The 72,089-nt window shown below is 38.5% G+C and overlaps 2 protein-coding genes across 2 annotated transcripts; one reads left to right on the top strand and one right to left on the bottom strand.

Annotated features, from left to right (window-relative positions):
* Positions 1 to 9,530: 9,530 nt before the first annotated feature.
* Positions 9,531 to 10,938, top strand: LOC148843750 (uncharacterized). Its single transcript, XM_088959695.1, has 3 exons — positions 9,531 to 10,222; positions 10,349 to 10,428; positions 10,527 to 10,938. Exons 1-3 carry the CDS (start codon positions 9,722 to 9,724, stop codon positions 10,747 to 10,749), a joined length of 804 nt encoding a protein of 267 aa, XP_088815821.1. The 5' UTR covers positions 9,531 to 9,721; the 3' UTR covers positions 10,750 to 10,938.
* Positions 10,939 to 19,250: 8,312 nt separating this feature from the next.
* Positions 19,251 to 60,043, bottom strand: TBL5 (TRICHOME BIREFRINGENCE-LIKE 5). The gene is made up of 5 exons (XM_088958967.1): positions 59,196 to 60,043; positions 20,641 to 20,833; positions 20,209 to 20,402; positions 19,916 to 20,074; positions 19,251 to 19,826 (listed from the first exon to the last, which is right to left on the bottom strand). Exons 1-5 carry the CDS (start codon positions 59,810 to 59,812, stop codon positions 19,496 to 19,498), a joined length of 1,494 nt encoding a protein of 497 aa, XP_088815093.1. The 5' UTR covers positions 59,813 to 60,043; the 3' UTR covers positions 19,251 to 19,495.
* Between the last annotated feature and the right edge of the window lie 12,046 nt (positions 60,044 to 72,089).

Here is a 72,089-nt window from a genome sequence, read left to right as displayed (position 1 = left end):
AAGATTTGTGAAGGATGGTCTTCTAGATTTTTTCATAGTAGAAAACCTACTAAATTGTTAACCTTGCCTTTAAGGACAAATGACTAAAAAGGCCATTTAAAAGTAAGCCTTATAGAAGTACAGAAACACTTGACTTTATACATACAGATGTATGTGGTCTCTTGAATATTATGACACGTAATTCACATTCATACTTTATAACCTTTACTGATGACTATTCTCAATATGAATAAGTGTACCTAATAAGACATAAGTCTAGATCTTTTAAAAAGTTCAAAGAATTCAAACATGAAATCTAAAAACAATTAGAGAGATAAATTAAATCCCTTTAATTAGATTGAGGTGATGAATATCTCTCTGACGAATTTAAGGGATACATAAAGAACAATGGGATTATATCACAATTGTCTCCTCTTGTTATACCACAACTAAACAGTGTATCAAAGAAATGAAATTGGACTTTATTAGATATAATTTGATTACTCTTCATCCACTTAGAGTTATTCATATCTTTTTGGGAACACACATTAAAGACTACAATCTACGTGTTGTGCTAAATTGAGTTTCAACCAAGTGTTATATACTTTAAGATATGGGGTTGTTTAGCACATGTCAAAAGAATAAGTACAGACAAATTAGAATCCAAAATCAGTCGTTACCCATTTATAAAATACACCAAGGACTTCATTGGGTATCTCTTCTATGATTCAAGTGAAAAAAAAAGTTTTTGTTAGTTGAAATGCCCACTTCTTAGAAGAGAACTACACCCTAAATAATCATCATCAAGAAATTATTCTTAATGAGGAGAACTCAGGAATAGTAGGAGATAACCTATAAGTTCCAGATACCAATACCTATCTTAGAAGATCTATTCGGGTGTCCAAACCTCCTATTCATTTTAATTATGATCAAGAAAGTTACTTGATAGAAACCATCAATAGTGAGAAAAATCCTTCTGACTTATACAAAAGCTATGTTAGACATAAACTCACTACAGTGGGTAGATGCCATGAAATCTAAGACAGACTTAATGAACACCAATAGAATCTGAACTCTTGTAGGTCCACCCCTGGGATAAAAGCAAATGGTTGCAAATGATCTACAAGAGGAAGAAGGGCCCTGATGGAAAGGTTGAGACCTACAAAGCTCAATTTGTGGTGAAAGATTATACTTAGAGAAAAGGAATTAACTATGAGTAAACCTTCTTGCTCATGGAAATTATTAAGTTCATTTAATATTAGCTATAGTTGCATACTATAATTATGAAATCTGGCAAATGAATGTTAAGATTGTGTTCTTGAATGAAGATCTTACTAAAGATACTTAAATGCAACAACCACAAGGCTTTGTTACCAAAGGTCAATAGCACATGGTGTGTAATTTCAATAGATCCATATATGGATTAAAACAAGCTTTAAGAAGTTGGAACGTCCAATTTAACACAATCTTCAAACAATTTGATTTTGATCAAAATTCAAATGAACTCTATGTTTATAAAAAGACAGTGGGAGACAATGTTGCATTTTTTGTTCTATATGTAGATGACATAAAACTCATTAGGAATGATCTAGGAGTGTTAACAATAGTAAAAATATGACTCTTACAACAATTCTCCATGAAATATCTTGGGAAAATTTCTTATATCTTGGTACTTTGACTCTATAGAGATAAATCAAATCGGTTAATTGGATTGTCTTAGTCTACTTACATTAACAAGATAGTTAAGAGATTTAGCATGTAGAATTCCAAGAAGGGATTCATTCCTTTTAGACATGGAGTCACTCACTCTAAAGGAATGTCACCTAAGACCACTTAAAAAGATAGAGGACATGAAAATTGTTTCATATGCCTTTGTCATAGGGAGCATCATGCATGCTATATTGTGCACTGGACCTGATATAGCTAAAACCATCAGTAATGTAAGAAGATATCAATCCAACCTAGGACAAGAGTACTGAACAACTATGAAGAACATAATGAAATACCTAAGAACTAAAGACTATTGTTTTGTCTTCTGTGGTAGTTCACTACAGATGATCGATTACATAGATGTCAATTTCTAAGAAGACTTAGATGATAGAAAATCTACATATAAGTACATTTTTATGTTGGGATCCTATGTTGTGAATAAGGTTGCCAAAGAAGTAGCTTAGATGAATAAATTCGTCCAAGAGTTAGGAGTCATACCCTCCAATACATTACTTATTCCACTATTATGTGACATCACAAGAGCCATTGCTTAAGCCAAAGAACCTAGATCCCACTCGAAGTTAAAGCACATCAAGCGGATATATAACATCTTATAGGAGATTTTTGGAAGAGGGGACATCCAAATTCAAAAGGTAACATCAATAGAAAATGTGACAAACCCATTAGCTAAGCCAATAACTCAAAACGTGTTTAGGGACATGTGAACAGTATGAGATTGATGCTTATACTTGATTAGACCTAATTGCAAGTAAAAGATGTTAGATAGTTTATGCCCTTAGTTCTAATTAGATTGATGTACACAAAATATTTATATATGAATAGTATAAGTATATCATTCTTTTATGTTTAGATTGGTGTATTTCTGTGAGTTACTCCTTAAACTAGACCCTTATGAGACTTGTGTTAGTTTAAAATATTCTCAGCCATTGAATAGACTTGAAATATTTATCCTGACAAGGTTGGCATTAGTGTATTGCCGAATTGGTGGAGCGACTTTTCTCAGTTGCTAGGGTTAGACCCCAAGCATAAAAAGTGGGTGTTTGAAATAAACATTAAACATGGACCAATTTTTAATTATACCTTGGGCCTTGGAAATAGATGAGAAAAATTGGAAAGTCGCACTTAAACCTAGACTAGATTATTATATTGCACTAGGTCTTGGACTAAACTGCTTTTGATATGCTAATCAATGAGGTCCATCATTTTTTAGGGATGGACCAAACCCTTCTAGACTTGTATGAGTTCTTTGTAAATCTCTTGCCACACAATATTCAGGCATAAGTGGCCATGCAATGCCTAGATATGTGAGCCATTAATGAAAATGGGCCTTAGGCTCATTACTAATAAAACTAGTTTAAAAAGTCACATGAAAACTTAAGCTCTACATTTGTTAATCCCAGTGGTTGTTGTTTTGTGCTATGCCCATTGTATTGAGTCTTCAAAGCAGTTGTCTATCCTCTCCTCTCTTGTTTGCATGTGTGCATGACTAATCAGTAAGTTTATTCAGTTGAAGGTCTTGTTGGCACTTGGTGCGTTTCCAACTAAAAATGCATAATGAGGGCCGATGTTAAATGATGAAATGAGCCCTCATATGATATCAACAGAACAAGAGAGTAACCACATAGGAAACCACTCATGACAAAGTGAGGTCATTTTGCAGAACATGGTAAGATAACCTTGCAAGGCTAAGTGGAAACCAAAAGGAGAACCTTACTAAGATATGAGGAATAGCCTTGTGAGGCAGAACCTCTTGAATATAGTGCAAGCTGGATTCAGAAATACCAACTCATCTCTAGCAACTCGACCTTTTGACCATATTTGACCTTGAGAGGATGGATATTAATTAGAGCCTCAACACTTAGAGGCTAATAATCTATGGAAAAGTACGAACAGGCCCAATGCAGATTTTTGATTTCCACTACAGAGCTATAAACATTTAAAATATCAACAAGCCACACTCTATGCACTAACACCCGCTTGTGAATTGGCATCAATTCCGAGCTGGCACCTACCCCAATAGTACTTTAGGCCTACAAATTCTGACCCTGGGCTAAACCGTCATTCTCCCAATAATCTAACCTCATGACTATATTTGACCTCGTGAATCTGGATTAGAGCCTCGATACTTGAGCACTACTATGAGATTGTCAGACATATGATTGGTGCCTCAAGGAAACCACACCTAGCTATACCTGGTGGTTGTACTAACATGTTCCGCTCCTCAAGAAAGCCTTGAGATCATGCTCTAACAACCTTGTGGTCCTCATGGACACATGTCTTTGGGGGAGAGAAAGGTGAGATTTGTTCCCTAAACAGCCAATTGGAGTTGAGAATACTCTAGCTTTTATGCTGCCATGCATGTAGCTTACTCCCCCACTTCTATAAATAGATGAACCAATAGAGCATTTAGACATTCATTCCTTAAGCAGACTCCCTACAATTCCCTAGTGTTCCAACTCCTTCACCCAAACTTAGCCATTTTCCTAAACCTTCCACTGACTCATTTTCTTAGATCCAAGGGCATTCTTTGGTCCAATTTCAAAACTCTGAAATCATCCTTATTCCTATTGGCTTATACTACTAATATTACTATATTGAAAATCCAATGCAATATTTATTAAAAGCACAATCCAATGCCCCCCCCTAAAAAAAAATAAAATAAAATGGGCCTAGACCCAATCCCTAAAATACAAAACTAGGATTAGGCCCAACACAAGATAACTCAACACGCAAAAAACATCCAAACCCACAGGTAACCCACTCCACCTAAAAATGGGGTCAGGCCCAAAGAGAGAATTGAAAAAAAAAAAAAAACATAACAAAACAAAATGGGGTCGGGCCCACTCCAGCTGGAAGACTTTTGTGGTCGTCGGTCGAACTACCCCTGGCTCAATGTTATTTTTTTCATCTATATTCCTAATTTCCTTTTATGCCTAACGGCCTATTCGTTTGCACTAAATTCCGAAATCTGAATGTCTCTAAAACTATAATAATTACTTTAAGAGGTGTACTGGAGTTGGTGAACTTCTCTTGGTTCTGAAGTTTGAATGCTAAGAATGTTGTTCTGAAATCTGAATACTGAATTCTAAAAAATAACAAATGACCATTTTAGCCTTGGATATTAAAAGTTTGTTTAATTATTTATCAAATTAATTAAATAAATAGAAAAACTAGAATTGATAAAAATTACCAAAATAAATAATTAATAATTACTTATTAATTCAAATAAGTAATTAATTATTAAGACATATTTAGTACATAATGTTTTATTAGTTATTCAATAAAAATTAAATAAGTAAATAATAATTATTAAATTATTGAGAATATAATAAAATAATCATTCATATATAATTAAATATTTATTTTTATTTATAGTATTTTCTACATTAGTTATTTTAATAGTTCATTAGTAAATAAATAAAAAAGAAAATATTCTAATAATTAATTTTTTATTTTAAAATTTATATGAATTTTCAATTAATTAATAATTAATATAATCATCTTAATTACTAAAAAAATTAATATTTTTAATTGTATTATTTAAATAATTATCTAATTAGTAAATTTGCTTTTGAATATTAATATATTTTAATAATTATTAATTTTTTAATTGGTTAAGTAATAAATAATGATTGAAATGGTTATTGTAATTATTAAAAAAAAATATGTGAAATTATAAATTGTTTTTACATATTAAAATAATTTATTTATTTATTTATTTATTCATCACTAACCTAAATTAAATAAAATTATTATTATTATTTATTAATCATCATAGTCCACATGGGTCACCCGAAATGTATACCCTTATTACTCGTGTGGAAGATGGGTGTGTTGTAGAAAATAGAAATCAAATACAATAAGAGAGATAAAATTGGAATTAAATTTATAACGTAATTGATTGATGGGATGTCAGCTCAAATTCAGAGGTTTGAAAGATTTTGATAAACGAAGTCTCTGAAAGCCTCTTCAAGTGCACTTTCTTTCTTCAGCCTTAAGAGATAAGTGGTAACAAATAGGCCCTAAATAATTATAATGCTCCTATACATTTGTACTAATGTATTGAATTGCAAATGTGTTGCAATACATTCAACACATTTGCACTCCCATGTTTATGCACCAGTGCAAATGAAATTGCATTGCAGACAAACTAGGCCTAAATAATTATCACTCTATTTTATGCATTTTTAAAATTCAATTGAAAATTTTAGATTATTTTATTCACCCATATGCATGGATAATATAGAAATGCATCAACACTAAGTATTTTTTTCTTTTCTTTTCTCTTTTTTTTTTCTTTCTTATACCACAATTAAATACATTGGTAAATTTGTAAATAGCCAACAAGATGCATGAAAGAATGATATTGCCCCATATATTTTATCCATAGTTTTCGTGAAATTCATTTCGTCATTTTAGTTTATCCTATTTATAATTTTTTATTTTTCTTCCCTTCTATTCAATATATAAGAAGTATATATAGTGTTTTTTATATTATTTTATTGAAGTTTTGTCATAATGTAATTATTAAAATACCTTCAAATTCCCATAATCTTATTTTTAAATATCTTTGCCTTGCGTGGAGAAAATTCAAGGATTTTTCGCTTATAACGAAAAGTAGGTGACGGGGAGGGGATGCCCCGCCCCGCCATTGCAATACATAATATCTGTAATGCTTGTACTTTTGAGAACATCTGAAAGAAGAGGGTCTGATCTGATCCACCTTGTGGAGTTTGCGGTTCGTAGGTACTTGACGTAGGAATCGCTGAGGGCAGAATGAGTCTGATTTCTTCCCAACCAAGATTCAGAAGTTGTTAAGCTGATACATTTGGACATGATAATATGAATTTTCCAAGGATATACCATGAGAAATATGGGTATCGAATTGGGGGTATTTTGGTTACGGACTTATCGGCCCAAAACAACCAAAATCAATTCCAACCCGATTATAATCCGAACCCATCATGATACAAACCCGGATCATGTGTAATTTGGGTCAGTTCAGTTCGTTCAATGAGAGCTACCCGATTCATTGACATCTAAACAATTTGGATATTGGGTTAAGTTAGAGCTCCACTCGTTTAGATTCTCAGGGCCCATTTGAGAGGATTTTAGCATTGATAGAGCTATATTGACTGAACCACTTGGGAAAGTCGATCAAAACTAAAAATTGATTTCCCTGTTCAACATACACATTTTTTGGCTTTCTGAAATTTTGATCAAACATAGCTTCACAGAATAGCATCGATCTAGTGTTGAGATGGGACTCAGTCCTCACAAAATGGTCCTTACATAGTGTTGCTGCTATTCATGAATAAAAGCATACAAAGTATGAAAATATCCCAATACATGGTTGCAAGTGGTTGTGAGAATGGTGTGAATACCGTTCTGTGAGTACTGAATCCGGATTTACTAATGTTGTGACAATAGGTTAATTATTAACATGTGCAATTTTCATTGATGGAACTTTGGAAAAGTGCAATGCAATTCTCTCTATTGGTACTGAAAACTATTACAGTGGACCAGCAGTGGTCTGTATTTATGATAGATTTAGACCGGGTGAGTCGGTGACTGAAAACTATTACAGTGGACCAGCGGTATGTATTTATGATAGATTTAGACCGGGTGAAAAACCGGAAAACTCTCAATGGCCGTGGTTTTGCAGGTTTAAAAACGAGTCCGACCGTTAACTATAGTACCCAAAAAATCCATCAACCATTTGAACTAGAAAGCTCACGGGGTCACCAGATCAACTTCTGAATCTGATCCGGTCTTCACAACTACTGATTTATTATTAATTTATCGATACTTTTTTTTTTCTTTAATGTGATGAATGCGGTGTTTGGAAACCGTGGGTGTTTATTTAATAAACGCTCTTACATAGGCATCACTTCAGCATTTAACCTATCATGTTAATCTGTATGCATAGAGACTTGTAAAAGTATGGCTTGATTTATGTTTATGCCTATCGTTGAGAGAATCTTTATTTCAGCGCTTCCTTTAATGGTAGGCATTTATTCACTGTTTTGCTGATGTGGTGCTTAATGGGGCCTAGTGGCGCTTAAATGTCAATAAACGGTTTTATTATTGTTTTCTTGGTTTTACAAATAAATCAAATACAAACATTTAGTGAATAAACGGAAGCTATACCAAATGCATATAAAATTAAAACATGAACTATTTATTTCTGAGTTCGAGATGTAGTGGTTTTCATGAGTCAAATGATCTGACCAACCAGTAGTTAATCCACCGTGACCTAGACACCTAGTGATCTTCTGACTTTCTATCTGGTCCGACCGTCTGAGTCTAATAACAACATTATTTCTGTCATAAATAGGGGTGCAACTTTTGCGAGTTAGGATTAGGGTTTTGTCTAAATTTTAATGAACCCAATTCGAAGCTCGAACCCAATATAAACTGTTGACTTGGGCCGACCTGACATGCACCCCTAGTAAATAATACAACATGGGTATTATCCAAATAACTGATGTTTTGGTTCATTGTCTTCCTTTTGATTCCCTACGTGAATGATGATTCATGGAGACCCACCTCATTGAACGTCCAAATGAATGACTGATGAACTACTCTTCCAGTTCACAGCATCCATGATTGATACCTTCTGTGAGGAATGTATTATACGATTACACTCAAGGCCCATGTTTCTGTAACTGATAACATGGGTTACCACATGCTTTACTAATAACATACTAATTATGTTATCATTTTAATTTGTTTGAAAGCAAATAATTGTGTAAGGTGCTGTTTAATTTGTTTTTAATGCAAATCTGAACCGGTATAGCTTTTGCAGCCAATTCAGTTTTGCTTCCATTCGTTTGTGGTTATAATTTGTACCTCTACATGATGCAAACTTTACAACGAACTTATTTGTTATGCAAATTTTACATCTGAAAAACTGGTGCAAAATTTGTAGGACTTTCTTTATACTTTGATTCTATCTCTTATAAGTGGGAAATAGGTACATCATTTTTGCTTCCTATCTTATTCTTAAGATTTTGTTTGGTTGCAGTACAATTTTATTTGTACAATTATAAATGTATGGGAGTGCAAATGAAAAGAATGCAAATTTTGGTTTAATTTTGTTTTGGATTACCATGGTCTTATTTGACTTCATTTTTATTGCAACCAAACAAAATAAGGTAAAATTTGAAATAAAAATAAATCAAAACTTGCACCCAAATCATTTGTGTTATTATAAATTTGCGTCAGTGCAAATTCATTTGCATTGCAAACAAACACGGCCTAAAAAAATAACATTCATATAAAAAGTGAGACCACATCATTTACTTTCTACTTCCTATATATGAAAGTAACTTGCTGTTGGGTGTATTGATAGCCTACAATTTTTTTTTTTTTTTCAAAATTGGTCAAGCTGCCTATCCCCCAAAACACCTTTATTTCTCATACCGGGGAATTTGATGATGATATCAGATGCATCGTATCAAAATTTTGAACCTTGATTTCAGTACAATCCTAACAATACCGTCCCAACAAACCATTGTAACTACACTTTGAAAACATCTCCCTTATCCTTTATGGTGAGATATTACATTCCTGAGGCATGTATGATTGCAATGGCTCATTGGGGACAAGATCTAGACTCCATTTGCATCCCCATACATTTACACCAGTGCAAATGAAACTTGCACGGCAAACAAACAGAACTTAAAGTGCAGTTAAGGTTAGACAAAGTAACATGTCATATATCATTAATTAACTGAAATTAATTCTAAGACTTGACAGAGAAAGCTATTTCATTGGAAATTGCCTCGAAAAAATCAGGTAGACTAAATTGTCTCAACAGTCGTATATTCCTGGTCAATATTGTATAGGAACGTGGGGAGTTTCTGTTTCCTTTATTGTGCTAAATTCCAACGCACGCTCTTACTCTTTCATAATTCTTACCAATTTTCATTTAAGATTTTCAAATATAGATAATTTCTGTAATATTCTAACCTCCCCATCTGAACCCAACTTTTCAATTCATCAGTCAATGCAGTTAATTTCTGGTTTCCATAACCAATATATAGGGAGAGAGAGAGAGAGAGAGAGAGATCAGTCTCAGGCCTCACCTGTGCAAGGTAGAAGATCGAGAAGGAAAGAAAGAGAAAGAGAAGCCATGGAAGAAGAAGCAGCATCATGCGACTTAGGACTGAGTCTTGGACTAGGCCGCCGGGGAGAATTCGTGCCGAGGCGTAACCGGCAGAAGCCTGCCGCTCCCGCCCAGTTCCATGCCCGCTTGTTCCCATCTGATCAGCCCAAGGAGGAAATCATAGAAGAAAAAGTTTATGTAGTTCGATCTGGTTTGAAGAGAATCGAAGAAGTAGATGATCATCACAATAACAATAGCACTAGTAACAACAGCAGCAGCAGCCACATCACCACAAACGACGATAGCAATAACAAGAATAAGATGAGAAAGAAACTCAGGCTTACAAACGAACAGTCTATGTTGCTCGAGGACAGCTTCAAGCAGAATAGAACCCTTATTCCGGTACTCAAATTTCCTTATTCTAGATCTTTGTCTGTTGATACCCAAGAGCAGAATGATTTAATTCAAATTAAGAGTTGTAATTAATGAATTAAAAAAAAAAAAGTATGCTGAATTAATTGGTGGCAGGCCCAGAAGCAGGAACTGGCTGAGCAACTGAATCTGCAGCCACGACAGGTTGAAGTTTGGTTTCAGAACAGAAGAGCGAGGTATTAATAATTAATGCTTCATTTGGCAGTTTCTTTCATGGTTCTGACTTAAGTTTTGTTTCTTTTAATGGGGTTTATTTTGTTGATTTATCGTGCAGGACGAAGTTGAAACAAACAGAGATAGACTGTGAATTCTTGAAGAAATGCTACCAGACTCTCAGCGATGAGAATCGGAGGTTGAAGAAGGAAATACAGGAACTGAGATCTACCAAGCTTAATACGTCTCCGTTCTATATTCAACTTCCGAAGGTAGCCACACTGGCAATTTGTCCGTCTTGTGAGAGGATAGCCAAGGCCGGTGAAGGAAAGAACGATGCCTGAGTGAAAGTTGTACAGTGGGATCGATGATTCCCTTGACATGTTGAAAGAGATCTAGTCTATAACTGGTACTGTAAATCTCCTATTAACCAGGATTTTAGACATTAATACACATTGATTAGTTTGGAATCATGAAAAATACAGAGAATTAATGCCATCCTCAATCAAAATTTCATTTGGAAGGGTCTAAAAGTATGGGAGTGTAATGAGTTGAATGCAAATTCTGTTTTGTTTTGGTTTTAAAATTTTCATCGTTTTTTTATTTATTTATGGTGTAAATGAAGTAAAATATAACCTTTTTTTTATTTAATATGAATGAAGTAAAATAAAACTTAAAACAAAGGGAAATCATAAATTAAGTACAAGTGCATCAGAATTTACACCTTTTCATTTTTCCTCTCAGGCATTTGTACTAATGCAAATGAAATGGCATTGTAGAGAAGCATATCCTCGATTTTTAAGATGCATGTAAGGCCCTGTTTGGCAATACTTCATACTTCATACTATTCATAGTACCAAAGTACATAATACCTATAATACTTTTACTTAATTTTGAAAACATGTGAAATCAAAGACAACCAATCAATCGGTGAAGAGGGTCTGGTTTGGTATCGTTGAGGGTAGAATTAGTCTAGATTTCCTCCCAACCAAGGTTCAAATTTTCGACACGTCATGCCTCATATTAGGTGCATCATATCATATTAACAGGCCCTTAAAACCCTAAATAAGTGATCTTTTGGATTTTGACTAATTGCAGAGAGTAAGCAAACCTAAAATCCATATTTGAAAACAATTTTGAAAAAAAAAAACAAAGAGAAAAGTTAATAGATAACAAAACACCCGATATGCATGTCCCTCCCAACAAATAACCATTCTAACATGTTCGAACATGATCTGTGTTTGTACATCTCAAGATAGGATCCCTTGAAAGCATAAACTCTATACACATCCAGCTGCATAGTGGATGTGAGATATTCCCAATATGCGGGTGGATACAATGTGCTTAGAGTTTTTGCTTTCAGGTGATCTGGGCTAACACATCTTATTACATGGTGGATCCCAGTCTTATCTTGTGAGAAATGCAGACATAGATCATGTTTGAAGTTTGTGGGACTTGTGACATTTTTTGTTGAGAAGATCCCCATTCAGGTTCCAGATGTGCTTCTCATGGAATGCTCATCACACCATGCAGAACATTGCAGTAGTGCATTGAGAACATCTTCACGTGAATAACAAATTACATATATGGGAGATATTCTCAATGCATGGCTAAATGTGCTGTGAGGTTGACGTGAAAAGCACTCTGTGAGGAACAAATTCACAGAACTTGTATTACATGGGCAGCCAAGTAAGCCCAAGAACCAGACCGAAGTTAACCTCAAACCTGAATTAGAATAGCTCTCTAGAGAGGGCATTCCACTTGCGCCCCACAGCTAACCATACATTGGAAACATCCCCATGACAAGTATTAAGAAATGTTGCCAATGCACGCTGATCAGATGTATTGTGGGGGCACGTGTGGGGTGCAGTCTGTGGAAAGCCAATTGGAATTCCTCAAACCTAATCCATTGGAACGCCCTGTGAGCAAAGGGAGAGAGAGACCAGTATGAACATGGGGCTAGACATATGATTGAAAGATTTCAAATTGAAAAAAAAAAAAAGAAAAACTGTTTTGCATTTTAACCAGTGTTTTGAATCCGTGATTTAGAATTACAAAAAAAAACGGAGAAGTACAGATACACCCGATGCAGAATTCTGAATTCCAGCTCCCTTATTACTAGCCCTCTCCCCCCTATAAACCACATCCTGCCCGTGAATTTGGCATCAATCCACGGTCAGGATGCATTCCCCCTGTACTATAGGGCTATAAAATTCTGATCTGAGCTGATTGGTCATTCTTCAAAAAAAAAAAAAAAAATTACTTGGTCAGCAATCAAATGGCTTGGTCAATTGAACCAGAAATCCCATCTTATTGAATCGTATTGGATTTCCTGCCCACTACTCTACCCGCCTTGGATTTCAGTCATAAATCGTCATCTTGTATTGTGCATATGTAATGCATTGTGGGTAGGGGTGTGGGTAGAGAAAGTGAACAGAAAATCTGAGTTGGCATTAAACAAGCTCTAATCTCCTATCTACAAATTACTCCCACATCCATACCCATATGACACTATAAGCGCACATTGGGAATATCTTCTTTACCATTCACTGGGCAATGTTCCCAATACACAGTGATAGTTTCTTTCCTCTATGGGTATTGATGTAGGAACAGTTTGTTTGTGGTAAACCTAGAGTGGTACTAAACAGCTTGGCCTCGTCAGTAGGTTGTAGGTTGACATTAATTATCTTTCTTTGTTTTTTTAACAATTTTCATCATTAATAACAATAAATCAATTTTTAAGAATTTTTTATATGATGAATATTGAATAAGTAATATTAGAGATCTATACACTTTTTTTGTATATTTCTACAGTAATATCTTTTTTAATATTTTAATTTTTTAATTATGATGTCACAAATAGGGGTTCCACTATGATATGAAAATGATATGATATCTGAAATATTTTTGACTAATCAACTGGAATCATAAACGTGGTAGCCAATCAGGTGTTATTTATCATAATTCATAGGTGGGTTTTAATTGATCAAAACTCTTTCGATACCATATCTTTATCATTTTCTCATCATACATTTTTCCATCTTTATCCAGATGGAAAAACAATTCCATTTCTGGGTCAGTTTTTGAAACTTTGATTTTAAATTAAAAAAAAAAAAGTTATTGAAATAAATAAAATAAAATGGAAAGAAGGAATGCTTTTAGGATATGTGTAATTCTAGCACCATGGTCTAACGATGCCTTTAAAAGAACAAAACTTATTACAACGAAAGACAAACCAAAGTCCAACCTGACTCAATGGTTGGGTTGGGTTAGGGCCGTGGAATTATAAGATTGGCATGGATTAGGGTTGATTGGTTAATGGTTATTGGATTGAGGTATGGTTTGTATTCGAGGATTCACATGTCGGGTTAGGCTGAGGTTGATGTCAATTAAGGGCCTGTTTGGCCAACTGGATGGAATTACACTGATCAAACCCTATTACATATATAAGATCTGAATCTGCATTTTAAGTCACAATTATTACAGCCATGATTAGTTTTACCTGTTGCAATTAAGACTTGAACCAATTATGTGAATACATGTTTATAATTAGCACATGACAAAGATATCCCCAACATTTTATATGTATTTCTCATGATTTACCTATAATAACTTCATATATATAAAATGTCTAAACTTGTCATTTTATAAGAAATATATGACATTTTGAAGAGTGGACAAGATAATTAGCAGGTGCTAAGAACCTATCACTTACTATAATCAGGTCAGACACAATAAGCATGATTAATAATAATAGGGGTAGTTTTGTGTCTGTAGATTATATATCATATATGATACGAATGTTAATGAATCATGTTAAGTGCTAAACCTACCTTAACCCAACCGTATCAGATTGGATTTGGTCAGCTTTAATCAGGTATTGGGTTGAGTTTGGGCTAGGTGGGCATGACCACAAAGGTTGAGTTGAGACAAGCTTACACCAAATTCAACCAGTTGGTATCTGTTTGATAACACTTTTCAAATCTTTAAAGTTTGAAAATGTTACTTTTCAGACATCATAAGTGTTTGAAAGTGTATTTGAATTTGGGTCTAAAAATCATTTTCAAATCCAAAATAATAAGACATGGGCTAAGTGATGATCGTGCTCAAATGCATTTCAAACCTGGCCAAAAGTCCAAAATACCCTTGAATTCTCGCCTCTCTCTCTCTCACCTTTCTTCTTCTCCTCTTGCCGCTGCAACTCCTCCGGAAAACTAGTGACGGCGAGTTCCGGCCCTATCTCTCTCTCTCTCTCTCTCTCTTCTTCTTCTTCTTCTTCTTCTCTCGCTGCTGCAACCAAATAGTCTAATTTAGGGGTAAAATAGTAAATTTAGTGAATTTCAGATGCTAAAGGTTTGATCCAATACAAACAACCTTCTTTATTCATATCCTCTAAAAAGTCAAAAAACAACTATGTATTTTTTCAGATTTCAGACCTTTTTAATATCTTTTTAACATTTCAGATTCCAGATTTCAGATTTATCAAACGCCACCTAAGCCGTAGTTCTTATTATTGCTTTCCCATATTGTCATAGTTGTGATATTGCTGCTAGTTTAGATACCTCTATGATATTGTATTGTATAAATTTATTTCTTGTTGGGAAAACACTCCAAATTATGGTTTTTATATTGAAACTTAAAAGTATGTTTATCATAAATTTTCATGATAGATATTTACAATGAAGCTTACATCTAGATGAAGTAATATAGTAAGGTTGAAAATTTTGTGAATATAGCATTCACCAGTACAATGAAACTCAAAGTTGATTATGGCCTTATGGCATCAAGTTGGGTTTGGTGGTTTTACTAGCAGGGACCCATGCGAAGCACAGACTTTGTTAAGCGAAAGCTAAACAATAGAAATATATAAGAGTAGACAGTTGTTTTATATTTTAAAATTTTAAATAATTAATAATTATTTATATTTTATATACTACTTTTGATAATTTTTTTTTGCAATACAAAAATAACAATAATTAATTTTAGCTAGGGTTATTCATCAAACCGATGAAACTGGCCAAATCAACTAACCCGACCCAACTCAACCCAAGTTTATCAGTTTTCTAGCATTTCCAATCGGATTTGGTTAAGCAATTTCCCAACCCAACCAAGTCGGGTCAGTTTTAGTTTGGCCATTTGTAAATCAACCAAAATCGAACTGACCCAACCATAGATACATGTTAATATTTTATATTTTAAATATAACTTTTTTTAATAGGAGAAAGTGGAAAAAATCCTATATTTCTTTGTCTAAAATATTTTATATTATAAATTTAATATTTTAATTTATTTTTAATAATATAATTATAATTTTTTTAAATTTAAATTTTATTTTTAAATTTATTTATTTTAAGTCTAAATCTTTTGAACCAACTGACCCAAAGCAATACAACTTGAGTTGGCTGATTTTCATTAATGCTTAGTCAGTTTCAAGTGACCAACTCCCCAACCCGACTTGGTTAGTTTGGTTGGCCAAACTATCTATAATAGAATTGAACTGAATCAACTAGTGAGAACTCCTAATTTCAAATAAATTAATGGTTGACTCCCCAACAAATAACAATAGTTTAATCTCTAATAATTATTGAAACTTTATAGCGAAAATATACAATTACTAAAAATAAATTTATAACAAAAATACAATAAATACTAAAAATATATTAAATTATAAAATAAAAAGTTTAATCTCTAATAATTATTAACCAACAAATTATAAGTAAAATATGTAATATTTAACATACGATTTAGTTATTAAATTTTTTGATAATTAAAATATTTAAAAACTAGTTATTTACAATATTATTTGTTATTTAAATAATATCATTATTTAAAATTTTAAAATATTAATTATTTATTGAATATGTAATTTTTAACATATGATTTAGTTATTAAATTTTTTTGATAATTAAAATATTTAAAAACTATTTATTTACAATATTATTTGTTATTTAAATAATATCATTATTTAATTTAAATATGTAAATAATATGTAAAGTATTTAATATTTTTATCTAAATTTATTTATTTTAAAATTATTATGTAATTAATATTAAATATTATGTTATATAATAATTTTTCTATTTTTAATATTTTTATTTAAAATGTTTAATTGTTGAAATATGGAAATACTTTATTTTTTCGTATAAATTTTTATTATTTCAATAACATTTAAATAATATTGTTATTTAATTTTTTAAAATATTATTTAGTTATTAAATTGAATAATCCATAAAATTATAATTTTATATTGTTATTACATAATTTGATTTTGAATTTCAAAACATATAAAATTATTAATTATAAAAATATTATTAAATCTATTATAATTTTTTTTTTTGTGTTTTTAATAAATATTTTAAAGTTATTACATAATTTCATTATAAAATTTAATAATTATTAAATTTTTGTAATTCAAACTTTCTTTAGATAAATATAGATGAAAAGTTGGGTGCTCACTATATGACTTCACAAAGTACTGTTATTTCTTTCCTAAAAAATGGGTGCTCACTATATGACTTTTATTTGTTTCCTAATAAAAAGGAGAGGAGAAAAGGATATAAGGCCATGCTAAGATAGAAGCTCCACATGCTTGGAAAGGAAATAATGCACCCGCTTTGAAGAGTTGCCTTTGAAATAGTGATTTGGTGATGGTTTTTTAATTCAAGTTTATTTTATTAAGTTTTTTTTTATATTTTAAATTTTAAATTTTTAATCATTTTAAGATTTTTAATTAATTTATTAAATAGTTAAACAAACATTCTCATCCGTAAGAGTAAATGGTCAAAGTATCATTTCTCATGTTTCAATATTAGATTTCAAAACAACATTTCATATAATCAGATGCCAAAATAGAAAAAGGTCACAATACTTTTATGCTATTCAAATTAATATTAAATAATTAACAATCCCTTACTTGGGTTTGGGTTAATGGATACCCGGTCCAGAACCAACCTATGGCAGCAAACTTTAGTGCGGGTACATTTTTCTTTCGGATAATAGTGAGGTACGTTGGACCTATTCAATACAAAATTACAAATAAGAGACCCATACGTGACCCAATGGCAAAAGGTCAACTTAATTATTTTGAGTCCAAAACTCGTGAATCATTGACCAGATTACGAACCCTGGTCCAATAAAGGTGACACTTTTTTTTTTTTTTCTGGGTAAGCAAGACGACACTTATCTAAAAACAAAATAATTTGCCGGGCTTTGAAGCTGCATAGGTTTTTTTTCTTTTTCTTTCTTTTTTTTTTTTTTTCCTTTTCCCATATGGATCCATCTCAACCTATTTAGGAATGTCAATGGGTCGAGTCTGGGTAGAACCGGAACTGACTCGACAAAAAATATTAAGGAACCGGAACCAATCCAATCAGTTCAGGTCCATCGTGTCGAACCTGACCCATTGACAGTCCATTACTCCACTTCGAAAATGATAGATTCTTCTTAGGCTGCGTTTGGTCTGAAGGAAAAGGTAGGGAAAGGGAGGGAATGGAAAGGCTACCTTTTCCTTCAAACTAACACAGCCTTATTTCCTTGAATTAAACAACATTTGAGCAAAATTCCAAGTTAGCACTAAGGCCCACCACATTGATAAAACGTAATTTTTTTCATAAAAATGAGAAAAAATAAAGAAAAAGAACTAATAGCCAATTACTTGTGAGGGTAAATGGTGGTTGGAAGTCAAAACCTTCATCATTATTGTCTTCCTTTTTAGCGGGGGGAAGGGGGCATAAGTCAGAAACTTGGAAATTGGAATGATAAGGATAGACTGATGCTATTCAACAGAGGAATAATTGGTATTATCATAACTTTATGTGTTGAGAAAGAAAGACCTCTCCCCCCTTGTCTTTCTTAATTGCGTATTGGCAGTTCAACTTCAACCATATAAAAATTGTTTGACAATATCTTGCCTGAAAACTCTTTAAACTAAAAAGGTTGTCAATTTGTCAAAGCTATCAATTATATCCAAATAGATATCACTTGATCAAATTGACTAAAGAGAGAGACATTGGGACACTTGCTTTTTTTAATCCTTTTCTCAGGGGGGTTGGTTTGCTTTCCAAGCATATTCATTGAAGCTTGGGCTGCAAGGAACATTTTGAGTTAACTCCACCATACCGGGACCATGTCTACACTACCATGATCAGGCAGCCTTGTTGAGGCTCAGCTTCCTCCCACCATGGATGGATGTTCTTTTTCCTTGCTCTGGTTCTTCGCTTTCTTTTCAACTTCTTGCATGGGTAATATTTTGAATTTTACACAGAAATACCCCACCTTCAATTCTGTTGTTGTTTGACTTCTCTGCTAGGATCATGTTCAGAATGTCAAAGGCTTTGAAAGATGATCTCTTCCTATCTGAATGCCCACCTGTAGGACCCAAAGACACGTTTATGCGCTGAAATTGAAAAGATTGAATCTGGAGAGGTGCATTTTTGTGAACATGATGAAATAAATTTTGGTCGAAGCACTAATTCCAAATGAACATTTCTTCACATTGACCAACTGTTGTATGAAAAAAGAAAATTGCAGTGGTCAGGGAAATCTTCAACCCTGAATTGGAATTTTATGTCAATCCAAGTTTTCAACTTTTCATTTGATTGACCATCTTTGCATTGAAATATTATGGAATCCACTTTTGGGCATTCATAGACAGCTATGTGATGAATGAAAGATTCCACTTAAACTACCACCATGTACCTACCGCTTGAATGGGCCTTTTGTAAATGTACCATGCAGCCATGGGCTAAATATCTGTAATAGGTCTAACAAGTCTTCATCAACTTTACCTGCAATCATCAATAATACAATGACCTCCTAATCAGAAGAAAGGTTCAAGCATCAGAACTTTATGAACCGCCAATGATATTTTCTTCTGTTCTCTTAGTGGACTATGGCCCAGTCAAAGGATGCCACCGTTTCTTAACAATTCGTACACAATAGAAACAGAACTCATGATACACAACTATGAATGTATTTTAATGGGTCCTATAGATGACCAACCTTTGCTTCTCTTTTCTCCCTACATTTTCTGAAGGTAATATCAATAGTTAATAAGCAATTGGAAAGAGAACATATAGAAGAAACCTCCGACTAATCTGAAGCGGTTTGTTGTAAAACCAGATTTGCATATATAAGTTCATTCCATGAATCTGGAACGCCTGGGAGGCACCAATGGCTGCAGTCCTGCTTCCTTGAGGAAATTTTTTGCCCGGCTGGTACGTACTTGCCATAAATTGATGGGTGTCCATCCTTGCGGAAATTTGTCAATCTGGTAATGTTCAACAGTTTAACTGGGACCTGCATTTCACGGATAACTTCCTCCACTATCTTCATTTTCAAAGGATAGCTACCAAGGAAGGCCCCACTCAAGATGGGCTCTGTCTCTCCATTACAGGTCCCACCAGAGTCCCAGTCTCCACCTCTGATAGATGAATGACAATACAAATTATAACTCAGTAAGGTGGAAAAAAACGAAAAATAAACTATTTCAACAGAGGAAAATGTTCAGACCTGAAATGGGCAGAGGAATATCCTCGGTAGAAGACCAACTGCTTTGCTGGATTTATATTTTTATCAATCCACTTTGCCCAAGTCTTAATTGCCCTCCTATAGGCTTCAACAGCATCAAATTGAGGATAGATAAAATCTCCTTCTTTATAGTAATTCTTCCTGAACCACCAACATCCATTTTGTATCAGTGGCATCCATTTCGTGAGATTGTTAAGCATTACAATAATATGTAATTACAAGTAACAAATAGAAAATAAAACATGAAATGGCACAATAAATGAAAGAGTACACACCCCCTAGCAGTCTTTCCATGAGTCCACCAGTGTCCAGTATTAAAGACAAGAATATCAGCACGTTTCCATCGGCCAGAAGTCCTGTCAATTTTGTCAATTGACAGGGTTGGATTTGAATTTCCCTGGGAATTAATACGAAAGCCTTCCTTTACTAAGAAATGTGAGCGAACAAACTCCACTGTACAGTCATAGTCCTGTCCCCAAAAAACCAGTATGAGAAACGGATTTTCCAATAACTACCTCTCACCATGTTATCTTACAGGTTTTAATCAAGGACATGACGGGAATGAAATTTCCAATGGAATGACTAGACCTCTGGCATTTCAAAACTTTTGGTCAATCAATGTATTACATGGATAATATCATGAGTCAAATCTACCAATTTTCACATGGTATTCCAACTAATATGGGACATGGAAAAGGTAAAATTACCACGAACTTGAAGACAAAGTAGCCTCGTCCTTTACTTATTTTATGCCCATGTATCTCATACATTCTGCTCTTGTTTTGAAGGCCTTCACGCAGGAGGCACAGAATAGATTCAAATTGGTTCCGGTTCATAGAGTCACCAACCAGCATCAACCTTTTACCTCTGAGTTTCTCCAAGAAGTCTGTAGCATTAAACCTACAAATGAAAAATAAGGCCAGAAAATATGTATTCCCAACAAATCCAATCAATATCAATTCCGTCGAATCTGAAATGTAAAAGAAAAAGAAAAAGGGTGTGACAAAACATAAATATGAAACAGAAATAAATAATAAATTATTGAAATAAGAGATAAATTAATTCAGTATGTCTAAGGAATAGATTCATGGTATTTACTCCCAGACCTCCATATTATGATATAACAAAAAAATGGTAAAAGCGTGAATTGATCATTGCAAAAGCTGAAAGGCAAAGTATTTATCTTTAAGATGCCCAGTTCGTGTTCCTTTGTCTTTGTCAGTTGTACACTCTTGCTCCATTTATCAGCTAAATGTGAAGAATCACTTTTGTCTTTGTTTTTGCCAGCTGAAGGAGATGGTGTATATGAAACCTCCCCCTAGATACTACAGTGATCCTTCTCTTGTTTATAGACTAAAGAAGGACCACTTTTGGTTCTAGATTTACATTTCTTTTATGATCTTTTGAAGCATGAAAGTATTTGTTTCATGATATTTTTGAGTTATTTTCAGAAAAATCAGTCTTGGAGTTTCATGGTTTGATGTGAAAATACATTTATTAATTTCTTCTGTAAGTATATATACAGAGGATGGGCCAATCTCAAGGGTTAACATACCCTACTGTTTCATTTGTTCTTCTTTCTTCCTCTATAATAGTTCTTGTTCTTTATTTTCTACCAATAACAACATACTCTAAGCGTTGTTTCTGATTCATCTTGCATTGTTTAAGATGGTATTAGAGCAGTAGCAGAGATCCAAGGGTCTGGTGTCTCTTTAGGAGTTTGATTATAGCAAGAAGAGTTCGGGTTCCTTAGGAGTGATCCAGGGTATCAGCTGCTGGTGTAGGGGTCCACATCACTTAATCAAGGATGAGTTAAGGTACTTTTTTCTTTGATAAGCAGCACAAAGAAAATTTTATTGATAGAAGAACAGAAAGCATATTACAACAAGGAGTTGTGAAAGGACAGTCCAAAATAGGACTAGACTCCCAAAAACATTACAAATATGCCCAATACAGATTGTTTCTTTGAACCCCTTGCTTAGAAAAGATGTCAGCCAAGCAATTTTCCGATCTCCTAATCCATCTAATTTGGATATTCAAGTCCTCTGAGATCCATTTAAAGCACCCAAATTCATTTTTGAGTTGCCAAATCACCCCTTCACCTTTCCTCAGCCATCCCACCACCAATCTTAGAGTCACCTTCAATAATCAGCCTGTCAATGCCCATTTCTTTTGCTTTTTCTACTCCAAAAACTGCTGCTAGAAATTCTGCTTTTACCAAGTCCCCTTGTTCAATTAGGCCAGAGAATAAGGCCCAAATAGCACCACTCTCATCCCTGATTACCCCTCCAATGCCTGAGGGCCCCAAGTTACCCATAGTAATACTATCAAAATTCAGTTTCATCCATCTCCTCCCAGGGGGTCCAAACCTCCATAATTTTCTGTTTTCTAGAGGAAGAAAGAACTATGGTCCCCCAATTCCTGAAAAAGTCCTCCAACTTAAAGTCCTTGAGCAATGTTAGAGTTTTGACCCGGTGTACTACTCTTAGAGTGGTGATTTCAATAACTGCTTCTTTGCTCCTCTCCTTTTCCTCAAAGGTTCTCAGATATCTTTCTTCCCATACTCTCCACACCACTGATGCTCGTGTACATCTCCACAACAACCCACCCCTCCTTTTATCACTTCTTAATACATCAGGGCCGAATAAACCTCTCCAAATTATCAGGGTGTCCCACCTGCACCGAAAGAAGAAAAAAAAAAACATTCCCAGATACAGCAAGCAAAAGGGCAAGAGATTAAGAGAAGCAGTCTCACCACTTGCCTTACATAAGCAACACTAGTTGGGGGACAGAAACCAATTTGGTCTTTTCCTCTAAAGCCAATCGTGTGTTAATGCAGCCATGAAATACTTCCCAACAGAAGCATTGATCTTCAAGGGGATAGGGAAGCACCAGATCTTCTTAACAGAAAAGGAGAGGGAAGACGAAAAGGAGACAAGGAATCTAAAAAAGGATTTATAGGAGAAGAAACCACCTGGGTTGAGGGACCACACTCGATTATCTCTTCCCTCAAAATCAAAGAAGACTGAACCCAGAATGCCTTAACTAGAAACTGGAGGAATCTCAGATTCTCTAAGATTTCTGGGAAAACCCAAGTTACAATTCAGCCTAGAAGAAGAAAGAGGGGCTTCCCCTACCCAAACATCTTCCCAGAATCTTAATTAAGAGCCAAAAGCCAAATCATACCTCACATGACAAAGGAAGGTGTGAAGGATATAATATAGAGCTTCCAACGGTGCACCAAGGGTAGCTCTGTGCAGGCAACCAGTATCCCAACTAAGAGACGATGGGCCGAATGGGCCTTAGTTTCTTTTTCTCTTTAAATTATGTTCATGAATGATGCTTGTTAGTAGTGGGCCTTAGTTATGGGCTTGTTTTTCCTCTTTTATTATTGTCTTTAGTGCCGACCGCCCTACCAAGGACAATCATGTAGTTGTCCTCATTTTTACAATTAGAGATCTAAAAATATTGTTGGGGCTGAAGAGAGGATCAAACTACTCTCTCTTCTCCTTCCCTTTCTTCCATCTTCTTCCCCATCACTTCTCTCTCCTCCATCTCCTTCAATCTTCTTCTTCTCTCTTGTTTTTCTTTTCTGTTATTTCAGATTATTGCAGGTAGGATTTTCAAATTGGTATCAGAGCAGTTCTAGACTTTAAAACAATAAGTCTTGACTAGTAATACCCTATTTTGATTTTCGTTTGTCTCCATTTGGCTAATGGAGCAAACTAGAGGTGAGATGAAACTCTCCACAGATTCCGAATTTGGTCTGAGAGGATCTGTGGAGACTCTATTAGGGGTAGTAACATCAGTAAAGTTGGATGGAACAAATTTCTTGCCTTAGTCTCAGTCTATAAAGATTCATATTTGCAATAGAGGGAAATGGGATACATCACTGGGACCAAGGAGAAACCTGTGGAGGATGACCCTACCTATGAGAGGTGGATACAGGAGAACTACACTGTAGTAGGCTGGTTAGTGAATTCCATGCAACCTCATATCAGTCAACATTACATGTGAATGGAGATTGCAAAGGAGGTGTGGAACAGTGTTATAAAGACCTATACCTAGAAGTTGAATGTTGCTAGGGCCTATAAGCTGAAGAATTGTGTCAATAATTTAAGACGGGGAGAAACCTTTAGTTGTTTATTTCTCCGTGCTGAAATCACTTTGGTAGGACATTGACTTGATGGAGACGGTTGTGTGGGGGTGTACTAAAAATGCATAGTTGTCAAGGCGACACCTAGGCGACAAGGCGCCCTTTGAGGCTCGCCTCGCCTAATCGCCAAGCAGTTTTGTACTATGTATTGTAAAATACTTTTTTATTCTTTATTTTTTGACATTATAATTATAAAATAGGCACTATTAAACTAAAATATTCATTTTGTGTGTTTATATACTAATTTGTTTTTATTATTTTCTTATTTGTTAGGATTTAATCAATACAAACATTTCTAAATGCTGTATTGAACCCTCAAAGACTTTAAAACATGAACCAATAAGCAAGGAAGAACTTAAAATTTTGTCTAATCAACACATTTTCTATACTTAACATGAACTCTATACTTTTCTTATGAAAATTATGAATAATTATTAAGGAAATATGACTGTGGTACCTAGGGAACTACCCTAGGATCTATGTTTTCTATATAAAAAAATCCATCGCCTAGGCAACAAGGCACCCCCCTAACGCCCAACCACGCCTTGGCACCTTGAAAACTATGTAAAGATGTTGAACCCATAGGAAGTTGGTGGAGAGAAATTGGGTTTTTGAGTTCCTCACTGGACTCAATCCTATGTATGACATTGTTAGAAAGAATATGCTAGCGAAAGATGAAGTGGCCTTGTCCCAAGCCTATGCCATTGTTAGTAGTAAGGAAAGTCGAATACAAGTGCAGGTTACAGAGGCCTCAATGGATCATTTTGCAAATGATGGGTTGAAGTCAAGGGCTAGTACTGAGAAGAAAGATGTAATGTGAGTATTGCAAGAAGACTAAGCACACGAAGGATACCTGCTGGCTACATCTAGAGCCTATACCCCTAGATTCAAGAAAACAACAACAATAGTAAGAAGCGTGGGACTGGGAAGATTGGCAATGCCAATGTACCCACTTTTTCTATGGTTGAAAAGGGTTCTAGTGATGAGAAGTTAGTGGGGGAACAGCTTGCAGCTGCTATAGCAAAGTATAAGAAGTATGGACGACTCATCAGCCATTTAGAGTTCACTACTACAGCTAGTACATTTTCAGGAAATGGCTCCTCATCCACATATGCCCATTCAAGTATTCGTGCTACTATGAATCATGCTTCTATCTTAGGTAATCATAGGATCCCTTGGATAATTGATTCTAGTGCCTCTAACCATATGACTAGCATGTCTCATTTATTTTCTACCTACCAGTTTTTATTTGGCTGAAATAAGATCTCCCTTGCTAATGGCTCTCTTGCTCCTATCTCTGGTAGGGAAGACATTAGAGCTTCAGATACCCTCACCTTATCCCTTATCCTTCATGTTCATAAACTAAACATAAATTTTCTTTCAATTAGTAATTTTACAAAATCCTTGAATTGTAGTGTGACCTTTTTACCTTCTATGTTTTTCAGGACATGGAATCTCAAAATGTGATTGGGAGTGGCCATGAGGCAAATGGGATATACTTGTTGGACATGCCTAGGCAGAGTCAAGTATCACCTGTAAGAGCAATTTTTGGTTCAAATGTGTTAGAGTCATGCAGTCGTATTATGTTATGTCATTATTGTTTGGGTCATATTTCTTTTTCTTCATTGAGTGTTTTGTTTCCAGTGTTGTTTAAGGAAACTAAAGTGTCAAGTTTACATTGTGAGTCATGGGAGTTGTCAAAGCATTGTGTTCCCTTTAGTCCTAGGGTTGATAGTCATATGTTGAGTCCTTTTTCTTTAATTCATTCAAACATTTAGGGTCCAAATAAAATAGTGTCATATAATGGTCAAATGCTTTGAGTTTGGCTATACACAGACAGTCTAACCATACCTTGTTTGTGAAGAGAAGAGGCACTCAGGTTACCTTCCTCATTGTTTATGTTGATGATAATAAAGTTATAGGGAGTGATATAGAGGAAGTTCAGGCACTCAAGACCTTCCTTAACTCAGAATTTGAAATTAAGGATGTAGGAGAATTAATATATTTCTTGGGAATCAAAGTTGCTAGGTCTAAAGATGGCATCTTTATTTCCCAACTGAAGTATGTGTTAGATCTTCACATGGAGACTGGGAAACTTGGTGCCAAACCTGCTTCTACACCTATTGATCCTAAACATAAACTCTTAACTGATGACGGTGAGCTTTTGGCAAATGAGTGTTCTTGAGACTTTTGGGGAAGTTGCTATACCTTTGCATGCATGACAACCAGATATCTCATATGCTATTAATGTGATTTGTTAGTTTATGCATGCCCCTAGAGACACACATATAGCTGCTACAAAACAGGTTCTGTTACTTGAAGGGAACTTCAAGAAAGGGTGTCATCTTCTCTAAGAATGGACACATGAAGCTAGAGTCTTACACAGATGCCAACTGGGCTGGTAGTATTGTTGATAGGAGATCTACATCTACTTACTATACCTTGGTTGCAAGTAACATTGTCTCCTAGAGAAGTAAGAAACAGACAATAGTAGCCAGATCTTCAACTAAAGCAGAGTACAAGGCAATGGCACATGGTGTTTCAGAGTTGTTATGGCTCAAGTCACCTCTAGAGCAGATGAGCATTTCACATGAAAAGCCCTTATGCTTTACTATGATAATTAGGCTATGATGAATATTATAAACCTAATCTGCACTAGAATTCTGTTAGAATTAGGGTTGAAGAAATACTAGAGAGGCTAGAAGAAGAAGTAGAAGAAGAGAGAAGAATAGAGGAGAATAGAGAAGAAGAAAATTCTGGTTCGAACTAGAGAACTTAGATTTCTCTCTAGCCGGCCAGATTGAATTTATACGTTTCTATCCATAATAACAAAAGACTACTTTGTCCCTACTTAAGTATGGGGCACATCATCTAACAGAAACATTACACCTCAGCTTTAAACATAAATATAAAGACTAAAATACCCCTATACAGTCGACACTAACACTCCCCCTCAAATTGGTGAGTATATATCATACAGTCCCAACTTGTTACATATGTAGTCCACTCTCCCCGGCTCAACCCTTTGGTGAACGGGTCTGTCCATTAATTTCCTATGTTAACATATGCAGTATCTATAATTCCACTCAGCACCTTTTCTCTCACAAAGTGACAGACAACTTCTATATACTTTGTTCTCTCATGAAACACCGGATTAGAAGATATGTGGATTGCCGCTTGGTTGTCACAATAAAACTTCATTTAAGTGTCAATCGAATATCCCATCTCCTGTAGAAGATTTCTCAGCCACACTAATTCATAAGTGGTATGTGCCATGGCTCTATATTTGGCTTCTGCACTGCTTCTTGGCACAACTGTTTGTTTCTTACTTTTCCATGTCACCAGATTACCCCCAAGGAAAGTACAATAACCTATAGTGGATCTTCTGTCAGATATATAACCAACCCAATCAGCATCAGTATATCCCTCTATTTCGAAATTTCCTCCACTCTTATATATCAAGCCACGACCAGGAGATCCCTTCAAATACCTTACAATCCTTATAACAGCATCCCAATGTGGAACCCGAGGTTTCTGCATGAACTGACTCACCACACTAACTGCAAATGAAATATTTGACTGGGTAATGGTTAGGTAGTTTAGTTTACCCACCAACTGTCTGCACCTTCCAAGGTCTTCAAACTCTTCACCCATATCACTACTCAGCTTGGTATTTGATTCCATAGGTGTTTCAGCTGGTTTGGCACCTATTAATCTTGTTTCTTATAACAAATCAAGAACATATTTCCTCTGACACAAATTAATGCCATGCTTAAACCTTGCTACTTCTATCCCCAAGAAGTATTTTAATTTACCAAGGTCCTTTGTTTGAAAGTGTTCTTGCAAAAAGATCTTTAACCTATCAATTCCTAATCTATCACTCCCGGTAATGACAATATCATCTACATATACCATCAATAAAATCTTTCCAGCCTGCAAATCATGACTGAAGACTGAATGGTCAACCAAACACTGTTTCATACGAAACTTCTTTACTACTTCATTGAACCTACCAAACCACACACGAGGAGATTGTTTAAGTCTATAAATGGCCTTCTTTAGTCTACACACCTAACCGTTCTACACTACCATCAGGTAAATACTTAATAGTGTATGCCCACTTACAACCGGCAGCCTACTTCCCAGGAGAAAGTGTGGTGAGATCCCACGTATGATTATGAGATAAGGCAAAGAGTTCTTCCATTGCATGGTGACACCTTGGAGATGCAAGGGCTTCCTAGACATCCGTAGGAATAGTAATAAAAGATAACAAGGAGATAATCTAGTGATGGGAAGTAGAAAGATGAGTGATGGAAACATAATTAGAAATAGGACGAAGTGTGCAACTGCATTTACTTTTCTGCAAGGCAATCGGAAGATCAAGGTCAAAAACGGGGGTTGTAGCTAGTGTGCGAACAACTGCCAGATATGTCGACGATGATGGAGGTGGAAGAGCCGGTACATGTTGTCGATGTGTATACACTTGATGAATAGGTGGGTGTTCAATAGGAAGTTGCACCGAAGGTAAAGACTTGGTCACAATCGAAACAAGCGGAATGGGGTCCTCAACTGGGACTGGAAGAGGAGGAGGTGGTGAGGAAGAAGAAACATCACCTAACCCCGAGAAAAATGGAGTGGACTCAAAGAAAGTAACATCAACACACACACAGAGGAACGTTGAGAGCTAGGGTTATAACACTTATACCCTTTCTGGGTCTATGAATAGCCAAGGAAAATACACTTAATGGATTGTGCATCTAATTTGTCCCTTCCCAGTCCAAGATTATGAACAAAACAGATACACCCAAAAACCCGAAGAGTTAGGGGAAACGAAGACACACCCAAAAACAGACATACCATCAAGGATGGGTGTGGGCTTCTGGTTAATCAGAAAGCAAGATGTAAACACAGCATCACTCCAAAAAGGTTTGGGTACATTCATATGGTGCATAAGGGATCGAGCAGTTTCCAAAAGGCGACGGTTCTTTCTCTCAGTTACCCCATTTTGTTGTGGGGTGTAGGTACATGAAGTCTAATGGATAATGCCACATTGTTCCAAATACTCCTAAAATGGTGTACGAAAGTATTCATGACCATTATCAGAATGGAGAATCTTAATGCGTACACCGAATTGGTTGCTAATTTCAGCATAAAATTTTTGGAAAAAGGAAAACAATTCACTCCTTTCTTTCATTAGGTAAAGCCACGTCATCCTTGAATAATTATCAACAAAAATAACAAAGTATTTATAACCATTGTATGACATTATTTTATTTGGAACTCAAACATCTGAATGAACTAAAGAAAAAGGACTCGACATACGATTATCAACCCTAGGACTAAAGGGAACACGATGATGTTTCCCCAACTAACATGACTCACAATCCAAAACAAAAAGATGACTCAACGAAGGAACAAGAGACTTCAAAACTTTAAGTGATGGATGACCAAATCTACAGTGCCACTAAAGAGGGGAAATCATCACTTCAAAACTTTAAGTGATGATGTTTCCCTAACATGACTCACAATCCAAAACAAAAAAATGACTCAACGAAGGAACAAGAGACTTCAAAACTTTAAGTGATGGATAACCAAATCTATAGTGCCACTGAAGAGGGGAAATAGATGTATGAAGAGTTGTTGGCGCATTGCCACCACCATCAAGATAATACAGTCCACCAGTTTCATGCCCTCCACCAATCTTCATCCCTATCTTGAGATCATGAAAAGCACAAGAAGGGTAAAAAGTGATAGAACAATTAAGGGACTTGGTCAACTAACTAACAAATATAAGGTTAAAAGAAAACTTGGGAATATACAAAACTAAGGATAAAGATAAAGGGTCTATGTTAACATTACCAACACCACATGGAAGATGTGGAACCACTAGCAAGGGTAACAGAGTGTGATGTTGGGCACTGAGAAAGGGAGGAAAATACACCTAGAGTTCCAGTCATGTGATCGGAGGCTCCAGAGTCAATAATCCAGGGGTTGGGTTTGGATGCCCGACAAGCCATACCTAAATGTGCAAGAGTGGCTGTATTCTGTTGAGATGTGGCCTAAACAAACCTCTCATACTCATTGCATGGAATACTCATCATCTCGTTCTCGGGAACATCTGTAGATATAGAGGGCATCTAATCAACTGAATGACCCTCCTGTCTGGAACTACTATCGCTGGTCACCGTATGATTTGCCCAAGTTGAAGGTGGGCCATGCAAATCATAACTATCGCTGGTATGTCCTTTCATATCATAGTGCATACATCTTGGACCAGAACTACATCCTCTACCATGAACTCCCCCTGAATCTCAACCTCCAATACGTCCACCACCACGACTATACATAGGTCCACCACCACCACTACGACCATACACCGGTCCACTGCTACCACTACGGCCAGATTGAGCTCTCTGAGCTCCACCTCTAGCACCACAACCTCCCCCTCTTGACACTGCAAAGGCTGACCTATCAAAGATACTAGAATTCTTTGTAGGTCCAAAAGAGATCCTCCGAAGACGAGCAAACACCTCTTCTAAAGACGGAAGAGTTGACCCTCCTAGTATTTGTGCCCTCACTGGTTCATATTCAGGTTTCAGTCCTACCAAAAATCTGGTCACATCTAGTTGTTCTCTCTTCTATTGCTAAATTTTAACATCAAAGGTGAGGGAATAGTACTCATTCAGCTCATTGCGAAGGTTTCTCATGCTAGCATAGTACTCCTCAAGACTCTGATTACCCTGTTGCCGATTAAAGTACTCTTAATAAAGCTGATACACTCTAGTTGTGTTGTCTTGTCCTGAATATAACTTCTTGGCATAGTCCCAAACCTCCTTGGTTGTATCAAGGAACATGAAATTCATACTGATCTTGGATTCCATACTATTCCATAACCAATTTATAATCTATGCATCATCTTGTTCCCAATCACCATACTCATGAGACTCAGTAGAGGGTTTGTCTTCCCTTATATGCTTCACTTTCTTCTTAGCTTTAAGAAAGACCTCTACAGAGCACACAGTTTTCCCCATTCAATTTGATAAAAGTCATCTGAACATTCAGGTAGTTGGTAGGAACCATCACACTAGTTTTTTTTTATCAACAAAGAAGAATTTTATTTGAAATTAGAGTTAAAAAGTGTCACAACTTTGTGTATGGGGTTAGAGCTCCCACACTATTACATATTTCTGTCCCTCTTTGCATTGCAACCCAAAACAGTTGGTGCCTAAGAGCCCCTTGTTTAGCAAGATAATCAGCTAACCCATTTGCACTCCTTCTAACCCATTTAAATTCAGCCTCTACCTCCCTTGCGATCTTTTCCACTTCCCTTATCACTTGTTTGAAAGTCCATAGAGTAGTTCTATTGTTTTTAGCCCAAGAGATGAGCACCTTGGAGTCCCCTTCAACCTCAATATGCCTCATTCCTAGTTGCTTAGCTATCTTCAATCCTTGTAGCAATGCCATTAACTCAGAGCATTGCCCATGCCGATAGGTCCAGAGAACAATGCTATTATTCTCCTTTCAAAATTTCTGATTACTCCCTTGATACCTGACAGTCCCGGATTTCCAAAGGAGCTTCCATCAAAATTCAGTTTAATCCTGTTACCTTCTGGAGGTTTCAATTCCATCCTTACTCTCTCTTTCACTCTTGAAGATTGCGCTACTTCTGTCCAGGATCTTATAATGCCCGTGACCGAGTACTCTTGAAAGATATGTAAGGATCTTATCCAATGAGCTACTTTAACTTTAATTGTGTCGATTACCTCCTCCCTTATTCTACTCTTATCCAAAAATATTCTGTTATTCCTTTCTTCCCATAATAGCTACCTTTTTAGTTTTCCACATAACCTTCCCTCTTTTCTTTGATTGCCTCAAAAAGTCTCGGTTGAAAAATCCTACCACATCTTGAGGGGGAACCCACCTGCAACCAAAGAGAAAACAAAAAGAATTCCAAATGTGATGCACAAAAGAACAAGGTAAAAATAGATGTGTCAAGGTCTCACCACTTTCCTTACAAAGGAAGCACATATGAGGAGAAAGGAAAGCAGAAGGACTTCTTCTCTGCAGCATATCACAAGTATTAACCTTGCCAAGGAAAATTTCCCAACAGAAGGCTTGAATTTTGGGGGGAATAAGCTTACTCCAAATTTCTTCAACTGGAAAGTCCCCAACCGAGTTGCTAGGTGTGGCAAGAACACTAAAGGAGGAGGAACAAGAGAAGAGGCCATCTGAGGAACCTTTTCAAATTCTAGAATCTTCCAAGGATGGGTCCAAATGAACTTGTCCTAGCAGATCCAACAATTGGACAAAAGAGGCACATTCATTTTCCCTGAGGCCCCTCCTGAATTCCAGATTCCAATTGACCCCATTTGGGCTAGGATTACCCAAAATGCTTATTGTTTCCCCTTTGAAGTTTGACAAAGTGTATAGGTCAGGGAAGAGATCTTTGAGTGGACTATCTCCCACCCAAAGGTCTTCCCAAAAACGAACTTTATTACTCTGGCCCACATCAAACCAAATGGAATCAAGGAATGTTGGATAAATTCAAAAATTGCTTTCCAAGGAGAAGATGAGGAAACATGAGGGGCACCTTTTGCGTCCCAACCATTTCTAACCAAACCATGAATATTCTTCCTAGTAGAGCTACGTTCCTAAGTGAAATATTTCCTATTCCCAGACCCCTTTATCCTTGGGCATTCTAACTTGATTCCAATTTATCAGGTGAACCTTCCTCTCCTCCCTTGGGTCCCAAAGGAAATCCCTCATGTATTTCTAGCCTCTTTGCTACTCTACAGGGTATTCTAAAGGTTGAGAAGAAGTAAATAGGGAGGTTTTCCAACGTGGCTCTAATCAATGTTATCCTTCCCCCAAGAGAGATATAATTCCTCCTCCATAGAGCTAACTTCCTGGAAAATCTTTCAATGACTGGCTTACAAAAACCTTCTAACCTAGGGTTACCACCTAAAGGTAAACCCAAGTAGCTAATTGGCCACCTTATAATTTCACATCCCAAAATCTCTACAAATCTACAAAGTTCCCTTTCCTCCAAATTGACCCCTACAATGCCTGTTTTGGTCCAATTTATCCTTAAACCTGTCACCCCCAAAAAGTTATCCAATAGCAACTTAAGGTTAACCACTTCTTCCTCGTTACCTCCCTCACAAAAGAAGATTGTGTCATCTGCAAATTGAAGGTGGGTAACAACCTCTTGATTTCTACCTACCCTTCATCCTCTAAACAAGCCTTGGAGATCAGCTTTCGCCACCATTCTGCTTAACACCTCAGCCACTAAAGTGAAGAGAAAAGGGGATAAGGGGTCTCCTTGCCTATTTCCTCTCTCAGCCGAAAAGAAATCCTTCGCTACTCCATTAATAATGATTGAATAATGGACGGAAATTAGACATCCTCTCATCCAAGATATCCATTTGGTTCTAAAACCTAACTTTTCTAACACTTGAAGTAGCACTTCCCAGTTAACCATATCATATGCTTTCTCCAAATCCACCTTACACACCACCTTTTCCTCTACCCTTTCTTTTTTCTACAACACACTCATTGGCTAATAAAATTTGATCCACAATCTACCTCCCTTCCACAAATGCACCTTGGAATGGTGAAATGATCAATGGTAGCACTTTTTTTATCCTTCCTGAGAGAACCTTTTAGGGGTTTTGGCCTCCCTCCTCTTTAGGATTAAGGTGATAAAAGTGGCATTCACCCCTTGAGGCACCTCTTCTTTGAGAAAGAATTCATTGAACACTTCCAGAATATCAATTTTCAACCAATCCCAACATTCTTGATAAAAGGCCATTGAAAATCCATCCGGCTCAGGGGCTTTTGATCTTTCCATGGAAAATATTGCATTCTTAATCTCTTCCAAGGTGAAGTTCCTCTCCAAAAACAGAGATTGCTCTTCTAAAAGTCTATCCCCTCCCATTTCTGGTAGCTTTGTTGTCACCCTGCTTGAGCTTGTGAAGATTTCCTTGAAATGATATACAAAGATCCTTGTAATCTCCTGGCTTTCTCTTACTTCCCGACCCCCCTCCTCCACACTAAAGATTAAACTCTTCTTTCTCCTTCCATTTGCAATTGCATGGAAGAACTTAGTATTACCATCTCCTTCAACAATCCATTGGCACCTTGACTTCTGTCTCCAACATATTTCCTCCTTAAAATCTCTTCCAATTCTTGCTTGATTTTCCATCGATCCTCTCTCTCTTCTTCTAATAACCTTCCGATAGCCTCTTTCTTGTCAAGCTCCTCAATCTTCCTCACTATATTATCTTTTATTTCCTCTACCCTCCCAAAATGCTCTTTGTTCCACTCTTTTATTTTCCCTTTTATCCTCTTTAATTTCCATGCAAAGCTTAATAGTTCCATTCTCCCCAAAGGTTTGAGTTCCTGCCACCAATCCTTCAGTCTGGTTTTGAATGAGTGATCCTCAAACCACATATTCTCGATTCTGAATGGAGTCGGGCCTCCTCCTAGAGTTTCCTTCTCAATGGAAATGGGGCAATGATCTGAGGTAACCCAAGGTAACCCTTTCACTACTATTGAGCCCCACAATTCTTCCCAGTTGAGCATGATGAGAAATCTATCCAGCTTAGCAGGTTGGGGGGGATTAAAAATTTGACCATCTATAGTCCATCCTTAACATTGGAGGTTCACACAATTCAAGGGAATCAATGAAGTTATTAAACTTCCTCATGCTAGTAGTGATTCCTTGGTTCGGCTTGTTTGTTTCTCCTGAAAATCTGATAACATTGAAATCACCTCCCACACAAATCCCTCTAATAGCACATAACTCCTCCCAAAAAGCCTCCCTGTCTCTATAGGAGTTGGGACCATATACATTTGTTACCACCCATTCTCTCTCATCTGAGGGTCTTCTAATTTTTAGGGAGACCAATCAATTCCTCTACACATTCCATTTCCTCATTTTCCCAAATGGTCAAGATCCCCCCTAAGGCTCCCCATTATGGGGCAAAAGACCAGCTTAAACCCCTAGCTCCCCAAATGCTTCTTATCCACCTTCTATTCAGCTCAGATAGTTTGGTTTCTTCAATCAAAATCAGATCTGATCTTTTTTGAGAGTATTCCTGATTATTCTCCTCTTCTTGGCACTTCCAAGGCCTCTTGCATTCCAGGACTATCTTCATTTCAACCTGCTTGAAACCCCTTATCAATGGTTGCCTATTGCTCCCCTCTTTTCCTTTCCAGGCTCCCCTCTTCCTTCTTCTCATAATTAATTCCACACTTAAGCTTCTCTAACTCGCTTTGCTTTCTTCTTATTTGCTTTCCTTTCTTCCTTAAATATACCTTACTTCCTTCACTCTTTCTTCCCAGTCTTTTGTTTCCTTCCGACTCTTCTTTCTCCTCCTGATTCAACCTCCTAACATCCTCCTGGACTAAGGTTCGGGATATTGACTTTGGTTGGGTGAAGGGGTGGTTTACTCTATTTTCACTATTCTCCAATCCTAGGGTCGGGTCCAGAAGGTTTTCCAGAATTAGGAACCAGATTCTAGCTCTCTCTTGTTCTAAGCTATTGTTCGAAAGGTTTTCAGAATCTTGTGATGTGGCACAATCCATTAGAGCATTCAAGGGAGGAGTGGCATTGGTTGTACCTGCACAATTCGATAAACAAATCTTAGAGGGATGTATACAATGACCCACAGATTGAAATGGTAAACACAGAGAAACGGGGTTAGGGACTCCCTGTGGCAGCAATTTTGAAGCCTTCCCTTTATCAATACCCTCTGAACCGGAACCCTTGGTAGGCAATACTGATAATAGCATCAATTTTTTGTTCCTCCTATGCTTCTTTGTTTGGGTTAGTGCCAAGATCCAACACTCCTTTATTTGTATCTTGACGATGTGTCTCCCTTGGGATTTTTTCATCTTCCCTCATGACTGGCACTGAGTACGCCCCTAAGACTAGCGCAATTCCATCACCCGATTCTTCTCTTGGAACCAAACCGGAGTAGTTAGAGGGGTCTTCAAACAGTAGCCCTATTCCCATCAATTCATCTTCCCATAGAATGCACATTTTAGTAGTGTTGACACTTCTGATGCTATCTTCTAGCTCCGAATGATATGCCTTCTCTTGCAATAGGTCTTCCGAGTCACTTTGTGAAGGGATGAGAGATCCATCATATGGATGGCCGAACCCTACAGGAAGGTTGAGCGAAATTTCAAAAATTTCTCTCTCCCAGCTAGGAATAGTATTCCCTATTTTAGAAAACTGCATTTTCAATGATCATTCTTGAAACAAAACTGGACCAGATCTGAAACCAAAACGGAGGAGAGGGATATACCTGATATGAAGTAGCAGTAACTCCCAATGAAGGTGTTCACACCCAAGGAGAAAACCAAAACCCGCTTCCACTAAGGATAACACAGTGCGTAGTGAAGCAGGATCAGCAGGATGGTTCTTCAGCAAGAAAGGAGTAAAGGGTTGGTGAGCACGACTTCAAATTATTTCTTCAGCCAAGAAACAAGATCAAGAACCTTTCTTGATCAGTTCCACAAGTGGAGATCAAACTAGGTAGGGATGGCAAGAACAAGGGGAGAATTCTACAGATTGTTGTGTTCTTTAACTGAGGAATTCGCCCCCTTACTTATAGCCTTCTCAAGATCAGCCTCCTTATCTAATTAGGAGAGAGTTCCTTAATCCAAATCTAATGTTTGGATCTGGACTCTTGAATAGATAAGACTTATCTTATCCTTTAGCTAACCCTAATCAGATTATAAATCCTATCTTGCCTCCTTATAATTATTTAGCTTAAGCCCAGTTCAAATTGGGCTTTAGGCCCATTAAGCTTATGTGCTCACTTACCCCTTAACCTACTACCCAGTTGGCTCTCTTTGTATGGTGTGGGACCCTTACATCGATCTACACATCAGCCACATGGGTTCAGCCCAGCCTTTGTTACAAGGCCTGGCCGAATTCACTGTAAGAGACAGTGAACCCCTGAGTCCATCACCATGGGCTCTTAATGGGCCCAACATTTACACTAAATGGTCCTTGGGTCCAGCCACCTTATGAAAACCCAAGGACTGCGGGCAGATGCAACATTAGCCCATCAAGTATTACCCTCAATGGTCTTACACTTAACCTCTCAGCCCATAATGATCAAGCACTACCCGACAAGAGAGTACCTCTCCCTCGGTTGCAAGGAACAGTGCTACACTCTACTCACATGGATCCCAGGAATTAAAACATTTTGAAACCATAATATATATATATATATGTATATCTATATAAATATATTTTGCAAAACAAATCTCAAAGGTTGAAATCAACTGTCGGCAGTTTAGGTTTTGCATCAGAGAGAGTGCATTACCCGATCATTCACTTTGTCCGACAAAGGGGTTGATCCTGTCACTATGATCACCCACTCAGATGAATTCTCAGACTATCCCAACATACCCAGGTTTTGACCCCCTCTAAGGATCTCACTGATTGGCATATCAAATATAGCCCAATCCGACACCTAATGCAATGCCATAATCGAGTCTAGGGGTTAGGTGTAACATTCTAGTTTTGCCCATCTATATCTCCAAGGTCCAAGGCAATACTGGAATTTGGTCCGGTTCAGGGTTTCAAGAAAACCCACACTACATGTACCTCAGGTCTCACCCTGGCAGTTGAGACAAGCCACCCCAACCAACTTAGCGGCACATCAGTGTCAGCCTTGGCAAGATAAATCTCCCCAGATCTATCCAACGGCTGTGAAGATTCTAAACTAACACGAGCCTCATAAGTGTTCAGTTTAAGGGTATTACACAGAAACACACCAAAACACATGAATCAATTATGCACTTTTATTCATCTACAATAAATGTTATCAAGTACATCAATCTAATTGGAGCTAAGGGCATACACTGTCTAACACTTTCCTCTTTGGATTCATCACTCTCGTGTCTGTTAAACTTCGGATTTGGCTTATCAGGGGATGTAGAGTTGTTCGTCGGCACTGGTTTCCATACCCAAGTGTCACCGCTTCCTTTTCCAGCATCCCCTAGGACTTTAGTGGCGGCCCTGCTTCTCTATGTTAAAGCTGCGGCGAGGGGACGAACAGCAGGGGTCAATAAAGATGATGATAGACGCTTGCTATTGTCCACCATCCTTTGGGCTAAACTGCATACTGGTTCGCACGGTCACCCATCGGACTTACCAATGGCGTGTGCTTAACATTAAAGGAGGGTTTATTGAACAATCCAACTATCACCCCCACAAACGGCCGTTTGGAATCCATGCGTACGTTAATAGATGGCTTGGATTTAAAGGTTTCATTAGTTTCCTGATTTCCAATTTTCGAACTGGACAACTGTTCATTTTCCTTTGAATTGCCAAAACGGTCAACCTTCTTTAATTCTTTGACCCTTGCCACATCATCATCTTCAACCTTCCACAAGTTTCTCCATAGTCTCTCCTCCACTGACAAGAGCAACCAAACCACGGCCTGAGATTCTCCTATCTCCAACTTCACTGTTCTTGGAACTTCTTCCGCTTTAACCCCTTTCAACCCCATTACCGCCGCACTAAGATTTGAAGTATCCAGCTCTTCCAATGCCTTCCGCACTAGGAAGTGAGTTGTTTGAATGTTTCAGGGGACCATAGATTGAATGGCAGTCCTAAAACTTTCAATTGGAATACTTCTGTTTGATCTACGCGATTTCCACTTGGTGTCCACTGGTTATCCACAATTATACCTTCCAAGGTCTGAATAGGGAGAGCTTAAATCTCCCCAACCATCTTACCCACTTCTAACAGAGCCTTATCTGCTTGAAATGGTCCCAGATTGAAGGTACCTTCAATTTTCAATTTTTGTTTAGTTCCTCTGCAACCGATCTCCATTTGGCCACCTTGTTTTTTGCAGAAACCACATACTTTTTACTCTAATCCATACCCTTCCTGTCTTCTTCCTTTCCCGACCTGTTTTTGATTGGAATGCTTCTCTGTTGTTGGCCTGGGTTTGCCTTGATTGCTCCTCATTTCTCCACAAGAACTCCTATAGTTCTTTCGCCACACTTGTCGAACCTTCACTCTAATTTCCAAAGGGGATGCATATCATTTGTTTTTTGCCCAATCCGAACCACTCTGTGACTGTGATGAACCACCATTTCCTATTGAAACGTTGTTTCGCTTCAAACCTTACTGTTAAATTTCATCCTATTCTTCCAATTCTAAGATCTTCTTGAAACTATGGCTACATCCAAAAAGCCTTTTAACCATACAACCACATCCTTCGGTAGGTACATGGGTTTTTTTCTCTTCTCTGATTTTCAGCGGACAGTGATACTAGTTTCCTTGACTTCACTTCCTCGAACTTAAAATGTTTTGCTTCAACGGTTGCCTCCTTTCTCCATCTTCCCACTAATTCGAACCTCTCCATCCCTGACATGGAGAAGGCCTATGATCACATACGATAGGGCTTTGTGGATTACCTTCTTCAAAAAATCGGTTTTGATGTGAAATGAAGAGGATGGATTAGGAATTGCTTATCTTCAGCCATAATTTAAACTTACAAGTTAAAACTAAGTCAACTGGAAGTTACCCAAGTCCTAACAGAATCTTCTTTTCCTTGCCTGTCTTGAGAATGATCAGCTCTACTAGGCCTTTTGAAGCATCCACACAGACACCAATGGGCTCTTGCGAAAGGAGAAGAAGAAGAAGAAATTTAAAGAAGAGGAGGAAGGAAGGAAATGATCGAAGAACAATGGGCTCTTGTGAAAGAAGAAGAAATTTAAAGATGAGGAGGAAGGAAGGAAATGATCAAAGAACCCTAATAACCAAATCAAATGTGCTGATGAGATGGGGTCTAGCTCTCACCTTCTTTTCCTTGCCTGTCTTGAGAACGATCAGCTCTACCAAGCCTTTCAAAGCAGCCACACGGACACCAACGAGCTCTTGTGAAAGGAGAAGAGAAGAAGAAGAAGAAGAAGAAGAAGAAGAAGAAGAAGAAGAGGAGGAGGAGGAAGTAAGGAAATGATCGAAGAACAACGGGCTCTTGTGAAAGAAGAAGAAATTTAAAGATGATGAAGAGGAAGGAAGGAAATGATTGAAGAACCAACCCTCTTGTGAAAGAAGAAGAAATTTAAAGATGATGAAGAGGAAGGAAGGAAATGATTGAAGAACCACCCCCTCCCCCCCAAATATAGCGGATCAGAAGAAATGATTGAAGATTTAGCGGATCAAAAGATTAAAGATTTGCAAAAAGATTTGCCAAACGTGCCCCAAATCTTTTAAAGCCGTTAGGGTAGCATTCTTTTCAAAAGTCAAGAATTACCACTTCCACACCTCCTTCTCTATCAACCACCCCATCAAGCCCCAAAATCTCGAATTTAACTTGGCATTACTTCACCCCTAAATTGAACCCATACTCTATCCCTTTCCTCCATCTCTTTAAAACATCTTCCTTGCAAATTCTTCTCCTCCTAAAAAGAATAAACCTAAAGTTTTACTCACTTCCACAACCAAGTCCAAATCTATAAGATCTTTATAAGATCAACATTACTACATTGGACAGTGATGGGAAAATAAAATGTTCAAAAAAAGAGTGGCTGGAATAAGGATGTCAAAAGGATGAGTGGCAAAGCCAGAAACGACAATAAGAAATGAGAACATTAAAGAGGACTTATAAGTAGCTCCAATTAGTGGCAAGATGAGAGGAAGTCAGCTAAGATGCTTTGGTCATGTACATAGATGACCAACGATTGCACCTATGAGGAATGAATTGATGCAAGTACTGAGCTCCAAAACAGAAAGGTGAAGACCAAAGAATCTGAAGTGGTAAAAATGATTTAAGAAGTTACTATTTGACAGAAAGCATGGCTCCTGATATAGCAAAATAGTTGGTCGTATGCATAGACAACCAATGACCACACCTGTGAGGAGTGAATTAGTGCAGGTAAAAGGATCTAAAAGAGCAAGGGGAAGATAAAGAAAACATGGCCTGAAGTGGAAAAAGTTGATTTTAGAAGTCATAAGTTAACAGAAAACTTTTCCCTTGATAGAGAGAACATTGGTTCAGTCATTTGCATAGATGACCAATGACTGCACTTTAGGAGTGGATTAGTTCACCTAGAGGGCTCTAAAATGGCAAGGGAAAGACCAATGAAAACTGGTCTAAAGTGATAAAAAATAAAAATTATTTAAGAATTTCTTGTTTGACAGAAAACAGACCTAGTAGAGCACAATGGCTGGAAAGGATTCATCCAGCCGACCCCAAAATGTTGGAATAAAGGCTGAGTTGAGGTGAATATTCATAAATAGAAACCATTGATCTGTTATACTTTGTATAAACCGGAATGTAAAGAGAGTCAATTTACATGGGTTCTGGTGCATATTTCTGACCCATTGACGTAAATAAATCAAAGTTAGAAAACTACATGAGGTGAAATCAACTGAAGATTTAGATTGATTAGTTGACATTTTCCACCATAAGCCAAATTTACCCACAATAAGCAGACGAAGGAGGTGATGATGGAAGAGACGAACCCAAGGGACGTGAGACTCAGAAGCAGCCACAGGCTTTACTCCAGCAACAAAGTGGAGGAAGGAGGTGATGGTTGAAAAGGAAATCTTCTTGTTCGAGGAAACAAATGGAGTCTTAGCGGTGAAAATCAGAGAGCATAGGAGATCAATGATGGTTCTGTTCAAGGATTCTTTGGACTGGTTTAAGGAATTTATTGATGGGGCAGTGTTAACCATCATGTCACCAGGTTGGGAGAATTAGACAAGCAAGGGAGAAGATATTCTGCAACTGTGAAATGCAATGATGGGGGATCTTTCATCATGTTGACTGAAGCTTTTGGAAACAATCAAAGACAACTCATTTGCTTTCCATAGGGAAAGGGAAAACATGGCTGGGTCAAGATCACAGAGGTGTTAGAAGACCTATAACAGAGAAGGTGGCAGAACAGGATGGGGCTTGACGTTTTGACTGAGCAAATTTCAAAGCTGGTAGTGGGGGCATGATTTAAAGCAAAACAGAAGATTTCAAGGAGGAGATAGTGTGCAGTGATCTGAAATTACTGAAGACCATGGTGGAAGGAACGTTGGAAGATTGGAAGATGTGGTAAATCTCTGCAAGAAAGAAAGTAGTGGATTGGAAAGGTCTTTTGGTGGATCTCTTAGCAGTTATCCCACTGTGAGAACTCTCCCTTGGCAATGTCATTTGATGAGAAGAAAGTTGTTATAGACTTCACTGGAGCCATTACTGAAACAATGAAGCTGCCGACCAGAGAGGGCGGGATGTTGATTGAAAGGTGGAATCCTTTCTGCAATTTAAAGGAGTTGAATGGAGGACGAACAGAGATCAGGATCTTCGGACTTCCCTTTAATCTGTGGAAGTTTCAAGTTCTGGATAAAATTGCAGCGGTCTGTTGAGGCATTTTAGTAGCTTTCAATCTTTCCGACCTCAGAGCTGTGAGAATGAAGATTGTGGGAGCAAAACCAGATTCGATCCCACATGCCCTGGAGCTGCTCGCTGAAGGGGGATGGTGAAGACTCTGGATTGCATCGGAAACTGAAGCGTCTCTTTGGGGAATAGAACAGGAGGTTCAAGAAGAAGATGACATGGTGGGTTGGTTGCCACATGGCAGAGAAGAAGAGGCTTATAAATGGGAATTGATGGGAGTATTAAACAAGGAAGTTTTAATGTCGAACGGGGAAAAGGGACCACTCCAACTTCCTAAGATTGGGCAAATTCAAATTCTAAATCCTACATAGAGGTACTTAAGAGCAGGGTAGGCCGGAGAAGAAAAACGAAGAAACTTGCCTAAACCGACAAGACGGACCAGCAGTTCAACCAGACGCACGTGATTCTTTAAAAGTCACATGCCAGGGGGAACTATTGAAGTCAATGGGGGACAATAAGGTTTGTCTATCATCATCCCCATCGAAGACCAACAGAACAAAAGCTTCATTCTCCAATGCACTTCAATGGGTTAAGGTTCAATCTCCCAACAACTGACCCAATCCAAGGTATTCAAGAATCAAAGATGATCGAAAAGAGGAGAACGAAGATTTTGGCTGGATTAATTGAGGAAGATTGCTGCTCTGACAATGAAACTAGTATTGGTAGTGTGGAGGGAACAGTGCAAGTGATGCTGGATCTAAAGGATTTTCACTTATCAGATCTTTTCGGCATGGATAGAGTTAGTTGTACGCGATTTTCAGAATAAGAAAATGTTCCTGGAGATTGCCAGATTATGAAAGAGACGGGTGTAGAGAAGGGGAATGCTGCAGAGGGTACACAGGGATCAAAGAGGAGGAGAAACATTAACAATTCAACAGCAAGGATGGGTATCCAGAGGTTGGACAAGCATTTGAACCTGAATACTTGTGCAGATACATCGATTTTGGTGGCAAGCTCATTTTTGGCCCAGACAAATGCACAGCTCTACCCTATCCAAGAAGCTCCAACTGATTGCAAGGGGGAAAGGGGTCAAGAGACTGAACAGGTTAAAGAACCTAACCAGGGGCCTCTGCAAGTCTTGCTCCAATGTTCTTTTCCTTTTATTTGTTGTATAACTATCCATGTTACTCTCTTTCCTTTGTACGCTAAGGGCAGATTTGTCCTTTTATCTTTTTAATATAAATATATTTTTTAGGGTGTTGACTGACACATAGTGTCACACCCACCAATCTGCTATGTCTCTCTCTCTCTCTCTCTCTCTCTCTCTCTCTCTCTCTCTCTCTCTCTCTCTCTAACTTTTCGATCTGACTCTGACATAGTATCAAAGCAGGTCACGACCTGATCTGCATATAACCTCTTCATAACCCTTTTCTTCTCTGCTATCTAGAGTACTCCCTAACAGTATTTCAGAGGCTCTCAAGTGCTCTTGAATCGCTTATTTGAGGCTGCATTCAATCAGAACTCTACAGACACTTTTCCTGGACTGTTGCGCCATCAGATTTCTTTTTTTTGTTGGATCTCCCTCTAGAGGCATCGGATCAGGCTGAAACTAGGTTGAAACTTTGGATTTAGTGTCACCCAGAGAACATCTACTGACTCTAGTTGGTTTGGTTTGAATTGGATTTGATTTAAAAGGGTTTTGAGCCACTTCTGAGTTTGGCAGACCCTTACAGTTTCCTTTTCTGGACATCAGTTGAAAGGTACCTCTTTCTTTCCTCTGTTTTGACCCTACTCTTTGTGGTTTTCTTGCTCTTGTGATTCAATGGCATCAGAAAGATGGAAGTTCTCCCTATTAAGTTTAATGGTACGAACTATGCACCTTGGAAATTTAATTTTCAATTTCATGTGGAGGAAAAAGGTCTCTGGGGATATCTGGATGGATATGTAGTTAAACCTGATGATTCAGACATTAAGGATCTTAATCAGTGGAGAATTGATAATGCGAAAATCGCATCATGGATCCTAGGATCGGTTGAAACTGATATTACAATTCCTATGAGATGATACAGAACTGCCTATGTGATGTATGAGTATCTTGAGAAAATATATTAGCAATCAAACACCTCGAGACAGTACCAGATAGAGGTCGACATTTTCTCATATTATCAAGGAGAAAGGAAGGTCCAGGAGTATTATGTTGGGTTTATTAACCTTTGGACAGAGTATGAGCTTGTACACATGGGAAAGGATCCATCGGAATGTTGTGTGAAGTATATGAAGGAACATTTTGATAGAAGGAAGATTATGCACTTCCTAATGCACCTCAGGCCTGAGTTCGAAATTGTCAGATCTAATATCCTATGCCGAGGAACACTTCCTGACCTGGATACTGTTCTTGGGGATTTGAGGGCTGAAACCAGATTTGCCATACAGACTACTCTGGATGGAAGAAAAGAGTCTAACATTGATATTGTCTTCCTGGCAACAAAACCAAAGGGGAAGGACTTCTCTAAAGTATAGTGCTATGAGTGTAAGGAGTTCAGACATGTTGTCTCCCACTACAAGAAAAAGAATACGTGCACTTACTGTAAGCAATTCAGCCATATTATTACTAAATGCCCTACTCAGCCTCAGGAAAGCAGTGGATCAAATTAGAAGAAAGGAAGCTACAAGGCATGTCAAACCACTATAGATGGATCAGATGCAATGTCCTCCATTACTTTTGTGGCTGGCCAAATGACACTTCAGGTGGCATGTTTGAAGAACGGATTCAACAGCTTATGTCCTCGGTTATCTCTTCAACCTTCTCTGCAATTGGTCTGTCTGGTAAGTCACCGACCTATTGTCCCTCACTGAATCATCTCAAGTATATTGACTAAAGAGCCTCTAACCATATGACAGGGGCCACACTTGGTCAGTGCACCAAACTCCATCTTCCCAATAAACACATTGTTACTGCTAATGGTGAGAAATTAGATATACTTGGATGTGATGATTTGTACTTATCTACTTCTAAGTCATCTCCATTTTATTTATCCAAAACATTATTTGTAGCTAAGCTTACCACCAATTTAATTTCTATTGGCCAACTTGTAGAGGAAGGTAACAATATCTCATTCACTTCTGATGGTTGTTTGATACAGGACTAGCAAACTGGGGAGGTGAAGGGGAATGAGTGTAAACTGGGAAGACTATTTGCTTTGGAATTTGAGAAGAATAAGGCTGCACTTGCTTCTACTTTGTGTTTGATTTCTACTACTTCTAGTTTTGAATCTGTTAACTGTAATAATGATTGGCACTTGTGGCATAAACGCCTGGGCCACCCATTCTCTAAGAAACTTGATCAATTATTTGCTTCTGGTAGTTTACCTATTTCTACTATTTCTTTTAAGAATGTGAATAAAGATTGCATCACTTGTGGTTTATGTAAGAGTCATGTTTCTACTGTAGCTACAGTAGTCCGAACCAGTAAGGAGAAGAAGAAAGAGAAGGAGAAGAAGAAGAAGAAGAGAAGAAGAAGATGAATGAACTGTCGAACCTGATAGATAAACCCTATCAGTCGACCTCTTAATAGTGATTAGGCTTCTAATTAAATGTACAAGGACTAAACTGCCCCTACTTAAGTATGGGACAGAGAACCTCTAATAAGACTGCCACATAAGCTCATAACTTAACCAAGGTGAGTTGACTAATCTACCCTTATTCGGCTAACTCTAACACTCCCCCTCAAGCTGGAGAATATATGTCATATAATCCCAACTTGTTACCTATATAGTTCACTCTCCCTGAGCTTAAGGCTTTTGTAAACAAATCTGCCCATTGATCACCTGAGCTTACATGTTTTGTGCTTATCTCTCCAGTAAGAACCTTCTCCCTCACGAAGTGGCAATCAATCTCTATGTGCTTTGTTCTCTCATGAAAAACAGGGTTGGATGAGATATGGAGTGCAGCTTGATTGTCACAGTACAACTTCATAGGTTTATCCATGTGGAACCCGATTTCTTGTAGGAGATTCCTCAATCACACTAATTCACATGTAGTGTGTGCCATGGCTCTATACTCGGCTTTAGCATTGCTTCTAGCCACAACCGTCTATTTTTTACTCTTCCACATCACAAGATTTCCTCCAAGAAATGTGCAGTAACCTGTAGTAGATTTTCTATCAGACACGGAGCCCGCCCAATCTGCATCCGTGTACCCAACTACTTCAAGTTTTCCTCCTGATTTATACAATAGCCCACGGCCCGAAGCTCCCTTCAAATATCTTACAATTCTAAGAACTGCATCCCAGTGAGATATACGAGGGTTCTGCATAAATAGGCTCACCACACTTACTGCAAAGGAGATGTCTGGTCTCGTGATAGTCAAATAGTTCAGCTTCCCCACTAGTCGTCTATACCTTCCAGGATCATCAAATATTTCCCTTGTATCACTGCTCAACTTAACATTTGGTTCTATTGGAGTCTCAACCGGTTTTGCACCTAACAATCATGTTTCGTCCAATAGATCGACAACATATTTTCTTTGGCACAGGTTTACACCTTGTCTTGATCTAGCAACTTCTATACCCAAGAAATACTTCAATGTCCCAAGGTCTTTTTTTGAAAATGATTTTGCAGAAAGACCTTGAGTTTGTCGATCCCCAATTTGTCACTGCCAGTTATGACAATATCATCCACATAGACCACTAATAATATCTTTCCAGCTTCTGAGTCATAGCTGAACACTGAGTGATCAACCTAGCATTGTTTCATTCCAAAATTCTTCACCACTTCACTAAATTTCCCGAACCAAGCTCGAGGTGATTGTTTCAACCCATAAATTGCCCTTTTCAGTCTGCACACCTTACCAGCCTCCCCCTGAGCAACAAACCCAGGTAGTTGCTCCATATATACCTCCTCTATAAGGTCACCATGAAGGAAGGCATTTTTTATGTCAAGTTGAAATAAGGGCCAATCATACATAACTGCCCGAGAAATTAACACACGGACAGAGCTAATCTTAGCCACTGGAGATAAGGTCTCCATATAGTCCACTCCATACAAATGTGAATACCCTTTAGCAACAAGTCTGGCTTTCAGACGCTCCACACTACCATCTGGCAAGTATTTAACAATATAACCCATTTACAACCCACAACATGCTTACCAGGAGGAAGAGTAATGAGCTCCCACGTGTGAGTATGCTAAAGAGCAGAGAGTTCCTCCTCCATTGCTTGCCTCCACCCAGGTGAAATAAGAGCCTCTTGGACATTGTTAGGTATGGAAATTGACGACAATAGTGAAACAAACTGGCGATGTGAGGCGGAAAGGCGAGATACTAAAACAAAATTGGAAATGGGATGGAGAGTAGAACTACGTTTACCTTTCCGTAAGGCAATGGGTAGGTCAACTCCTGAAGGTTCAGCAACAGAAGCAACGACAGGATCCGCGTACAAGGTAGAAGTTGGAGGAGGGGCCGGTGTCGTTCGACGTGTATACAATTCCCGAATTGGTGGTCGTTCAGTAGGGATCTGCACTGGATGAGGTGACGAGTCAACTCCAACAGGAACACCCGGAATGGGATCACTGACCGGAAGAGGAAGAGGAAGTAAAGGTGGAGACGAAGATGCTTCAGTTCCTGAGAAGAAGGGAACAGACTCAAAAAATGTGACATCAGGACAGACATAGCACTTTCAAGTAATGGGATTGTAACACTTGTACCGTTTTCGAGTCCGAGAGTAGCCAAGAAAGACACACTTAATGGAGCGTGCATCCAACTTGTCTATTCCAGGACTCAGATTGTGAACAAAGCACACACAGTCAAAGATACGAGGTGTTAATGGAAAGGGAGACAAGGTGGGAAACAAGATAGAGAAGGGAGACCGACCATGAAGAATAAAGGAGGGCATCCGATTAATGAGGAAACACGCAGTAAGTACAGCATCTCTCCAAAACCGTTTAGGAGCGCTCATATGATGAAGAATAGACCGAGTTGTTTCAAGGAGATGACAGTTCTTCCGTTCAGCCACCCCATTTTGTTGAGGAGTGGATGCACAAGAAGTTTGATGAATGATGTCATGCTATTCTAAATACTGTTGAAAGGAAGTTAGAAAATATTCACGGCCATTATCTGAACAAAGAACTTTGATTGGAACACCAAATTGTGTATGTATTTCAGCATGGAATTTTTGAAAAATGGAAAATAATTCACTCATTTCCTTCATTAAATAAATCCATGTTATTCTTAAACAATCATCAATAAAAGTGACAAAATACTTGTAACCATTATAAGACTCTATTTTGATCGGGCCCCAAACATCTAAATGAACCAAAGCAAAATGACTCAACATACGACTTTCAACTCTAGGACTGAAGGAAACACGACGATGTTTCCCAAACTAACACGACTCACACTGTAACACTGACAAATTACTCGAAGACGGAACTAGTATCTTGAGTGCCTTGAGAGAAGGATGTCCCAGTTGACAATGCCACTGTAGAGTGAGTGAAGTCTGAAGTGCAACTGACGATCCACCACCATCAAGGTAATACAATCCACCAGCTTCATGCCCCCCACCAATCTTCTTCCCCGTCCTGAGATCCTGAAAAACACAAGAGGAAGGGAAAAAAGTAACATAGCAGTTAAGAGTCTTGGTTAATTTACTAACAGACATAAGATTGAATGGAAACTTAGGGGCATATAGAACAGATGATAAAGAAAGAGAAGCCATGTCAACATTGCCAATAGCACAGATGGGAGAGGAAGAACCATTGGCAAGGGTAACAGTTTGAGATGTGGAAGTTTCAGAGAGAGAAGAGAACACACCTGGAGTCCCGGTCATGTGATCAGAGGCTCTACAGTCAATAATCCAAGGAGAGGTTTTAGATGACAGGCAAGCTATACCTAAGTGGGCAAGAGTAGCAGTAGTGTGCTGTGAAGTGGACTGAAGGAACCGCCCATACTCATCACGCAGTACACTCACCATCTCCCTTCCGGAAACAGATGTAGATGTGGAAGGAGTTAGGTCTGCCTGTTGATTATCACTGACATCAACCCCACCAGCAACAACATGATTGGCCCATTTAGAGGGAGGGCGGCCATGAAGATCATAACAGAAATTTACGGAATGTCCTTCCCTGCCATAGTGGGTACACTTCCTTGTAGAGCTGCCTGTTTCTTTGCCACGGCCTCCCCCTGAGTCACGACCACCACCACGGCCAAATATTGAACCACCACGACCTCCTCGGGAGGCATGTCCTCCCCCTTTCGTACCACGTCCACCTCCTCTGGCTGTCACAAAAGCTGATCTATCAGACTGTGTGGGATTCTTTGTCTGTCCCAAAGAAATCCTGCGAAGCCGAGCAAACACTTCCTCAATTGTAGGAAGGGTAGAGCCCCCCAATTTTTGGGCCCTAACTGGTTCATACTCTGATTTCAACCCCACTAAGAACCTTGTGACATCTAGTTGTTCCCTCTGTTGTTGCTGAACCTTAACATCTGGAGTGAGAGAATGATAGACATTGAATTCATTTCTGAGGTTCTTCACACTGGCATAGTACTCTTCTAGGGTTTTATTTCCTTGTTGCAGACCAAAGTACTCCTGATAGAGCTGATATACCCTTGTAGTATTATCTTGCCCAGAATACAGCTTCTTGGCATGTTCCCATATGTCCTTAGTTGTATCTAAGAACATGAAGTTGGCACTTATTTTGAGTTCCATACTGTTCCATAGCCATGTCATGATTTGAGCATCATCCTGTTCCCAACCATCAAACCCTGGAGAGTCAGCCGGTGGTTTATCTTCTTTCACATGCTTCACTTTTCTCTTTGCCTTGAGAAAAACTTCCACCGACTTGGCCCATGGAACATATTTCTCACCATTCAGTTTAATTGAGGTCATATGTACACCTAGATAGTCAGAGGAAACCACCACACTAGGTTTCTGATCACTACAGCCATAATACTCTTTCAATGCTGCCTCTAATCTGAATTCCCAATCACCAACTAAGTGCTGTTGTCAAGAGTTTGATGTTCCAGAACCTATAGCAGTCCCTAAACACAATGATAGATACACACGCCTTTGTTCTTATCCACAACACTACTGATTTCACAAAAAAAAACACAGACTACACCGACATTAATTCAGCACTTACTAACCACATGCAAGCTCTCTTACAACTACTCAACAGAGTTTGTGCATTACAAGCACCACCACACAGCCATAACTGTCACACACAATACAGACCTGCTTTAACGCTTTTAAGAGGGCACCACAAGACCAACAAAAACTCAACTAGTACCATTGCATTACACCTTGCACCATTTGGCCACCTACAGTAGCAGCAGCCCTTACACCATTTGGTCATTGTAAACACAGCCTGTTCTTGGAATTTTTCCAAGAACCAGGGCAACAACCAACCTAGTTCTCTAGGTTCTGATCAGTCCTCTCAAGTTCTTGAAGATTTTCAACCCATAAATACCAACAGCACACAGAGGAGAGATAACCAACCTTCGTTTGAGAGCTTCAGCCAACCATTCACTGCTGAAGTTGTTTTCTTAGGAAAGGAGGTTCTGTGCACTAGAAAAAAGAAGAGTTGTGATGTTTCAGGCCTAGGACGAACCACTTTTCTCCATTGACAGCCCAGAGCAGAAAAAGAGAGAACTGAAGCACGAACTGAAGTTGTCACGAACTGAAACAGGTCACGAACTGAAGTTGTCATGCTCTGATACCATGTTTCTACTGTAGCTATAGTAGTCCGAACCAATAAGGAGAAGAAGAAAGAGAAGGAGAAGAAGAAGAAGAAGAGAAGAAGAAGAAGATGAAAGAACTGTCGAACCTAATAGCTAAACCCTATCAGTCGACCTCTTAATAGTGATTAGGCTTCTAATTAAATGTACAAGGACTAAACTGCCCCTACTTAAGTATGGGACAGAGAACCTCTAATAAGACTGCCACGTAAGCTCATAACTTAACCAAGGTGAGTTGACTAATCTACCCTTATTCGGCTAACTCTAACAAGTCATACTTTACCTTTTCCTTCTCACACTGATCATGCAACAGTTCCTTTTTATTTAATACATAGTGATGTCTGGTTGTCTCCAATTGTCTCATGGCTGGGATATAAGTACTTTGTGACCTTTATTGACGATTGCACCCGTTTTACTTGGATTTATTTTCTCCGAAAGAAATCTAAAGTGTAGACAGTATTTAAACACTTTCACACCTATGTTACTATCCAATTTGATGCTCAAATATGTGTGCTACGATCGGATTCAAGGGGACAGTATAAACATGGAATTCAACCCCAAAAATCCTGTCTAGGCACCACACAACAAAACAGGTAGCAAAAAGGAAGAATGGGCATATCTTGAGTGTAGTCAAGACACTTCTACAAGATTCTCATGTCCCCTCTTGGTTTTGGGTGGAGGTGGCCAACACTGCTATGTATCTCATAAATCATCTTCCATCATCTATTTTGAATAACTCTTCTCCTTTTTAATCTCTCTTTCACAAATCCCTTGACCTATCCATGCTCAGGGTTTTTGGTTGTGCTTGTTTTGTCCACCTCCCACCTCATGAACGCACAAAGTTAACTACACAAGCAGCTTAGTGTGCCTTTATGGGGTGCAGTTCTGAACATAATGGGTTCCTATGCTATGATCCTTCGGTTCGTCGTATTAGAATCTCTCATAATGTAGTTTTTCTTGAAAGTGTGTCCTTCTTTGAACATATTGTAAAATTCCCAGCTCCTCCCATTTCCTTGTTGCACAGTTTTGATTCTACGGGTACCTCAGACATTCCTTTGTCACCTCCACAACAATTTCAAACCTACTTCAAGAAGCAATGGCCTTCTTCAGTCTCAATGCCCCCCCTGCTCTGCCACCAGTTATTGATCCAGTCACTCTAGCTGCCTCACTAAGTGTACCTGACCTTCCCCCTGAACCTACTGTTCCCACTCTATGTCGTTCTTCTAGAATTTCTCGCCCACCTGACCGTTATGGTTTTTCACCAGACCATAGCTCTTTTTCCTGTTTTATTTGCCAAACATTTCCAAATCTTACCAGCAGGTTGTAGTAGAAACACACTGAAAAGATGCCATGGATTCTAACATTCGAGCCCTTCTTGAGAATGACACCTGGGACTTGGTCAAAGCTCCACCTGAGACATCTCTCATAGGAAGTAGATGGGTTTACTCTGTGAAACTAAAATCCGATGGAAGCCTAGATAGATACAAAGCTAGGCTGGTTGCACAAGGCTACAAACAAGAATATGGGATAGACCATGAGGAGACCTTTGCTCCTGTAGCTAAGATGACCACTGTAAGACTTCTAATGGTTGTATCTGCAGCCAAATAGTGGACAATCCATCAGATGGATGTCAAGAATGTTGTTCTCCATGGGGAGTTGAAAGAGACAGTCTATAATGAAGCCTCCTCCTGAATATTGTACAGACCCACAGCTTGTTTGTCGTCTAAAGAAGTCACTTTATGGCCTGAAGCAAGCTCCTAGGGCCTGGTTTGAGAAGTTCAGATCTATCATCACCAATGTTGGCTTTATCCAGAGTTCTTTTGATTATTCTTTATTCATCTCAAGACGGAAGCAGGGAATAACGATATTACTCCTCTATGTCAACGACATTCTCATTACAGAGAATGATATAGAAGGAATTGCTAGGCTACAACAATTACTCAGTGAGTCCTTTAAGATGAAGGACTTGGGGCCTTTGACATACTTCTTGGGACTTGAAGTGAGCAAAAACTCTCAGGGTTACTTTGTTAACCAACAAAAGTATGTGGTTGATCTCATCAAACTGGTAAATCTTAGTGACTCCAAGATTGTGGATACCCCACTAGAATTGAACTTGAAACTTAGCAAAGATGATGGTTCTCTCCTTGAAAATCCTAACCTTTATCGTCAATTAGTGGGCAGTTTGATATATCTCACCATGACTCGGCCAAATATATCTTATGCAGTTCAGATAGTGAGCCAGTTTGTGTCTTCCCCAAGACAACCTCATTTATCTGCAGTTCCTCGGATCATTAGATATGTGCGAGGCACCCTGTTACATGGGATATTCTTCTCTTCCTCATCCTCTATTAGCCTTATAGCTTATGCGGATGCTGATTGGGTTGGTTGCCTAATACCCGACGGTCTACTACTGGCTGGTGTGTATTCTTAGGCAACTCTCTTATCTCGTGGAAGTGCAAGAAACAAGATACTATGTCCAGATCTTCTACTGAAGCTGAATACATGGTTATGTCTTCCATGTCTAGTGAGATCATATGGCTCCGGGCTCTTCTATTTGAAATACTTCATGAACCACCATCATTTGTTCCTCTCTATGCAGACAATGTCAGTGCAGTTAAAATTGCTTCCAACCCCGTCTTCCATGAGCGCACCAAACACATAGAAGTTGATTGCCACTTCATCCACAATCTCCTTCTTGAGGGTAACATATCTCTTCCTCATGTCTCCTCCGGGCTCCAACTAGCAGATTTGTTGACTAAAGTAATGACTCGGGCTTGGCATCTATTTCTCATGGACAAACTGATGCTTATTCCTAGGCATCAGTTTGAGGGTGAGTGTAGAGACTATGAGAAGATCTAGCTGCAACGCTATTTTTGTACTTTTACTTTTATTTGTTGTATAACTATCCTTTGTACTCTCTTCTTTTGTACACTTAAGGGCAAATTCATCCTTTTATCTTTTTAATATAAATATATCTTTTAGGGTGTCGACTGACACATAGTGTCACACCCACCAATCTGTTGTGTTCTTTTCTCTCTCTCTCTGACTTTTCGAGATCTAACTCTAACAGTTATCCCTATCGGTTCAATTTTTTCTACCAGTAGTGGTGTTGAAGCTTGTGCAGATTGTACGGCATCCTTTCAGGACCTAGATAACCCCAACTAAAGCCACAAGAGGGTGGAATCAAAGGATCTTGTAATGATAAAAGGGAAGCTACAAAAGGAAGCCACAAGGATTTAGGGGAGAATTTGGAAGTGTACAGGGACAGGCCTATTGTCATGGAGAACTAAGAGAGAAAGAAGGAGCTGGAGGGTGAGAAAATTGAGGAGGGTGCTGAGACAAGAGAAAGGGAAGCAAGGGAAGAAGTCTTTAATAAAGACTAGTGAGGATTCAGAGAAGGGAAGAGAGGAAGGAGAAAGTAGATTGGAAAATAATGGAAAGGACATGGTGGAAGATTTAGCTACCAAACTGGGCTTAGAAGTAAAATCACCCGAGGAAGTGTAGGCATATATGAGGAAAGGGAAGGAGAAAGGAGGAAAAAGAAAGAGAAAGATGAACGAAATGGAGAAATTAATTAATGATGTGGAAGGGGACAAGGAATTCAGTGCAAGGGGATGTAGAAGGAAAGGGAGTTTATAGGAAGAAAGGAGGTTAGGGTAGTCTGTTTTGGTGCTGAAATGAAAATTATCAGTTGGAGTATGAAGGGGTTAGGGAGTGCAACAAAGAAGAGAACAATTAAGGAACTTCTTAGAAAGGAAAAGCCAGATATTCTTCTAATCCAAGATTCTAAAATCCATGAGCTTGACAAGAGATGGGTTGGAAGCTTTGGGGGAGAAAGAGAAATAAGTTGAAGCTTCCTTCCTTCTTGGGGTGCCTCTGGGGATAATAACTGCTTCGAAGGAAGAGGTAGTTCAGTGCTTTGAGGAATTAATAGAGAACTTCACTGTGTCGGTTGGGACGAGGAGGAAGGAAGAAAGTTCTAGGAAGAGGAAAGGAAAATCTTGAAGCCTTTGAAAGGAAGAGGAAGGAAGAAAGTTAGAGGAAAGCTGCTGATGCTCTTGAAGGAGAAAGTTGGGACGAGGAGGGAGGCTGTGAAGAGTTTGAAGAGATTGAAGATTAATAATGCTCCATTTGGGTATATTGTTTATGCAGTATCAGTGCATTTTGTTTTCTTTTGAGATTTTCTTTTGAAGTTTTGTCTCAATATGGTTGGAAGTCTTTCTGGGGGCTTGTGGGGTGTTATCTTAACACATGTTTTGGATGTATCCAGTTGTGTTTTCCTTAATAAAATTTTCCTTTAACTTGTCAAAATAAAACTTCATTGTGCCAGCGGTTAAACTGAAAAATGTTCAGGATGACTGGATGAGTTTGAGTGGGTTTAAAAAATGTCTATTGACCCATTCTTATAGAGAAAGGAACTTGATGTGAGAAGAGTTGGCAAATATTAGGGGTTTATGGATAGGGCCATGGCTTGTTGGTGGTGATTTTAATGTGGTAAGATTTGCAGAAGAATTGAATGATTCTAGGCAGAAAGTAACAACCAGCATGAGGAAATTCAATGGCTCTATTGATACATTTGACCTAAGAGACATTCCACTGGGGCAATCAAGAGTTACTTGGTCCAATCTTCAAGCTAATCTGATTTTCTCTAAATTGGACAGATTCTTTGTCTTAGTTGATTGGGAAGAACATTGGAATGGTTTATTAGGGAGAACTTTGCCAAGAATTACCTCCGACCATTGGTCAATCTGTGTTTTTCAACAAGGAGTTGTTGGCAGACCTACCCCCTTTAGGTTTGAAAATATGTGGCTTACACTTCTTGTCTTTAAACAAAGAGTGAAGGAGTGGTGTTCAACAACATATAGAGTGGAAAGGGTAGAAATTTTTGAAGAAGCTACAGAAGCTGAAGGCAAAAATAAGAGTGGAATAAGCTAGTATTTGGTAGACTGGAGGAGAAGAATTCCAATTTAATTTTGCAATTTGAGGACATAGATAGAAGGAATCAGATGGACTGTTGATACAGGAAGACAAAAGATTAAGGCTAAAGTTGAAGAAGAAACTCCAGGAGACTCCATTAAGAGAGGAAATAAGTTGGAAACAAAAATAAAGGGAGAAATGGATTATGGAGGGAGATGCTAATACTAAGTATTTTTATGCAATTGTTAATGATAGAAGACAGAAAATCTTATCTCTTGTTTAGAAATTGATGGTAAGAAGTCACAAATCAAGCAAAGATAGCTAAAGTATTTGCGGATCACTTCAAATAAATTTATTTAAAGCCTCTAAGTGAAATATGGTCAATTGAATGGATGAATTGGGAATCAATCGATGCCTCCTAGACCCAACTTTTGGAAAAAAAAAAAAAAAAGTTCAAGGAAGATGAGACCAAGGAAGCAATATTTTCCATAGATAGATCTAAGGCTCTGGGTCCGGATGGATTTACATTAGCCTTTTACCAGGATTGCTGGAGATCATTAAGTTGGATCTTCTTAGAGTGTTTAGAGAGCTCCATAGGAGGGTATAATTAATCTGAGAATGAACTCTACCTTTATCACCCTAGTACCAAAAGAATCCAATGAAAATCATTCGAAGGATTTCAGGCCATTCATCTTAGTTACTAGCATTTATAAAATAATTGCCAAGGTGTTGTCTTTGAGGATTAAGAAAATTCTCCCTTCGAGAGTTCGATCATCTCTCATTACCAAGGGGCATTTATTCAGGACAGATAGATTATCAATCAAATTCTTATTACTAATTAATGTGTGGACGCCCATAAAAGAGCTATAAAAGGGGGGTGGAAATTAAATTGGATTTGGAGAAAGCTTATGATCTGGTGGATTGGGCTTTTCTAAATAACATTATGAGGTCTTGTGGTTTTGGTGAATTGTGGTGCAAGTGGATCAAAGGTTTCTTGCAAACTAGTCACTTTTCAGTGATTATGAATGGGTCAGCCATTAGAGGGTTTAGATAAGGAGAGGGGCATCTTTCCTCTTAATTTTGGTGGCAAAGATTCTTATTAGGTTAAAGTTTGGGTGGTGGGGAGGAATAGAATGGTGGTTTCCATGGGGTTGGATATTTGAAGCTAGTGGTTAGCCTCTTTGAAAGAATGTCTAACTCAAAAATTAATTGGAATAAGAGTGAGGTGGTGTAAATGTTGATGAAAAGGAGTTAGGTTCATCTGTAGAGATTTTGGGGTGTGAAAGAGGAGTATGGCCTTTAAAATATTATAGCTATAGGTGGAAATCCAAGGTTTGTCAGCTTTTGGTATCCAATGGTGGAGAGAATTGAGAAAAGATTAGTTGGGTCAAGTAGGAATTACACTTATTGTGGGGGGGGGCAATTACTTTGATTAAATCAACCTTGGCGAACCTCCCTATCTATTTCATGTCTGTCTTTAGTGCCTTAAGAAGTTTGAGGGTAACGAAAATGATAAGAGACTTATTGTCGGAGCTAGGAGACCCAAAAAAAAAAGATTATTTGGTTAGATGGGAAAAGGTTGTAAAAGGGAATGAAGAGGGTGGGCTAGGAAACATTAATAGGAAAAAAAAAAAAAAAAACTTGCCATGGAAAGTAGTGCATGGTATTCTTCCTTAATTCCTTTCGCATATCAGGTATGATCTAGCTTATGGTAATAGGATTAAATTCTGGGAAGATGTGTGGGATGGGGATCTCCCTTTGAAAGATGTATTCCCTTCTTTGTATGCTCTCTCAATCCTTAAAGAAAAACATGTGTCTAATTTCTATGGGAGCATCAGCATGGGCAACTTGCTGCAAAATAAAAGACCAAATTGGTGTTTGTCTCCCAATTGGTGCATTTTGTGTAAGCTGAATGGTGAGAATGTTTTCCATCTCTCAATATCTTGCCCTTTTGCTTGTTGTATTTGGGAATGGTTTTACTCTCTTTGGTTCCAGGTGGATCCCTCCTATTAGTTTGGAAAGACTCTTGAGCCCATCCATTCTAAGAAGCACAAAGAGAAGAGATAGAATCTTATGGAAGTGTGCAAGGGCAGAAATTGTGTGGACAGTATGGAAGGAAAGGAACTTAAGAATCTTTGAGGAAAAAGAAAGAAACAAGGAAGCAATCTTGGAGACTGTTACAGTTAGAGTTCCTCACTAGGTAAAGACTTTGAAAATATTCCCAAATTTCTCAGTGGAAGACTTTTTCAAAGCTGGCAGTCAATTGCCCTTTCTTCCTCTAGGAATCAAAAGGTCCTAGAGGTTTGGTCTCCCCCGAGTGGGGGATGGATGAAACTTAACTTTGATGGAAGTAGCTTGGGAAATCCGGGTCCCTCTGGAATTAGAGGAGTGATTTGAAATGGGAATGGGAACATTTGCAGCTTATTTTCAGGGCCTATTGAGCAAGGTGACTCAGTGAGAGCTGAATTCATGGCAGCTATTGTTGAGGCGCAAAAAGCTAAGGAAATTGGAATCACAATGTTGATTGTAGAAGAGGACTCAAAGATAGTCATTGGGTGGTTGAAAAAAGGAGAAGGGGTATTATGTCACTTCAGAAACGAATTCAGGTGGTTCAAGTTGCTGTCAAGACAAATGCAAATTCAGTTAAGATGGGTTAGGAGGTTTGCTAATGGATTGGTGGATGGATTAGCTAAACAAGGAGTTCATAGACATCATTTGTTTTGGGCTCAATGTTAATTGGGTGGTGGAGCTCTCGGGAAGAAATGATCTAACATATTGAACTTTTCACTTAAGTCCTTTGACATAAAAATATTGATTTAAATATAGAAACTCTAATATAAATTCTATTCTAGAACCAAGTTGATGAAAATTTGCTAATCCTCAGGCCATAAAAGCAGTATTATGTTCATGCTCCAACCAATTTAGGTTATAGTAGACAAGATAGAACAACTTCGTCTAAACTCATATTTCCTACATGTCTGAAAAGTGCAGCAAGAAATAGCAGAAAGGTGTATTCCTTTTGAAATCTATTTGCAAGGCCAAACAAAGAATGTTAAAAACAAATAAAATAAAAATCAAGGCCCAATTCGCATACCTGGGAAGATCGCAATCATCTGGCTTCCATCTCCATTTCAGATACTCCGAATCACGTCTTCCATTTCCTTGGCAGCTAAAAGCCTCGTCCACATAAGGGCAAGAACCAGGATTGTATATTGGGTAGTTGTCGTCTTTCATCCATGTTCCCTTATACAAATCACATTTATCAGCCAAATTCACTTTCCAAAGTGACGATTTCTCTTCGACCATGATATTATCATTAACCACTGAAGCAAAGGACTCATTTATAGATACTAAAGATACATCCTCTTCTACCAACTGTTCACTCTCTCTGCTCCCATTATTGTTCTCTGAACCAAAAGACTCGGTGTTGAACTCGTTTTCTGATTCGGGTTCAACGATTGGCGAAGTGGATGGCTGGGAAAACGTCTCTACACTCTCCGTGTAGGCCGGCAAATTGACGGGAGCAACCGGGATTCTGGGGGTAGAGAGAGATGAAGACGGAGAAAGGATTCTAAACGACAGATCCCTGTACAAAGAGAGAGAAGGCTCGAGAGATCGCTTGCTGAATAAGAACATGCTAATGAGGAGTAAGAGAACGATAAAGAAGGTTGCAAAGGTGTAACGGTTCTTCTGAGGCGGGGATGAGGCCATGATTCGGGGAGCATGTTCTGTTGCTTTCAGTCGTTACTCCGTTGGAGGGATTGGAGACAGATCTAGAAGTTCTTTGGAAAAGTTGTTCACTGCTTATTCGGGGATAGTCGGAAATCAGAATGCTGTCGTGGATTGCTTTTCGGCTGTTCCCATGATCGAGTAGTGAATGAGACCCCGTACCAAGTAAGAAGAAATTCTCCCTATATTATCATTTTATTTTTTATTTTATTTGATAAGAATATCATTTTGAGATTCAATATTTATGTGGCAAATATATTTTAATTTGAACTCTTTGTTTAATTTAGTTGTTTAAATCAAGTTTAATTTGTAAGTTTGGCTCAGTTTGGAAGGAGTAAAATACATACAAAATAATACAAAAATACAAGGTTTTGCACTCTATATATTTGCACTTGCACTCCTTTCAAACTGAGCACAAATGCAAATATCTAGAGTGCAAAACCTTGTATTTTTGTATTATTTTGTATGTATTTGCACTATACATATTTGTATTCCTTCTTCTTCCAAAGTGAGCCTTACGTTTGAAGTAAAAAGTAGGGAAAACAAAGTAAAGGAAGGGAAAGTTAGGGAAGCATTTATAAACCTTGTATAGGTTTTCCTACCTTTCCCTTTTTTTCCCTACCTTTTCCTTCAAACCAAACATAGTATAAATGTCATTGCTGTCAACAACCAGCAATTGAAGACATTAATCATTTGTTGGTTCGTGGATGCCTTACTAGGAAGGTGTGGTCTTATTTCCCAAGACTTTTAGGGTTGCTTTTTAGAGCTGACGAAAATGTAAGGGAATTTCTATGCCATTGGTTTTTGGAGGCAGCTAGGACGAATAATCAATGGGCTTTCCCTTGTTATAGTTTGGGAGATTTGGAAGGAGAGGAATCGGCATAAAATGGAGAGCAAATTTTGATGCTCACAAACGGTTGTTTGGACAATGATGAAATGGGTGCACGAGGTTTCTCCTTTGTTCGGGTTAATGGTTTAGCTAATTACTAGAGAGTGAAGATAGTTTACATGAATGCCTTACCTAAAGGATATTTTAAATTAAATGTGGATGATGCTTCTAGAGGAAATCCTGGACCTTGTGGCATAGGTGGCTTAATTAGAAATGGAAAGCATAGTTTTATTAGTGCTTTATCCAACAACTACGGGCAGGATACAAACTTGGTGGCTGAAGTTAAAGCATTATTGGAGGGATTATATCTCACTAAAGCCTTGGGTCTAAATAGGATTATGGCAGAATCGGATTCATCAATTTTGATTGACATTATTAAGGAAAGGTGTAGCCCCCTGGAAACTCTGGTATTGATTTGTATAGATTCAGGAGAGTATGGAAGCTATGGACATTTTGTTGTGTAGGGAAATTGGCAAATGCTCTCACAAAACCTGGGTGCTTAGCTTCTCAACAAATTCTTTATGATAGTTTGGATAGTTTACCTTCACACATATAGGATCTTATTAGAGCAAATGGTAAAGGCTTCATTTTCTTACGGTCCATTAATTTTTAGGCTTCGCCAAACAACCCATGTTATGATATATGAGTCGGTGGTCCTTTGTATATATTAAGGCTTCTACATCCCCCCCCCCCCCGGGTTAGGTTTATTTTGATTATTTTTAAATAAAATCTATGGTGGCCACCCCTCCGCCGGAGTAAATTTTGGGGCTAAAAAAATAATAAAGAAATCTTCCAACAAAAAAAATAATGGGAGATGGGCAGGTTTAGCCGAAACAAATAATAAGATTTCAAACAACTTTTCTTGAATAACCTCTTGCAACAAGCCCGACACTTAGGGGTGCTCACGGTTTGGTTGACCGAATTGATAGTAATAGTTTTTGGAAAATCAGTAATCGAAACTAATCGGTTAATTAGTTGATTGGTTTGTTAGTTTTTTTATTTTTATAATATAATAAATAAATATATGAATAAATAATAAAAACTAGAAAATACATATAAATATTATATTATATATAATAAATATATATATTTATATATAAAATGCATATATATTCATTTATAATATATAGATTATATATATATATATACCAATTGGTTTAGTTAATTGTTAATCTTTTATATTGGTTAGCTGAAACCGAACTGGGACCTTTGGTTTTTTTAAAAATACCGAACTCATCGGTTTGTTCTCATCAGTTAGGTTTGATTTTTCTTATTTTTTGATTTTTAATGATCACTCCTATTGACAACGTTTCTAAACATATAACAAATATATATGGAGACATAGGGTCTCTTTGATGAATTCCTCTAGTAATATAAAAAAGTGAAAGAAGTTCTCCATTAAAAATTAGTTGAATTATGCACGACATGATGAGATTACACCAATTCATAGTGATACCTACCTTTTGAATGGAAACTTTAAAGAAAGTCCATCTCAACTTCTAATATGCCTTTTCCAAATAAATTTTTAACCCAATATACCCCATTTTGCCTTTTTTACGCTTGAAGAAATAGAGAATATCATGCATGAGGGTGATATTATCTTGTATATTCATTTGGCTCTGAAATGTGACATCTGGAAGGAATAACTTAACACCATTTGCAATTATTTTAGTAACCACTTTGTAAGTCGTGTTATATAAACTTATTAAAAGTCAAGGAAAACTAGATAGAATGCATTGATGAATGTGATAATTACATCATATTTATAGTCTAAAACAGAGATCACCTATTCAAGCTCAAACTCTTAGACTTTATCTAGGACTCTATGTAGTCTATCTTAATCCATTTCAAATTCTAACATAACACAAAAAATTCTATCTTACTAAGACACCTCCTTAAACACATGGGGACTGGAAATATTCATGTGTTTAATCACAAATAGCTGCAATATGATGATAGTTGTAAGGATGTGACATGTAGATGATGAAATGACGATCTTGATCGTGTCCTATTGTGAAGATGATAACAAGCCTACTGGAATAATGATAATGGAAAATAACCAATTGTATGTTGGCATGATGAGAACCTGTGATGATGTGTCCAATTGTGAAGATGATGGTGTAGCAAGTAATGGATGAACCTGTTTATGACAATCCCATGTCAAAATGGCAAGAACTTGTTGTTCAAGAAGAAAAGCACCTATATGGGCTTGTACTGGAATGAAAATGGGCCAACACAAGCCAAATTGAAGTTATGCCAAAGTAAGCCACCAATAGACCTCATTGGGTAAACTAAGATGTCTCAATGGGCTAGCTTCTTCAGCCAATACGAAATGGGCCACAACGGCCAATCTGAAAAGGGCCAACAATGGCCAATAAAGACCTCAATGGGTCAATGAAATGCCTCAGTGGGCTTCTTTTTTATTAAATAAACTTCTAAATTCAGAGACAAATGAAGATTCTTTCTTTAAATTTTAAAGTTACAATCGGAGTGGGAATACTTGTACACGAGACTAAGACGTGAATGTTTGACTGAGGGCTGCCCAGACTTCAGCTGATGTAGTAAAGCTAATAACTTGTGCTAGCATAACAGAAAATAAATAACTTAATATCCATTGTTCTGTACGTACCCATGTATCATGTGTTGGGTTGACCTTTTTCTTGGATGGATCATCTTCACATTCGGTTTCCTCAAGAGGAGATTTGTATTTTCTAGGGTGGCATGGGTTGCCACAAACGATCACTAAAACTGATTATGGGTTCTAACAGTGGTGATGTAGAAAAGAACTAATTCTAGGTTCTGATGGCATGATGAAGGGAACATTGATCTTCACTTTCAGCAAACAACCTTATAACAACAAATAGTGGGCGATGATGATGGGTTGGAAGTTGGGTAAATGGGTGAATGCGAGAAACATAACCAAACTAGAAGTGAAAGTAGAACTAAACTAGAATTGGTTATAAAAAGAAATATGAATGGAAATCTAAATTAAACAAGAGATAATAGGGAATTTAGTATGTAAACAGAGACAACGGGGACCCGACAGGTGGCTAGGATTTCGGACACCTGCCGGAAACACAGGAAGCACAGTGGGAGGCCTCTAGGTTCAGACCTTTGGTTCTGATACCATATTGGAAATCAAGAAAAGCTAGAAATAATGCATTAATGAATCTGATAATTACATCATATTTATAGATTAAAATAGAGATTAAACCTATTCAAACTCAAACTCTTAGACTCTATCTAGGACTCTATGTAGTCTATCTTAATCCATCTCAAATTCTATCATAACATAACAAATTCTATCTTACCAAGAACTCTTAATCATCCTTATCATAACAGCGCATACATCAAACCTTATCTTAATTCCCTAACAAAAGTAATAGGCTGGAACTGGTTAACCTTTTTAGGGTGAACTTGTTTTGGGATGAGAGTAATTAAAGTTTAGTCAAGTCATAGGGCATCTCTTCATTTTGGAATACCTCCAAAATAACATTTCTAACAGTTTTTCCTATGATATCCCAATGTTTTCTAAAAAACTTTGGTGTAAGGCCATCTGGCCCTAGGGATTTATTTCTCAGTAGATTCTGAAAGGTTAACTGAACTTCCTCCTAACATAGAGGATGGAAATAGTTGTTATTGGTCCTAGGAATGTGATGGATAACAAGACTGATTCTTTGACTTGTGTTAGCTCTGTTTTTTTATACAGATTTGGAAAATAAGTGTTATAAAGTTCTTTCTTTTCTTGGCTGTTGGACATCTAGTTATTTTGATTATCCTTCACCATTACAAATCTTTTGTAGCTTCTTCTTTTGATAGGTCAGGTGAAAAAAACATAGCATTCATGTCTCCCTCTTGGATCCAAGGCAAGAGATGATCCTAGATGAGTGATCATTTTAAATTATTATTTCGAGTATAATAACAATATTGATCAATGTAATCGAATTAAATCCTTCAAACCTTCTTAAAATGTATATTTTCCCACTCCACGGGTGTTCTAGCGTAGAATTTTCATGGATGGATATGGGGGATTTTGAATAAAATCCTATGAATAATTACACTATCATCGCAGGCTGCATGGAGGCAACCACTACTTCCAAAGCTTCCCTTTATTGAAGGTGTTCATCATCGATGTCATGATCAAATTGTATATTTGAGTTATAACAGTTGGGTGGATATTCAAACAGCTTGTGATTGACATGGTTATTAGGGTTGTATTCTGATAGGATGCATTAGAAAAAAATTTTTGATTGGGTTTGATGTATGGTGAAAGTTAGAGGACATAAGGCGAATGAGATATTTTGGGTTTTTGGGTGGACAAACTGGTTTGATACTTGGATTGGGAGACTTCCTAATACCAAGCTAGTGATCTTTGTGGATGGCTAGGATGATGATCAATGGTTAGAGATGGAAAGGTTTGGTTGAGGGCTGACATGGATCTAGAGTCCTTAGAGGCATCACTTGTTGTTGAGTTTGGTTTCTCTATGATGTATTCAAAATCCATGATTGTATGTATTGATTCCACATAATTCTTGGTTTCGGCCTGTAAGTTGCACGCCATGGAAGATTGATCCTGTTGAAAGGACAAAGGATTACTTGATGTTGTTCTTACTCTTGGTTCTCCTATTGTGGATATTCCATTGGATGAGCTTGGGAATAGGATTAAATTAATTTGAATAGTTGGTAGAGGAGCTTGTTGTTGTTGTAATTGTGAAGTATCATCAGTTGAATTCTCAATTGATGACTCTTGGAAGTCAATCTGCATCATCTCTAGCAAAGGCATATCAGTTTGAGATGTTGCAACTTTGTGTTCTACATGGCTTGATGTACTTGCATTTTGATGATGAAATTCTTCCTTAAGGATGATCAAATCTCCACCAGTGAAACAAATAATTCAGGTAAGTGCACTTATCCATGTTTTTTTAAGTAAATAAAAGAATGACCATTTTAGCCATAAAAAACCATTATTAAAAGGGGCAATTTTGTCCCAACAAAGTATTTGCAACTTCCCCCCAGTTTGGGAAAATTATTTACCCATTGGGAAAATAAATTTTCCATGGATCCCACATAAGTATGAAAAAAGAACATAAGCATATTCGTTAATGGAAACAAAAATCCCATTAACCAACTTCCCATCTCAAAATCCATAAAACAAATAGGCCCAAAAGCGTACCATTGACCTTCTATTTTTTTTAGTCTACAAAGGTTGGTGAATATCTATTTCAATGCATAGGGGGACAAACTTTCCTCTAGCATCAGTAAGAATTACCCTATCAGTCTTAACTAATCGCCTAATCCATTCTGTTATAATCTAGAGGACCTCAGTATCAAAATACTCAATAAGTAGTTCTGCTATTAATGGTTTCCCCAGATGATATGAATGAGGGCCTCCATTTACTCACTAATAAACATTGATTTAGTGCAATCCACAACCCCTCAGACATGACTTTGTTGTAATCCATGATATCACTGAATTTAAATATATAAAAATTGTTGGAGAGATCATTGATATCAAACATATCTGCCAATTTCCAAAACTCGATTAATCTTTGGACTACTAGTTGATAGCTTAATGGATGGCCCAAAATTTTGCCAATAAGGGCAGATCACCATGGTCAACATATGCATTCTTTTATAGAATTAGGTATCGATATAGAAGCTGCCTCCTCAGATATGGACTGGTCTTGCATGGTCATCTCGTTCAATTCCTGCATATACTTTTGTTATTGGACCTTCTGCATTAAGTTGCCTTGGTTCTCAAGGTACTACAAAAGCTTGCCTTTGAAACTACTAGTTAAAATTGGAGGTTCTTTCCAAGCTAACTCTTGATTGTTATCTTGCCATGTATCTATAATTGTGGGTGAGGCAAAGTAAGACAGAGATATATCAGACATAGAACGTGAGGTAGAAGAAGACTGAGTTATCTCAAAGTTGTTGTGGAAGGAAAGGAAGCCAATAGGGTATGTAATTAAACAAATAGGGCTGTCAACGGGTTGGGTCCAGATAGAACCGGGACTGACCTAACAAGAAATACTAAGGACCCAAAGTCGAACCAAACCCGATAGGGTATGTAATTTTTAGACCTAGAACCAAACTGGTCGGTCCTTGGGACAATTTGGTCTAACTCGATGGACTTGATTATAATATACCTATATATATATATATATATATATATATATATATATATATATATATTAAATTATGCATATATAATTCAATATATAAACATATGCATGTATGTATGTATGTATGCATGTATGTATGTATGTATATATGTATTTATGTATGTATGTATGTGTATATGTATGTATGTATGTGTATATGTATGTATGTATGTATGTATGTATGTATGTATGTATGTATGTATGTAAATATGTATGTATGTGTGTAGCTCAGGTCGTCTCTTAATCGGTTAATGACTAGGTGTTCTGAACCAATAATAATTGGGACAATATATCCGAAGGTTCTTGAAACCAGAACTGACCCAATTGGTTTGGGCCCATCAGGTCCGTTGGTTTAGACCCAACCCATTGATAACGCTAGAAATAAGTAATTCTTAACCCTCAATTTTGGGATCTTTCCTCATTGGCGCTATTTGGGAGATCTAAAGTGAGTAATTCTTAACCCATAGGTTTTAGGGTTAGTGGTTCGACCGCTCGATTCAAATGGACAACCCATTCAAATTTAAAAAAAATAAAAAAAGAGGCCAAAAAACGTTGTTCAGGTCGAATGGGTCAACAATTTGATCACCCGGGTCAACTAAGTCAACATTTTTTACCAAAGAAAGGGTTAAGGATGGATCATTGACTAAGTCAACATTTTTTACCAAAGAAAGGGTTAAGGGTGAAACGAAACTGATTGCTTGGACGGTTCCCGAGCCAAATGGTCTGACCGTCCGAGTCGACGACGGTTCAAAAACACTGGTACATGATGTTGTGGAAGTTTACGCTTTGCATCTCTTCATTCCAAGCTACCTCACTTTTCTTCCGTGAAGCGACCTAGAGGAATCAAAATCTTTGTTGTGCCACTTTGGAATGAGTTTCACACTCATTTCTCTTCTTGATAGAGGCATCAAAACTAGTGTTGTTGTTATCTTCAACATGATCGGGATCAGAAGAGTAGACAACAAGTGAGGTCCACAAATTGATTAACATGTTGTCATCTTCAACCACAAAAACTTGATTAATACATGGATGATTTAGTAAATTCGTTTATCTCATTTGTGAAAGTTTCATATAATTTCTCTAATTCATGGCATTCATTTTCATGAAAACAATTTCTAAGTTTGAAATCTATGCAACCACAAAAGCATATGAACAAAGACAAATGTAACTACCTTTCTTATAGCACAAGCAAAAGCATTTATTTTGTTAGGATTTATATGAAAATAGAAAGTTTGAGAAAAACTAATAAAAATCAATGTTTTTAACCCATCATTCACCCAATCAATCAAACTGTTCGAACTGTCACCCAGACAGGATTCTAGGTCCGGTTCAGTCAAGATCGGCCAAACGGTTAAAAACCATTGACTTGGTCAAGAACCGTTCGACTTGGCTAGTTCAACTGTTGACCCATTGGACTTGGTGTCCAAGTTGTAGTTAGGGAAACCATTAATAGGGTGGCAAACGTAAAGCTACAGGCGTTTGAGATGATGCTACCCCGAGTTGAAGAGTGTGCATCCGTTGAGAGGCGGGGAGAGAGGTTCGTCGAGGTGGGGTTGTCTCCCAAGGTGATGATGCTTCGAGGCAAGGGTATTCCGAGCTGAGGCGATGTCACCGGTGAGGAGGGGCCGCCAAGGCGCAAGTGGTGTACAGGGTGAATCTGCCCCAAATCGGGATGGTGATGTGTGGCCGATGTTCATGGTGAGGATGCCGCCGAAGTGCAGCTGTTGTCCGAGGTGATGGTGCCCCGAGCTGAGGGGGCGAGGTCACCGAAGAGGAGGGCATGCACTGGCCCAAGTATGGGCGATGTTCGGGGTAATGAAGTGAGGTGAGCCTGAAGAGTCATCGGCAATCGGTCAAGGAAGAGATGTTCGAGGTCTTCGTTGCCTTCATAAAAAAGCTGAAGTGTTCATGCTCAACGGGGAGGTGTGACCAGCTGAGGGTCTGTATGTTGGGGAGAATTCCGTGGCAGCCAAAGAGGTTCCTGAGGTCTGGCCTGTACTGGCCCATCGTGCAATTTTTGCGTACCTTGTATTTTTTGCTAGGATTGCATTTCTTCTGCGTAGGGGTCGGTGCCCCCTTTAGGGAGGTCGCAAGTTCCAAAGATTCCATCTCTCAATAACACATATGCTCATGCACCCAGGTGGGTAAGGCCGAGGCTGAGCTTCGTCGCCAAAGATTTGGGGCCCTCTTCCTTAGCGAGAAGGAAAAGGAGGCGCATGCCATAGCTCTCTTGGCTACCCTTCCCATGGGGGATAGGGTGCATAAACCCATGCGTGGCCGAGGCTGCAAGGAGCCCGGTTGGCGCTTCAAACCGCCCTAGTCTCAATGAGATGGAATTGTTCCCTTCCAGCATGTCCGTTCTTCCATGAATTAAGCCGAGTGGAGGGCTGATGCTAGCTCTCGAGCTTGGATGAGGACTCCTCGCTTGGAGAGTCTTTTTAAGGCCGAAACCAAAATCAAGGGCCGACACGTCAGTTGTGGCCGAGGTCCAATAGGTCCCCTGTCAAAAAGGGTGAGCAGGCGTGTGACCTTTAGTGCACTGTATGCCTTGGGGCCGATGTCTAGTCCGGGCGTGTAACCTTGGTGAAAGTTGTTTACCATGGCCAGTCAGTCATCTAAGGGTGTGTGGCTGTCGGAGGGTCGTATGCCTTGGGTTGACGTCCGGCCCGGGCGTGTAACTTTGGTGAAGGTTGTATGCCACGGCCAGCCGGTCAATCGAGATGAGGGACCTCTCGACTAGGCGTATAACCTCCAAGGTCCGTGTGCGTTGGATTGAGGTCCAGTCCGAGCGTGTAACCTTGGTAAAGTTTGTATGTTGCAGAAGGTTGCTCGATCGAGACGAGAATGTATACGTTGAGGTTTTGAAGTGCAGTGAGAGAAACTTGCTTTATTACTAGGTGTTTACATGGTTGGTCGAGACCGAGCTCTTGTGGTTACATGGACCACTTGCGGGCAAGCATGAGGCCGAGTTGCTAATGACTGGCTACAACCGTTGCTGTTGGGGTGAGGTGATGAAGTCGGTGTCAACATACTGTTTCAGATATCCACGGCGGATGAGGGACTTGATCTCGTCCTGGAGGTCATAACAGTCCTCGGTGTTGTGGCCAACACCGTGGTGAAACATGCAGTATTTCACTGGGTCACCCCTCTTGGGGTTCCTCTTTCTCTTCTCAGGCCACTTCATATACTCCCCCCTACTACTTGCATGAGGATGTGTGCTTAGGTGGAGTTGAGTGGCGTGTACTGATCGTAAGATGAGGCTGGTAGCTTCCTGTTGTCGTCGCTGCGGCTGTCTTCACGTTGGTGGTTGCCATGGCAGAGGTCAGCCTCTCCAACTTGGTGCTCTCCGGCCGAGGCTTCCTCGACAACGATGTACTTCTGTGCCCTTTTCAAAAATTTCCCCTTGGCTCTGGGTGGTGTCTTGGTGATAGAGCACTTAAGGGCCGAACTGGGGAGGAGGCCTTGGATCACTGCATGCATGGAGACCATGGGTTGAGGTTGCGGACCTTGAGTTATTCTTTATTGAAGTGGTCGATGTAGGACAACAGGCTCTCATCGTGTCATTGTTGGATGGCCATGAGAGAGACGACACTCTTCTAGCATCATCAGTTGTTGACGAAGTGGGCGAGGAAGAGATTGGCAAACTAGTCCCAAGAGCTGATGGAGCAAGGCGGGATCCTAGAGAACCATCACCGAGCTGCCCCCTTGAAGGTCACCTAGAAGGCTCGACACATCAATGCATTAGAGTACCCGTATAGGGGCATGAGTGCCCGGAAGCTCTCTAGGTGTTCGTCTGGGTCCGAGGTGCCATCGTAAGTCTCTAGTGTGGGAGCTCTAAAATGATGTGGAAGAGGTCCCGAGGTGAAGGCAGCGGTGAAGGCGTGTTGAGCTACCAAGGTGTCACCTCGGATCTCCTTTACTTGTCAAATTTCATCTTTTATAGCGCTGAGCTACGCCTATAGGTCAGCAATCATTTGCCGACGGGCACCTCGGCTCTCCTTTACTTGTTGAATTTCATCTTTTACTGCACTGAGCTGCGCCTATATGTCAGCGATCTTCTGGCCGACGAGCACCTCGACCTCGTCTAGGTCTCCTCAGAAGTGAGACAGGCCGGCCTTGCTTCCTAGGTTAGCGGATGCAGATGCTTCTCGATTCCTTTTGGCCCATTGATCTTTGAGGTAGTTCCGAAGGTCTGAGGTGCGAGGTGAAGGTGGTGCTTCTTGTTGGTGGCGGTGTCCATCCACGGTGGTTGCGAGACCATGTGGATTCGTTCTCCCTTTGTCTAGGAGGCTGGAGGGTCCTCAACGTCAGACTCACACTTCATCCACTTCCACCAGACGTTGAGGGGTCATCCTGGTAAGATTTGATAGGACTCTTAGCTGGCAGAGCCTGCAAAGGGCGTCTGCGGCAATGCCCTAGGTCTCCAGTGGAGCGGCAACCCTATGGACGACCTCTTGTCCATTGCCCCACCTCATCCAACCTCTGTGTGAGGTGGTCAAGCCAGTCGAGGACCATTTGGAGTTGGTCCCTTATGACCAAGTTCCGGGTGGTTCTCTTCTTTCTAGCCATTCCGTTGGAAGCTAAGTTGTAGTATTGGAGGAAGCCTTAGTAGTTGTTCCCACAGACGATGCCAATTGTTGATGCTCGGATTGGCCGAAGACAACACAGTAAATTTGCTTTGCTTCTTGGACGAGCTAGCTAGTGGGTGAAGGATCCAAGGGCTAGGGGAGCCCAAGGTGCACAGTGGCCGAGGGCTGGTGAAGTCTGCCCGAGGTTGGCTGAGGCTGAGTACTTACAAGAAGGGAACGTTAGAGGCCTCAGGTGATAACCAGAGGTGGGGACTCTGATGGTCAAGTTAGTGAGGGCGTACTAAAGAGGGCGGACGAGGTCTGAGGAGCTCGGGCGAGGTCGCTAGAGAGCTAGAGAGGTATGAATTTCGAATCCATTCAGGGAAAGATGCGATCGGGATGCCCTATTTATACTTGAGGTCGCCTAACAGCGGATGCATGCAGACGGTAGGGATGCGATCCAGCCCTAACAGGGCGGTCATCCGACCTACATCAAAGCTATACTAAACAAACAACAAACTGAGATTTCAACATGCTTCTGCCCATTTTTCATCAATAGAAAACAAAGAGTAGACTAAGGATTCTCTAAAATCATAACTTGGTTTCCCCATTCAACCCAAATGGTTGAACCAATTCAG

This window comes from Nelumbo lutea, chromosome 8 (assembly GCF_056320005.1).
Source record: "Nelumbo lutea isolate HS-2025 chromosome 8, American lotus-T2T, whole genome shotgun sequence".
Taxonomy (NCBI): domain Eukaryota; kingdom Viridiplantae; phylum Streptophyta; class Magnoliopsida; order Proteales; family Nelumbonaceae; genus Nelumbo; species Nelumbo lutea.
The sequence above is the reverse complement of the archived record's forward strand: the minus strand, read 5'-3'. Positions and strand labels throughout refer to the sequence as shown.

Coding starts and splice junctions, on each gene's coding strand:
- LOC148843750 (XM_088959695.1), top strand. CDS start 9,722: ATGCAGTTAATTTCTGGTTTCCATAACCAATATATAGGGAGAGAGAGA. Junction 10,223..10,348: donor AGAATAGAACCCTTATTCCG/GTACTCAAATTT, acceptor AATTGGTGGCAG/GCCCAGAAGCAGGAACTGGC. Junction 10,429..10,526: donor TTTCAGAACAGAAGAGCGAG/GTATTAATAATT, acceptor TTTATCGTGCAG/GACGAAGTTGAAACAAACAG.
- TBL5 (XM_088958967.1), bottom strand. CDS start 59,812: ATGGCCTCATCCCCGCCTCAGAAGAACCGTTACACCTTTGCAACCTTC. Junction 20,834..59,195: donor GATGATTGCGATCTTCCCAG/GTATGCGAATTG, acceptor TTTCATTTGTAG/GTTTAATGCTACAGACTTCT. Junction 20,403..20,640: donor ACTTTGTCTTCAAGTTCGTG/GTAATTTTACCT, acceptor TTTTGGGGACAG/GACTATGACTGTACAGTGGA.